Below are 51,462 nucleotides of genomic sequence, written 5' to 3'. Positions count from 1 at the left end.
TGTGTCCAACCATCTGTGACTCCATTTGGAGTTTTCTTGGCAAAGATACTGGAGTGGTTTGCCATTTCCTTCATTTTACAGATGAAGAAACTGAAGCAAACAGGGTTAAGTGACTTTCCTAGGGTCACACTGCTAGTGTCCAAGCCCAGCTTTGAACATACAAAAAGATGAGTCTTCCAAGATGAGTCTTCCTGACTGCACCACCTAGCTGTCTGTGCTAATGAATGCCTTGAGCAGTTCAAAGCACAAGGACCAACTTGGGTGGTGGTGGGTATCCATAGCAAGGCTTTATGGGTGGAAAGGAGCACAGATCATAGCTTTAGAGCAGGAAGGGGTCTTAAAGGTCATGAAGTCCAATCCCCTCATTTACAAAGAGAGTAGAGCTGGAAAAATGGCCATGGCTCCCCATTCCCTCTAGGATCAACTGCAGAGAGCTTGGTTTGCTGTCTGTTACACCCTTCCATAAACTTTATGGTCTGGCCAGACTGGCCTTTGTTTCTCGAACACTCAATGATCTCTTATCTCAGGCCTGTTATGCATTCTCTCCTCTCTTGCTGTCTCCCTCCAGCCCCCAGTCTCACTGCTAGTGGTAGTGGCCTGCCTGGTCACAGGTCCTACCCTCCCCAACTTTAGTGGCTAGAGAAAAGCGGGAGTAAATCTAGACCCACAACCAGACCTCCCCCTACACCCACCCATGCTCAAATTGGGTAGCTCATGCAAGTACATGGGGTAGAGCAAGTGCAGACATTCTTCCTGGACCCTGAGCCCGGAGACTGAGGGGATCCCGGGGACGAGAGTGAGCAGTGGCTGAAGCTCCACCTCCCTGCCCAGATCCCCTTCCTTGGCTTCCTGGCCCCACCCAGCTGACTGCTCCTTCCCTGAAGGTCACCACAACAAAAGGCCAGAGTCAGGCTTGTTCCAATCAGGTTTTTAATGAGCTGGGGCAAAGGCCCCCAAGGAAGCACTAGTTCGGGGGAGGGAAAGGGAGGCAGGTGTAGCACCCAGGCAGGCAAGGTCATATCCCCTCCCTCCACCAGTTTTTGTGGAAAAAAAGAGTCCCAGACTCTTTAAATAATCACTATAAAAAAACTGATGGGAAATCTGGGGGACCAATGATTCCCTTTCCCACCCACTGGCTACTGGGAGTGCCTGGTCCTGTAACACAGGCCTGGGTACACTGGGGACACCTCTGCCTGTCACCCCAAGCCCAGACACATTACACCCTGACACTGCTAAGGAGTCACGTGGTGGTTGCTCTCCCCTCAATTATGTCCTGCCCCCCTGTGGCAGGACATGTAAATACCAGCAAGACAGACACACCCCTAACCAGCAGAGTGAGCCTGAGTCTATCCACCCCCTGCCCCATAACACTTTTGAGAGCTTGTCTTTGAGGGATGGGGGCTCCCAAGGAACAGTCTGGCTCTGGGAGGCGGGGGAAGGGAGGAGCCCTAAAGCCCCCAAGTCCCTTGCCCAGGGCAGGCTAGTAGTCCAGGCTGAAGAGGAGGATGTCTCTAGGAGTGATGGATGGCCCTGTTGCCCTGTTGATGGTGATGACTGGAGGCTGCTATACTTGAGCACATAACTCCCCGACCCGCTGCCGGAGGTGGAAGGCAAATTCAAACATGGTGGCAGCCAGGCTCTGGTGAATGAGGTACCGGGGCAGTCGGCCCTAATTTGGGGGGAAGAGAGTCACCAGACCGGAAGGAGTTAAATGTCTTTCTTGTCCCCCTCCTCCCTCCAGGTTTAGAGAGGGAAAGAGAAGGGGGCCTTGTAAGTCCTCCACTAGAGGATGCTGAGCTCAGGCTCAGACAGCACAGGCTGGGGTACCTGGTCACCAGCAGGGGGCCCCTTCTGGCCAGACAACAGGGGGAGGGGTTAGGTAGCTTAGGAAGGGGCTTCTCTCTGAGAACATGGTGTTCGTGCAGCCCTGGCTGAAGCCCCACAAACAGCCCCAAAGGTGGGAGGGGGGTGGGATGAAGGAGGAGGAGCACCCCCAGTCTCAGTGGGGTGGGGAAATGGTGCGGAGGGCGGCATACTGTACTTCTGTGGGACACAGGGTCTGGACAACATTCACATAGTCTTACTTCTAAGGTACCTTGAGATCTGTGTTGAGGACCCAGACAAAGGTACAGACTCGAGGGTTGTTAGGTGACTTGAGAACAATGAAGCCACCAGGTCCATTCTCACCCCTGGGGAGCAAGGAGGTAAGAGAGTATAAGGCACAGTCTGGGCACACTGAACAACCCACCCCCTCCTCGCCTCACTCCTGAACCTGAGCTGGGGATGAGGGAAGAGGCTGCTGGGGAGCACCTGAAGATCCCTGCTCCAGGGGTGAACCCAGGAGGCGCTTGGCAGGGGGTGAAGGTGGGAGTCCCCACTCTTGATTCCTTCACAGAAAGCTCAAGCCTAGCTCATCCATGTCTCTGTTCCCGGGTGACTCAATCCCAGGCCGAAAGGGACAGTCATTCTTGGCGACCCTCCTCTGAGGTCGGGGGTCTCCTCCCATCAGCCTGGCTTTCTGAAGAACCTCAGCAGCAAGACTGCCATAAGGGTTTTGTAAGGACAAAGCCCAAGGAAAAACCTTCTTGTCCTCCCCAAGGCAGAGACCCTGGAAGGAGCAGATAGACTCCAAACATGAGCTGTTTGCTCTCTCACTGCAGGGACTGAGGTAAGACGGTAATAACTAGGGCTTAATGTGCAGGAGGGGCATCTAAGGAAAACTGGGAGGACAGCCCGTGGAAGATTATGCCCTCCTCTCCTCTCCTCTGGTGGGGTTCTGAGCCTCTTCATAAAGAGGGACAGAGATGCCCAAGACTATAAAGTAGCCCAGCTGAGAAGAGCCTCCTGTCTCTTAGGCCTTCCCCCAGACAGATGCCCTTCTTCCTTCAGCCCACCCTGGGTGCCTCATGGCAGTGTCCGTTCTCCCTCTCCTGCCCTCCCCAGGGGGCTGCCAGCTCTAGACTCCACAGTCGGGATTCTTGACTTCCCCCACCCACCCCCCTTGCTGCTGGGCTCCAGTAACTACCCACAGTGACCAGTGGAGAGCGCCCAGGGGCATTAAGTGGGTTAGTGGTTTATCAAGTGACGTCCAGAGGATTAGGGAACATAAACATAGGGGTAGAGATTGGGGGGCATTTAAAAGACATTAACAGCATACAAGTTGCCCTGAAGTTCCTGCTGAGACACACCTGTGGACAGAGCCATTCTGTTCAGAGAAGGGACTGGCTGAAAGGACCCTAAGGGCCTCACCTGACATATTTGTGCAATGGGGGCTTGGCAAAGTGGGTGGTAGCGATGCCTGAGGAGAGGTATCTGTCCCTCCGCCTCTCAATTCGCCGGACATTCACAAAGTCCCTGGGAAAATAAAGGAAGTAAGGGATAAATATAAGATTAGGAGGTCACATTCCTGGCTGGACCCAAGCAAGCAAGGAAGATGGAAGGGGAGCAGTCAGAATTGGGGATGGGGTGGTGATGGGACAGAAGGGAGGGAGAGAAAGGAGACAGGGGAGGGAGGAAGGGGAAGGGAGAAAATATGAGAATTAGGAAAGTGGCTTGATTGAAGGATAGAACTGGACTAGTCCCCTCCAACTCAGGTTTTATGATTCTGTCCAATAAGAAGGTATTCGGAAGAGAAAGGCCTTTACCTGGGGGAAACCACACCTCCTGCAGCCCCTGAAGATACATCATAGGTGATGAGAGTGTTGTCTTCTACTCGATGAAGGATCTGAGGTTCAGGAGACAATCAATTTGACCCTCTACCAGCCACGATTTCTGGGCTCAGCATTTCAGTGCTGAGAGGAGGCTGTGGAGGGAGGGACGGGGGGTCCCGGTGCCTCTGGCTCCATCTTGGATCAGAATCAAGGCCCCTTCCTTCCATTCCTACCCCAGGACTTCAATGTGCCTTCCACTAATCAGGGAAACAGGTGAGCAGCCTCCGGCTGGGGTGAAGTTGGGGGGGGGGAGACTTGGGGGTCTGGGTGAGACGGGCTCCTTGGCAGACTTACCTGGCAAGCGTTCACGGTCTTGTTCCACAGGACCATCTTCTCAGGCTGCAGGATGACCTCCTGGTACACCAGCTCTGCTGGACACTGCAGGAATGCCTGACAGGGGAGGCAAAGGTGAGCACGCAGCTTGTTAATGTCCCTCTCAGCCCCTGGGGATGAGAAGGGGGTAGCCAGGCTTCAGCTGCCCCCTGGCCTATCTCTTGATCCCTCCCATGTGTGAATCTCAAAGGCCCCCTTACTTCCTCTATACTTTCTTCTTGAGAGGATTTCAAAACTGGAAAGGACTTGGGAAGTCACTGAGCCCAGTCCATAGCTAAGTGGAAATCCCTGTTACCATTCCCACCCTCCCAACCTCTAAGTGGTTACCCAGTGTCTGCCTGAAAACCTCTAGGGGATGGGAAGCTCACTACCTCCTAAAACAGCCACTTCTGGACAACTCTTATTGTGAGGTTTTCCCTTAAGTAGACTGAAATCTATCTCTGTACCATCCACCCACTGATCCTTGCTATGCTTTCTGGGGCCAAGCAGCACAAAGCTAGGCCCCCTTCCACATGACAGCCCCTCAAATATTTGAGTACAGCTAAGGACCCTCTGTGGGGATCCTTGATCAGACGGTCTCTGGGCCGCTGGTTGGTCTGGCAGGTGTGTATTTGGGAGTGGGGCTGCAACTGGGATCCCCTCCATGACTCCTGCCACCTCTCACCTTGAGGATGAATGTCTTGCCATGGAAAGGAATTTCAATGGTGTATACTGTGTCCCCATACTCCTGGCGTAGAGAGAGGGGAAAGGAAGTTGGAGAGAGGAGGCAGCAAGGAGGGGCAGGGTAGCTGAGGATGACTGTCATGGGGCTGAAAGATGGAGGGGAGTAAGGAAGGGAAAGCAGAGGGGGTCTGGGATGATGGCAAGGCTGGCTGGGTAAGGAAATGACAGGGAGAGAGCATCCCTGGCCCAGTGACAAGACCAGCTGGGACCCTCCACAAGAGTCAGCAGAGGATTGCTCTGCCTCTTCCTATGACATCAGAGAGGAAAGGGAGGGAAGGCTGGAATCCAGTCTGGGGATTACAGAGAGCATCGGGTCCTCCAATACCCAGATGGGAGGCATGGATCTGATTTTCTGGGACAAGAATTCAGCCTTAACCTAGCAATCCTTCCATGGCCAGATAGAGTCTTCCAACTCCCCCGTCACTCCCACCTCACAATGCCAGGGCTAGCTTTGAGCTCACATTATTCTTTTCAAACTTCCAATTCTCCTCTTGAGCCAGGATCTGGTCCACCATCTCCATGGCTTCCTTCCCCTGCTGGATATACTCCCGATCCTAGTACGATCCATGTGTGCGTTACTCAAACAGGTGCATACAATGTTCTCCCTCCCTACTCCCTTCCCAGAAGAGGAAGGTGGTAGGCAGAGGAGTAGTGGAGGTGGGGCAGAGAGGAGAAAGGGAAGAAGAAGGCCTGGGATCTACGAAGAAGCATAGTTTCCTCCCTCCCAAGCTTTTCTATCTGCCCTCGGCAGTACTCCTCATTCTCCCTCTTGAGGACAGACAGATCCCACCCACCTTGGTTCTCTTCATTTTTTCCCTACATTTCCCCCATTAGACTTCAATGACTACAGAGCCCAGTGATGATACAGACCATGCAACCTCTTTTGTCTGAATCCCTCCCTACTCCTAGCACTGCTCAGGCCGAGAAGGAACAGCCACTTGACTATTAAAATTCTTTTGACCCAAGACCTCTTGTCTAGAGCCCCTTCCTAATTTGTCCCTTTCAAAGACAAGTGACCCTTTCCTTGAGGTCACTGTTCTGGGGTCCTTGGGAAATGGCAAATACCTGGCTGGAGAAGCCTTTCCTCCCAGCTCCTTCATCATCAGATTCATTGTCAGATTCTAAAGAAGCCAAGTGGAGAGAGGGATCAGTGTAATGGGGAGAAGAGGGCTTCCATATGTGTGTATGGGGTGGGGCACACGAATATTCTCCCTTTGGAACCTCATATGAAAGAGGAACCCTAAAATTGCCTCCCTTCCTTCCCCTGCCCTCCCGTTTCCACATGACTGAAAGCCACCTCCCTTCTCACCCAATCTCCAGGAGGGCTAGAGGAGGGAAGGAGGGAGAAGCTATATGTCTCACCTGCAAACGACTCTGGAGGAGAATAGAACTGGCCTTCAGACAAGACCCCAGGGAAGAGCAGGGGGCCCCGGGCAGCAGCCGCCTGGGCAGCCAGGTACCCTGGGGGACAGATCCAAGATGCTTTGTTCCCCTTCCTGGAGTACCCTTCCCATCCTCCCTTCAGCACAGTGCTAGCATGTCTCCTGGGATTTACAGAGCCGGCCCAGGGCCCACACTTGTCATATCTTTTTTACCTATCTCAGGCTATGTGGGTGACAGCGACAGGCAAATGGGCAAGTGAAAAAGACTCCGGACAGAAGGAAAACCGGGAGTCTGGCAGCCACAGGTGAGTGGCCATCAGTTAAGACACTTGGAAGAAAAATCCCAAGACTTCCCCAGTCATCCCTGGACTTCTCAAGAGAAACAGAAGGATTTCCTCCACTGGCATGGCACTCTTCCCCAAGCTTACTCTCTCTCCTCCCCACGACACCCTCCCCTGGCCCTGCCAATCACTGGATCATAGAATTTGGAGCAAGAAGCAACCTTACAGATGATCTAGTTGAATCTCCTCATTTAAAGATGAGGAAACTGAGGCCTCGAAATGTAAAAGTGACTCGGCCAAGGTGACCCAGGTAAAAAGGGGCAGAGCTAAGCTTCAAGCCTAGGCCTTGTGACTTCAGTGTAGGGCTCTCCCCATTCCATTGCGCTTCCTCCTTGTAGAACTCACATCGCTCCTCCTCTGCCTCCTGAGTCAAGACCTTGAAGTCAAAAAACCAGGTCTCCAGCCAGGCGATGACGAAGGAAACGATGGGCAACACGTAGCCGAAGGCACCTTTGCTGAGCAGCTAGGGAGAGTCGGCTGGGCTCGGTGAGGGGGTGTACCACCCCACCCCCAAAGCTCCACCCCTGGAAAGGTCAAACCTGGCCAGCTGGGAGTGGGTGTGAGGATGGGCCCTTTCCCTGATCTTAACAGCTCAGAAGCTCTGCTTCCTCTCCACAGAGGGAGATGGACTGGCACTACAACAGGAGTGACTGAGGTTGGACCTAAGGGAGAACTTCCCGATTATCCAAGTGGAGGGAGTTCCTGAAATGGGACAGGTTTCCTTCCCTGGAGATCATTGGGACAGGACCCCAACCCCAATTTACCCAGATATGACTATACAAAGAGAAAGGAGGGAGTGAGTCTGGTTGGATTGAAGCACTGGAGAGCATCCTTTGTCAACTTTCCACCACAGCCCCTAATATAGCACCCCTGACAATAAAGGGCATATTTCCAAGCCTCCTCCTCTCCAAGATTCTCATCCCTTTCCCCATAAACCCCATCCAGGATCACTGACCTGAGAGAGGATGACCTTGACAATGAGAAAAGCACTGGACACAAGTGTGGTAATCTGGTCGGAGCAGGGAGAGAAGAAGCCAGGAGTTCAGGCCCCTCTTCTTCCTGTTCCCCCAATCCCACTCTCCCAATGCCGACGTATTCCAAGAAGGGGCCCTCCGATGTGAACTGGGCATGGGGGTTGGCATCTTACCGCGATCACCCACCAGTGTCGAAGCCTCAGCACGGCGTAGCCCATCAGCAGCCCAGAAAACCGAAAGAAGGCTAGAATCTGGGGGAAGGGACCGTGGGTAGAGGAAATTCAAGAAGCATTCGTGGATTAGATGAGCGGGCGACGTGGATCTCAGTCCTGTACTTGGTGTTTCAGGTGATATAGGATCGGACATGGCACCCATCCCCAATCCCTGGGGCTTACACTCAAACTGGAAATGAAGCCGTCCCCTTTCTCACTTCCCAGTTCCTTTACTATCAGCAGGTAAATTTGATTGACTCTGTGCTCCCATGGGACACGTATTTCCTCCAAGCAGCTTTCCCAAATAAATCCTGTCCACTCTGGGAGGGCCCTTAAAGAGCATGCCTTACCCAGCCGTTGCTGTTTACATGCTTGGGGGAGGCTCTGTGCGTCCTCCCTAGGAGACTGGGAGCTTCATAGGGGCAGGGGCTAGGTGTTTCCTCCCATTAGACTAAGTGAAAGGGAACAAAGGGAAGAGAAGAAAAACCCAGGAAATGATCTGAAAGCCGCTGACTGGCTGCCTCCTCCATGCTCGGGTCACTCACAAAAATGTCGAAGAAGGAGGTTTTGAAGTTGTAGTTGATGATCTCTTCCTCTAGATTCTTCTTGATGCCCGTCTTTGTCTGCAGGTGGGGAAGACAGAGAACGAGATGGGGAACCGGACCCCACCCCCACTGCCCTGGGCTACTCATTCCCCATTCCCACCATGCTTTGTCTTCTGATGGAAATGTCAATGGGGAAAAGAGACTCATGGTGGGAGCAGGTTGGTGGCAAATTCTAAATCCTCTCCACGCCCTCTGACATAATATCTAGAGCAGGGGTAGGGAACCCGCGGGCTCGAGGCCACACGTGGCCTTCTAAGTTCTTGGGTGCAGCCTTTTGACCGAGTCAAGTTTTATGAAACAATTTGTTCTTTGAAGTTTGGATTCAGGCATAGGGGCATACCTGAGGACCCAGAAGGCCACGGTTCCCCACCCTTGACCTAGACCCATATACTTCTGAAGCATGAAGCAGGGTCATGGACTAGGTAAGCAGTCCTGGACAACTCCAGGGTCACTCAGCTCCAAGGGAGGGGGAATGGAAGGGGAGTCTGGTGGCAGGCTGGGGACTTTGGCTTCGAAGGCAACCCCGACTAGCAGAAACAAGTTTAAGCAACCTCTGAGTTTGTATGTGTGAGAAATATGCAAGATTGACGTGGAGACAGAAGAGAGATAGGGATGGGGAGATCTGGAAAGCCTCTCCCTGCCCTGCTCCCCCCCCCGCCCCCCACCATGAGGATGTAGGTGGTATGATTCTTAGGCCTGGCTCTCATACAGAAGGACATGGATCAGATCTCAGTGAACACTATTTGCATAACTTAATATCCCTCCACCTTCCCAGCCAACAATCCATCTAGGGAGTCAGAGGGGGCTTGAGGGCAGGGAATGGGGAGAGAAACGGTGTTGGCTAGTGGTGTCAGACAGAGCCCCAGGTGGTAAATCAGTTGATTAGATTTGCATCTAATGGGGAGAGTCCATCACTCTGCCTGGTTGGCCAGGATGAAGAAATAAATGGAAGTGTAGTTCTTCTCCCTTATCTCCAACCACATGTATGTAGTTTAATATATGCAGTTTTCCCCTTTCCACTAGGAAAGGACTTTGGGGAGATACAGCCCTCTCCAATTCTGGCTAGGATAACTAGACTGGAAAGTGAGTGTGAGAGAGGGGGTTTATGGAGGGCAACAAGGAATGACTAGTGCCTGGCCACCCACCTTATTCAGAGCAATTCAAATGAGGCTGCTAGTGCAAGGAAGAAGGCAGCTGCCCCCACCAGCAATGCCCTCTGTGGCAGAACGGACGAAGCAAAAGCTTGGGAGTTACGACGCCTGAGCCCTGTCCCACTTACAAGCTCTATGACCTTGGACAAGTCACTGTACCTCAGTGGGCCTGTTTCCTCTGTAAATATGAGAGCACCGCCTGCCCTGCTCACCTCACAAGGTTGCTGTGAGGTACAAATGAAACCATGTGTGGAGAGCATGGTAGAAAACTGCAAAGTGCTACAAGAACTGAAGTCTATTCTCCTCCCACTTCTCTGAATCTTCTTCCTTCTCAAACTCACAAACTATGACTGCTCCCCAGACTCTGTCCTCAGCCCTCTCTGCATGCTGACCCCTCAGAGAAATCGTTTTATTTTCTGTTTTACTTATTTACCATCTCTGTGCTGATGACAGGTCTGAAATAAAGGGGCCTGGGTTCTAATCCTGGCCCTGCCATTAACTAGCCTGTGACCTCTGAGGAACCAACTTGGCCTCTGGGGGCTTCAGTACCCTCCCCTGTAGCATCAAGGAACTGGACTCTAGGGTCCCCAAAGTCTCTTCCAACTTCCCAACTCCTAAACCTCTGTCTCTAATCTTGAGCTGTCCCCAGACTTGGGAACTATAGGATTCTGCCCTCCTTATGTCATCCTGCTTTCAGGCTCACCTTTGGAAAATCCAGACCATCCACCCTTGCCAGACTAATGTTCCTAAAGCACAGCTCCCAGCAAACTGGCCTCTGTTCAAACACCTCCCCGCTGCCTCCAAGATCTCTCTAAATTACTTCGTCTGGTACTTACAGCTCTTTACAATCCGGTCCCAACCTATCTTTCCAGTTTAATCTAACCTAACTCTAGCCTATTACGCAAATAATCAAAAATGACTCTATTTGTTGTCTGCCAGACATAGCACGTCCATTCCTGACTTCCCATCTTATCACCCTTCTCCCTCTACCTGAAATTCTTGGCCCCTTCTTCTGCTTGGTGAAGACCTGTCCATCTTTCACAGCCCAGCTTCCTCTGTGAAGCCTTTCTCAGCCTACCCCGGCCCACAGGGATCTCTATTGTCTGGGCCACACACTTCACCTCTCCTAGACTGACTACCAGTCAAAGTTATCTTTGTAATTTATGTATGTAAAGTCTGGCTGGAACTCTGGCGTATACCTGTTTGGGTATATGCTGTGTTCCCAGAGCCTAGCACATACAGAGGGCACTTGGTAAATGTCTCTTGAAGGTGGTGCTCACTATGAAAATGAACTGAGTTTAGCCCATTCCTCTGTCTTGGGGAGGATGGAGTTTAACAAAATCTATACTGATGGAGGTTTCCCTGGGGAGATGGATGAGGATTACTGCAAAAAGGGGTGGGAAGAAGAGGAGCACAGAATTGGACTTTTAGAGTCAGGGAACCAAAGAACCATAGAAGAACTGAACTGAAGGGGACCTCAGAGATCTGACACCCTCATTTTACAAGAGAGGAAACCGAGGTAGAAAGAATGATGTGTACAAGAGGGCACAGGCAATTTCTAGACTGCCTGCCTCCTGGTCCAGTACTCTCTACACTACACCACCCTTTTACTTTCTAAGATATTCTGCCTATGATCTTTCATTTTATCATTAAGCCTTCCTTGGCTGGTGGGGGTGGGGTGGTGGTGGGAGGGGTTGGCAGGGTAAGATCTCTCATTGATTAAGATCCAGAGACTCCAAGGTCACAGAGCAAGTTGTCAGCTAGATCAGAATTCAAATCTCGAATCAAAGAACATTAGAGATGGAACACAGGGAGTGAGGGATTGACAGTCTCCGCTTCCATCCCACCCCCCATTTTAAAGAGGGCTAGCTGAAACCTAAAGAGGTATGTCTGTCCCAGGGCCCAGGCACCCCCACGCACATTCAGCTCGATGATCCAGAGCAGAGCAATGAAGAGCAGGTCGAAGGTGACGAAGAGGCAGAAGGTCCGGCGGACATCTGAAATGGCCCTGCGCTTCTCTAGGAGGGGCGGGAAGAAGGGTGGCTGGAAGCTCTGGCTTCTGGGCAGTGAGGTGCTCAAGGAGGCCACAGCTGGAAGACTTTGCTCCAAGTCCCTTGACGAGTTGACTGGCAGCTTGGTCATCCTGGTGGGATTTCCTCCCCCCTCACCGGAGGGGAGGAAGAGCTTTCAGCAATGCATCTGTGAACATAAATGAGGGCGATGCTAGGAAGAGCCAGACTGATCTGCTGGCGTGGGCGGTGACTGGGACCCAAATCTGGGGCCTTGGTACCTGTTGATTCCTCATTAAGTGGCCCCTAGCTCTATTCCCTCTGTGCCCAACAACCCTTCCCCCACAGCAGCTCACCAGACCCCCTCCCTCCACCACAGTCTTCTAGAGACAACAGACACACAGTGCCCTCCCCCCCAATTCACAACAACTGTGTAATTATCAGATCGCAGAGTCCCTAGAATTTTAGAATCTTTTTTTTCTTCGAAAACTCTATTGGCCCACACCCATCCTCACCCCCACTGTTGTCCCTTGGGATCTGAGCTTCTTCTTCTCCATCCCCACCATCCCCAATCCCTTCCTGGGGCACTCCCAGAAGTCCAGTCCAGCCCAACACTGGCCGGGGCCGTTGTGCTCTGCCAACAGCCTGCCCCCCTCCCTTGGAGGAGGGTGTCCAAGCTCTGTTCTTTGTTTGCTGAAGACAAAGCCACATTCCCTTCCCCCACCTCTCCTGGTGACTCTAGGGGTAGGGTGGAGATGGGCATTGGAGGTGGGAGGATACTTCTTGGAGAATTCTTTAATTCTTTATGTGAGTGAAGACCATCACAAGAGCAGGACCAGCTTGTTAACAGGTGGTGGTGAGGGTAGAAGTGGGAGATAACCACTGCCTCCTTCCCCATTACCCACAGTTGTTTCCCTGATTCTCAAAGAGGGAGGAAGGAGATGGAGAGAGCACACGTATCCCCCAAGATCTAGCCTGTGAAACATCAAAGATGTGGGACATGGCTTACCAGGGAGCCCCCAATCCAAGGCACTGATAATATCACCATGATCACCCAACATTTTCTTAGTGCTTCATATTTTCCAAGCACTCTCACATACAGTATTGCATTGTGAGGAGGGCAATGATGGCTCATGTTTATGTAGCACTTTTATATTTGCAAACGGCTTTACTCCTTTGATTATCTCCTTAGAGCCACATGGCAGCTCTGTAAGGTAGGGACCATTATTACCTCCATTTTGTAAGGGAGGAAATTGGGTTGACAGAGGTGAAAGACCTGTCCAAGCGTCACACAGCTGTTAAGTGTCTGGAGGGAGGTAGATTCAAGCCCAGATCCTGATTCCAGATCCAGCATTCCATCTGCTCTGCCCCAATGTCTCTTGGGTACTGCAGGTACTATTATCCCCATTTTGCAGATTTGGAAACTGAGACTCAGACAGATTGAATCATCAGCTCAATATCTAGCTTCTTGCTTGACCCAGAGTGTCTATGACACGGATGGGGAACCTGTGGCCTAGAAGGTCACATGTGGCCTCAAGACCGAAGGTTCCCCACCTCTGGTCTTTGATCTCCTTAGAGATTCCAGAATGCAATGAAGCCTCAGACTTGGACCCCAATACTTCCAGAAAGAAGCCTGATGCTCCTTTCCCTTTGTCTGGTACACGAAGAAGCCACTATCCCCAACTTCAAAGAGAGATGGTTTAGGGGGCTATAGAGGGGGAAACTCAAACAGAGACTGAGGGGTGCTGGGATTCAATTCAAATAATGCTCTGTGGTGAGTGGTCAGTCCAGAAAGATATGCTATAACCTCTTCTCTCCATTTCTCCCTCACTTTTTCTGAAACCATCCCTGTTCCATCTCATTTCCAAAGGGATGGAGTCTGATGAATTACAAGTCAAGAATTACAATGACCACATGGAGGCTCTCCTTGTAGGGGAAGAGGGAAACTCTGGCTTTTTTGCTCCTGATCTCAGGGTGCAAGATCCACACAAACTTATTCTAAAAGCTCATTCATCCTCAGGGCCACTCAAGGTAGGTAAGGTGAAAACGGAGAGATAAGCAACTGGCCTGCTACCTGGGGTTAATAAGGGTCTGCTTCTCCCCTTTCTCTACCACATCCCTGGCTCTCCCTCACCCTCAGTAATCAATCATGTGATATTGGGTCGGGCAGGGGGTGAGAGTGGGGTGGACTTTGGAGAAGTGGGTTTGTCTGTACCCTGGTCTCTGAGGAAGACCACACCTAACTCTGCCCCAGCCAGTAAGAGTGATTCCACTCTTAAAAGATCTCAGATTTTAAAAACCACTGAAGCTCTGCCAAGGTAATCAGGGGAACTGTATGGCATCCCCAAGTCCCTCAGAAAAACCCATAGACTGGAAGGCAACTCCTCCTCCTATTCCCCTTTCCAAACATCTCTCTGCATTAAAGGGAAGCTCAACCTATATACATATGGGGAGCATGGGCAGCTCCCCGCGGGCAGCATTGGAGGCAGTGGGAGGAGGCAAAAAAGAGTCATACTGTCAGGATGTATATGTTCCTGTGGCTTCTAAGAATGGGACCCAGGAGTCCTGTCCCCAAGGGAGAACAAGGGGAACATTTACGCCCCGATCAATAATGCTTCTCTCCACTGACACAGAAAGCATCCCAGGGGGTGATTTCATCCTGAGCTGGGGTTCCATCATCCATGGGGCTGTCCCAATTCCTTACTGGGGGGAGGGGTATGTGTGTATGCAACAGTGAAGATGGAAGACATGGTGACAAGCAACTGACAACAGGCCACCCCAACATCCAACGGCAGCATGCAGCATTAGAACACTGGTAAATGCCCATCCCTCACTTCCCGTGAAAGAGGAAGCTCCAGGGTTCACAACGTTTCCTAACATCTCTCTTTGTCTTCACTCAAATCTGCCTCTCCTTTCTGTTTCCTCCATGTCTCTTCTCCCATCATGCCTCCTCCTCTCATCATGTTTTTCTTCATCTGTCTCCTTCCTCTCCTTCCTCTCTCCTCCTTCATCTGTGTGCTCCTTCCCTAAGTATGTCTGTCTCCTCTTTTTCTATCTCTACTGTCTCCATATTTTTTTCTTCTATCTCTAAGTTTCTCCTCTAAACTAATTCTAAGTCTCTCTCTCTCTGCATGTCTCCTTTCTAAGTCAATCTTTCTTCTTCATTTCTCCTTCCCTCCTCCCTTCAAGAGTAAATACAAATGACAACAGCTTGGGCATGAGATAGTACAGCTTCGACATTCATTCACACCCCCAGATAAACCCAGGAGAATCGAGACACAAACAGGGGGTAGTGGGGAGGTGGGGGGGGATGTCAGAGAAAAGATTGGAGGAAAAAAATGCAAGCAACCTGGAGAACCAAATATTGTGCCTTAAAAAACGCAAAAAGAATTGGGGGGGGGGGCTGGCCAAAAGTCAGAGAAAGGAGTTTCTATCATTTCAAGGCCCTGACTCCCTTTCTTGAGTCTTGAGTTCCAATCTTTTTCAGGCAGGTAGAGACCTGGCTTGGGACTCAGGAAATCTGGGCCCTTCAGAAGATTATGGTTCTGGTTTGGATTCTGTCACTAATTAGCTATGTCCTTAGGTATGTCACTCCTCCTTTGTAAACTAAGAGGTTTGGACTCTAAGGATCCTACCAGCCCTGACATTCTAGGGTTCTCTGAAGTCAAGAACAACTGAATTCTCAAGTCTGCAAACAGGGCTCATAGATCCCTAAGGCTTCCTTCTGGCCTACTCTACTCTCTCCACTAGGCCAGGGAAGGCAGGACAGAGAAAGACAGCAAGGGCAGCAGCTGGCAGGGCCAACCCATTAACTGCTGTCTTTGCTCTATTATTGGGGCACTCCTTAGAATTTTAATATAACTTGCCCCAATTTGTTACACAGGCAGATCAGTGGGCACAAGCCTAGTTTTTGCAGTAGCCTTCTTAGATCAATCTGTGTTTTCACATGTGAACAGAGGAAACGGAAGGGGGGAGTGCTGGGGTGCTAGAGACAATCTGTCTCTTGCTCACCCCCTCTGGGAAGCAGTAAGCTCTTTGGCCCCCAGCTCTGCCAGCCTGCTGCTAATGTCCCTGTGACTGTCTCTGGTACAAGCCTGCCACCCCTCCCCAGCACTGGCAGAGGTGTTATAAAACGAACTGCAGGGCGTGAACAAGTCCGCCTGGGATGGCTGTAGATTTGACACTCAATTTGTTAGAGGGAATCGAGCTGCTAAAGCAAGAAGGGGTGGTGTTTGAAGTTTTAACATCCTAGGGTGGAGAGAAAAGCAATGGAGTCAGAGGAGCTGGGTTCAAATTCCGCTTCTGATATCTGCAACCTCAGGCAAGTCACTTAACCTTCCTGGGCCTCAGTATTCTCATCTGAAAAATGAAAGGTTTGAACTGGAGAGCCTCTGAGGTCCCTCCCAGCTTGAGATGTACATTGCCATAAATTTCAGACTCACAGAATGTTAGAGGTGAAAGCGGCCAAGAGGCTTATCTTGGCCAAGGATTATCTCCTTTTGGCAGTCTGATGGAGCCTAGGGATCCCATTAGATCCCTTCTCACAAGTGTTTTAAAATTCACCAAAAAAGGGGCAGCTAGGTGGCACACTGGATAGAGCACTGGCCCTGGAGTCAGGAGGACCTGAGTTCAAATCTGGCCTCACGCCAAACACTTGACACTCACTAGCTGTGTGACCCTGGGCAAGTCACTTAACCCCAACTGCCTCACCAACAAAACAAAAGAAAAAAAAAGAAAAGAAATTCACAAAATAAAATATATAGAATTACAAAGAAAAATCAATGACTTTGAAATGAAGATGTACTTCCTCCTCACCCCCATATGAGTTCTTGGACCCAACAATGGGAGGCCACTGACCCCTAGGTTAAGCACCCCTGATGCAGGCTAATTCTCTCATTTGACAGAGGAAGAGCAGTGAAGTCTGAGCCAAGTTTGACAGACAGCACAGCTTTCACCAGAGAGAGATGAGAAGTTACAAAAACAGAAACCATTCTCTTCCCTCTCTCCCTAGGAAAAGGTAAAGCCTAGTCCAAGATGTAAGAGTATAGGCAGATCCCTCATACAGGGCTATTAATAAGAGATTTCTGGGAGGGAGGTAAACAGCAGGGTGCCCAGAGAGGGGCAGGGGAGATCTCACTGAAGCCCTCCCTATTCTGCTTGTCGGAAGCTCCTGACCCAACCCTTTCGTGCTCCCATCAGGTAAGCCTTTCTGACCATTCTCCCCCATCTTTGCCTAAAGTGTGATTCCACCCTTTGACACACACCAGACCAGCTGACCAGTCACAACTGTCTTCTGAAGCCACAAAGAGCCTGCCTGACCCCTGAAGGGGAAGTTTCTCTCAGAGGAGGAAGTGAGCAGGCATGGGGGCCCAGGGTATTCTCATGGCCATCCATCTGGTCTACAGCCCTCTTCCTGGAGAAGGGCAAGAGTGAATCTAACTAGGCAGTCTGCATTACATTTCTATAGTACTTTAAATTTCTCTTTTTCTGATAATAATTCTGCAAGGTAGGAGCATTGTCCTCATATTACAAATAAGGCACCTGACAGAGAGGTTAAGTGATTTGTCCAAGATCACACAGCTACCCTTAGGTCAGAGTGGGGATTCAAGCTCAGTCCTGTCCTAACTTGGAGTCCTATGCTCTTTCTACTATACCACGCTACCCTCGCACAGGGCAAGGATGACTGGGAAAGACAGGAGTCAGGGACATCCTGGGTTGTGGATTCATGACCTCTGGTGCCTAGCTCTCATCTCTGGGCTTTGGCCCTCACCAGGCTTTCTCCAACTGCCTGGGTAAGGGCTGGGGGCTGCAGGGGAAGAGGGTTTTTACTGCATCACTCCCTCCTTTGGGGAGAAGGGAAGGAATGCCCAAAAAATTCACTATACCAAGAGGCTTGAGAACAAATTCAGTGAAGTCTTAGACTCCAATGACCCAGGCTCCTCCTTTTGTGTGCTTCCTTCCCTGTGGGGAGTTGGGGGAGTCAGAGCCACATATGTTTTATAAGCGCCTCCCCCCAAATCCCTGACATCCCATTAATACTTTCAGCAGTTATTAGCAGCTGATTTAGCAGGACTCAGCAAAGGCCTTTGGCTCACACCCTAAGTCAGCCAGCCCCCCCCCAAAAAAAACATGCGTGCTCTCTGAAGTCACACTTCAGACCCGCTCTCATATAATGTGGAGTCAGTCCAAAATGCCAGGCTCTTCCACCCCCAACCCTGCCTCAGCTGGCTATAGATTTCAAGTTTTGTCTCACAGGCTAATCACCCAGTCCTTTACTCATTGAAAACTACTCTTTTTTCTAATGTCTCCCCCACCAAGGCCCCAAGCCAATCAATTTCCTCTGGGTCCCCCACACTGAGAAAGAGGCTGAACTAAAGCCCTCCATCCTGGGGTCCTGATCAGCCAGCTACTCCACACTTGGTGGGGGTGAGGTTCCCACAATCCACAGGAATGATGAAGATCCATGAGTAACCAGGCTACTTTGTTTCTTAACTGCTCCCACAGTCCCCCTCCCCTCCAGCACATACAATGGAGCTATACTGAGGAGCTTTGCTCTTTCTGTTTCACTTCAACATAACCCTGGGACAAAGAAGAAAGGGGCTTGAGGCTGGAGAAGCCACACCCTAAAAAATAGTGCCCCCTGCCTTAAACAGAAAGGAGGCGAGATAAAGACACACCACTGACACCCAGCATGGGTGAGGTTGCTGGGGGTCTTTTTCTTCCCCTTGGTGCTCCCCCGACCCTATACATAGCCCACACTGCTTCATGAAGGCAGCGATGGTTGGTAAAGCAGATGGGATATGGCTGAGGACATCTTAGACAGGCCACTCTCCTGGGAAACAGAACAAGGAAACTGGTATGATTCCATGGGAGGGGTCAGTTTACACTGGAAAACTGTATGCTGCCTAGCCATCCCTATCCTCGGTTTCTTTTGTGAAACTTTGGGGAAAGTGCACACAGAGTTCACTTTTTATAGCCACCCCAATCTGACCGTAATCTCCACCTGGACAGGGGAACCTGTCTCTTAGAGAGTCTCTTAAATCTGGTCAGGTGAAAACAGGCTAGTGGTGGAGGTTCTTCTTGGCCTCACTCCTGAGGCCCAGAGAGCTCCCAGGTGCCAGGGACCAATGCTGGGCTGGGGTGCGAATGGGGAAAAGATCTACTAGAAACCGACGATGGGAATGGCTAGGCAGCAGGATGCCTTTGCCCTCTCCCTCAACTCAACACCAAGGCTGGTTGCAGGAAACCTTCATTGTTCCATCTAGTTCCTCAGAAGGTCCTGCCCTGTCCTTTTGGAGACAAATCCTTTCCCCTTTAGGTTATCTTCTACAGATCAGAAGCAGTTAAGGGTGGAGAGGGAAGCTACCAACTTTTGATGGAGCCAATCTCATCTTCCCACTGCCCAGGCTTCTCTGGAGAATCTAAAATCCTCCCCATCTTGTAGGGGAACAATCACCTGTCACCAGACCTCCTTTTGTGTCTGAGAAAGGCAGCTTTCAAAGCTGAACAGGTCACAAAGTTGATTCTGGACTGCACCGCTGCATCTATTTTTAACACAGGGACAAAGAAATTCATGCCACCTATTCCTTTTTTTTTTTCGCTAGGCAATGGGGTTAAGTGACTTGCCCAGGGTCACGCAGCTAGTAAGTGTCAAGTGTCTGGTCTGAGACTGGATTTGAAGTCAGGTCCTCCTGACTCCAGGGCCGGTGCTCTATCCACTTCGCCACCCAGCTGCCCCCATGCAACCTATTCCCAGAAAAGCTACCTCCTGCCTCTTCCCCTCATCTGAGGGAGGGCAGAGGGCTCATTCCGGTAAGCAGGAGATTACTAGAAAAGTGACAGGATGGGGGTGGAGAGGCAGGAAAGACAAGGGGGCATCAGAGATACCAAAAGCTGAAATCCTTATTCATTTTTCTCTCTCTGGTTTCCCGGCTCCCGTTCCCTCATCAATAGCCCAGCCCCTACTGAAGGTATGTGAATGAGAGTTAAGTACCAAGTACCCTTGACAGTCCTGAGACTCCTGAGCTGGGAGTGGGCCTGAAGTTACAGGTGACTTAAAGAGTAAGTGGGGGGTAGGGAAGGGGTCACAAGTGGGAGGGGAGGTGTGGAGGAAAGGAGAGGATGCTGAGCACCATACTCACATTTATTATCCCAATACCCCCTTCTCCTCAGAGTGCTGGGCCCCAAACCTCATACACAGAGCCCCCACCCCCCACATACCGGGACCGGGGGCCCCTGGGACAGGAAGGTGTCAACAACTCGTGGGTGGGGTTAGGATGGGAGAAGGGGGAGAAGTACATTCTTCCCAACTTGTCACCACAGTCCCCAGTCCCGGTATGACTGCCCCCTCCCCCTCTCACCCCACAGAATCCTAGGTGGGTGAGATGGGGGGGCAACTTCCCTCCACCTACGGGATGGCGCACGCGCGGAAGGAACTCTTCCCCCTCCCCCCCAGGCTCCAGGAGGACAACAGAGAGAGAGTGGGCAAGAGCCGGAACCTGGGACGCGGAGGGGTGAAGGCAGGGGCGGAAGGAGGGAGCACGGACACCAGGCCGGAAGTAGGGGGTAGCAGGCCGAACTGAACATCTCCACCCGCACATCACTTACCTTGCTCCTGTTCTCTCCTCAGGGCCCGCTGGCTCCATGATGCCTGCGGCTCTGGCCCTTCCTCTTCCTCCAGTTCCCGGTTGTCCGGTCCCGGCAGCGGACAAGACCGGAAGTCACTAGTCTTACTGGAATCGCTTCTTCCGGGGTCGAGCCCGCCCCCGGGTCCCAGGGAACCCGCTGTAACTCTCGCTAGGTCCCGCCCCTTCTGCAATGCCCCTCCCTCTTGTGCTCGGTTCCTGCCCCCGCTTTCACCCCTTGCTCCAGTCTAGCCTCCAAACTGGGAGGCTTGAGCTAACAGCTATATTTACAAGTTAACGTTAGGAAAGGCTTCCCTTCTACCCAGAATGGGGGACACACCAGAATGAGGGTATGGCAAGAACAGAGGGGATGCTAAGAACTTTCTTCCCTCTTAAGTAGTGATCTCCAAAGTGGGGGCCAGAGGGCCCCCCCCCGCGTGGGCGAAGATGGGTCGCGTCCCACCCTCCAGGAGATAGCCAATCCCAGGGCTTGTCTTCATCACAAGCCACGCCCCTCCCCTCCCCCCCCACCGAGTTAGTTATAACCTAGCCCCAAAGTAGGCGCTTACAGTAAGTAGCTGCTGGACTGGTGCCCCTGGGAAAATCCCAGCCTACCCACTAAGGGGAAAAAAAAAATTTGCAGACCCCTCCTCTAACTTTCTAAGGAACCAACGATTTAACAAAGATGTTTGCTGTAGGACAGAAAACTCTGCCAGATCCTAGTGCAGAGCCAAAGTTTAGCTAAGACCCAGTCCCTACTCATAGAACTTATAAATTTAGTAAGGGGATAAGACACCAACGTAGATTACTATGTTATATGAGTGCATGTCAGGGTGGAAGTTTGGGGAAGCTTCTTGAAGAAGGTGCCGTTTGAATTGTACTTTAAAGGATGGGTGAGGAAGGAAAAGGAACACAGTCCTAGAGTAAAACAACAGAGGTGAGAGAGGTCACTTTAAGCGAGCAGAGTTGTTCCAATGAGAGGCAGTGGCATGAGTGCAGAGTTTGGAGTCAGGAGACCTTGGTTCTCTGAACATCTCCACCCACACATCACATACCTTGGTCCTAGCTGTGGGCAGCTAGGGGGGAAAGAAGACAAAAGTGCTGCATCTGGAATTGGGAGGATCTGAATTCAAATGTGGGCCCAGACACTTACTAGTTGTGTGACCCTGGGTAAGTCATTTAACCACTGTTTGTCTCAGTTTCATCACGTGTAAAATGAGGATGATAATAATAGCATTCCTCAGGGTTGTTGTGAAGATCAAGTGAGATCATAATTGTAAAGGGTTTAGCAGATTGCCTTTCACATAGTAAGCGCTATATAAATGTTAGCTATTATTATTTCTGCTTCTGATCACTTCAATCACTTAAGCTCTCTGGTCCTCATTTTCCTCATCTGTAAATTAAGGTTGGACTAGATGATGTTTTATATCCCTTCCGTGTTTAAATTTAGGGACCATTCTGTATAGTCCCAAACATAGTCTGACTTAATTCTGTAAGAATAACAGTAATGTGAGACACACTATTGGTATGACTCTGGGTAAGTCACTTAACCCTGTTTATCTTAGTTTCTCATCTGTCAAATGAGCTGGAGAAGGAAGTGGCAAACCACTCCAGTATCTTTGCCAAGAAAACCCCAGATGGGGTCACGGAAGAGTTGGAGATGGCTAAGCAGCAAAATAAGAGATGAGCCTGATTGTGAAATGCCTTGAATGCCTGGAATGCAAAGAAGTCTAGACTTCACTCTGGAGGCAATAGGGATCCACTGAAGATTTTTTAAAGAGGGGAAGCATGAGCACTTTTTATGAGTAACAAAGATTATTCTGGCAGGGATTTGCTGAGAAGTAGAATTGACTTAGTAACTTTTTGGATATGAGAGATATCAGAGATAATCCCATGGTTTTAGCCATGGAGTCAAATATAATGAGTTTGGGTTGGGGTTCTAGTAGGAAATTCATGTAGAGCTATCCTGTTGATTGTTAGAAAAAACAGATATGGAGCTTAGGAGAAAGGTCAGAGTTGAAGATACAGATTTGGGAGTCACCTGTGGAAAGACAATCGTTTAAGTCAGTCAGCAAGCATTTATTAAATATCTCCTATGTGCCTGGCATTGTGCTAAGTGCTGAGGATACAAAGAAAGGCCAAAACAGTCCCTTCTCTCAAGGAATTCACATTCTGTTGGGGGAGACAACATCAAAACTAGTATAAACAAGATATGCATGACATAAATGGGAGATAATCTCAGAAGGAGGGTGCTAGCATTCAAGGGGATAAGGAATAAACTCTTGCGTACGGTGAGATTTTAGCTGAGACTTGAAAGAAGCCAGGACATCCAGTAGGTAGAGGTAAGGAAAGAGAATATTCTAGGCATAGGGGACAGCCACTGAAAATGCCACAAGTCAGGAGATTAAATGTCTTATATGAGCCTCAGCAAATGAAGGCAGCATCCCTGGATCGTAGAGGATGTGTAAGGGAATAAAGTGTAAGAAGACTGGAAAGGTAGGAAGGGGCCAGTTTATGAAGGGTTGTAAAAGCTAAATGAAGGATTTTATATTTGATCCTGAAGGCGACAGGGAACCACTGGAGTTTACTGAATGGGAATGATGGTGACATGGTTAGACCTCTGCTTTAGTAAGGTCACTATGACAGCTATGGACATGGATGAGATTTTCTTTTTTTGTGAGGCGATTGGGGTTAAGTGACTTGCCCACGGTCACATAGCTAGTAGTGTTATGTGTCTGAGGTCTGATTTGAATTCAGGTCCTTCTAACTCTACTACGCCAACTAGCTGCCACCATGAATGAGATTTTCAAGGGAGAGAAAGCAGAGAGAGAAAAGAAGAGCCAAGGACATAACTTTGAGGGGGAACACTCATGTTAAGGGAATCAGGTTAAGAAATAAGGGGAGATAACAGAAGAGGGCCATAATAATGTAAAGTTTCAGGGCAGCCAGATGGTGCAGTGGATAAAGTGCTGGCCCTGGAGTCAGGAGGACCTGAGTTCAAATCTGGCCTCAGACACATAAGGACACATAACACTCACTAGTTGTGTGACTCTGGGCAAGTCACTTAACCCCATTGCCTAGTCAAAAAAAAAAAAAGAATGTAAAGTTTCTGAATCCAACTGTGGAAAAAGTAGCTAATAAGTAATAACATGTGGTTATCAGTATCAAAAGGAGGCAGCTAGGTGGCTCAGTGGATAGAAGGCCTGGAGTCAGGAGGACCGGAATTGAAATCTGGCCTCAGACACTTAATAGCTGTATGACCCTGAGTAGGTCACTTAACCTCTGTTTGTCTTAATCCACTGGAGAAGGAAATGGCAAACCACTCCACTATCATTGCCAAAAAAAAAAAAACCCTCATGGACGGTATTGGCATGCTATGGTTCATGGGGGCCTTGGAGAGTCAGTCATGACTGAAGAAGAAGAAGAAAAACAACAACAACATTAGTATCAAAAGCTACAGAAAGGTCAAGGAGAGTAAGGATTGAAAACAGGGAATTAGAGTTGGAAATGAAGAAGTAATTCATTGACATTAGAAAGAAGAGTTTCTGCAGAGGAAGGAGTAAATGGTGATGAAGTTGAGGCATCATTAGGTACAGACAACTTTTTTTTTAAAAGTGCGTGTCAGCACACACATATCTATGATCCAGGCTATCTGGACAGCTAAGGTTGGTGGATCACTTGAGCTCAGGAGTTCTGAGCTTCGTTGTGCTAAAAACTGATTGGTTGATTGTACTAAATCCAGTAAGGAGGCAGGTAACATCTGCCTAAGGAGATGTGAACTGACCCAGGGTAGAAACAGAGTGGTTCAGGGCTCCTTGACTGATCCGTAGTTAGAATTGGGTCTTGAAGGGCAGCTGCACTTCTAGCCTTGGTGAGATTGGAAGCTCCTGTCTCCTTCCACCAAAAAAAAGAAAAGTGCTTTCCAACAGCTTTGTTTCTGTTGTCTCCCTGTTTATCCAGACAACTATGAGAAAAGTGTCTCTGTTGCACATTGCTGTGCATAAAGAGAACACAGGAGAGACTTTTCCTCTAGTGTTATCCACTGACAATGTGGATAACTGAGAATAACCCAGGAGAACTCTTCTACCCAGAACCATTCTTCTAATCTCACTGGTTAGTTTGAACTTTTCTCCCAGCAATTCCCACATGTTACCTCTGTAATAGGAATTCCCATTACACAACCCCCCAAATAAATTTTGAACTGGAAGGAGCTCTGGTCCTGACACCTGGATCAGCTTTACTATGATGAGTTACTGGGCAAATTACTCCTCATCCCTGAAGTCCAGTATCCCATCAGTCAATGTGCTAAGCCCTACCTGCCTTCTTCCCATCCCCCATAACCTAACCCCAGGGGTGGGGGTGGGGTGAACCTGAGGCCTTGAGGCCACATCTGGCCTTCTAGGTTATTGGGTGTGGCCTTTGACTGAGTCCAAGTTTTACAGAACAAAGCCTTTTATTAAGGGGTTTGTTCTGGGAAGTTTGGATTCAGTCAAAGGGCCACACTTGAGGACCTAGAGGGCCACATGTGGCCTTGAGGCCATGGATTCCCTACCCCTGCCTCCATCTATTCCCAAACAAAAGTCTGTGAGCAGAGCATAGTTATTTACAAAGCTTTATTCCAGCAAGGGGTTGGGGGAGCAGGCCCATTGGCAGAGGTAGGGAAAAGGGAACGTGGGTGACAGGGCAGATTGAGGGTGAGGGGAACCTTGTCCCACCCCCACCCAGAACAAGTGCATATCCCCACACACATAGGCTAGGTTGCATTCCCTGCATTGAAGCAAAACAAAACAGACACAGTTTCCCCCCCCAGACCATCTCAGGGTGAGAGGAAGGGCTCCCAGGGACTCAGGCATCTAGGCTCCCCATCAGAAGTAGTAGGAATGAAGGCAATTTCCAAAAAGTAGGAGGGACACTTGGACTCCGTGCCCTGGCAAAAGCTAAATAAGGGGGAAAAGGCTACAAGGGGTCCTTCACGAGGAAAGAAGCTGAGAGCTCCTGAAGCCAGAGAAATGGGGGAGTTTTCATCTCCCCCTGCTTCTTCCCCCCCTTCTGGGCTTAGGGTCCTGCCCTGTGGGTCTCCTATGCCTAAGAAGAGGAGGCTACAAGAAATAGAAATAGTGGAAGGTTCAATTATTGAGTCCAGTGCCTTGGAATCTTCAGCACGAGGCATGGGCCAGGACAGGAATGGGACTCAAAACTAACTCAACCTCACCTGTTCAGCTGGGGGGGGGAATTGGGGAGTAGTAATGATGGTAAGGGTGGGCATTGGGCATTGTCTGGGGGCCCTGGGAATCAGCAAAGGGACAGGCAAATAAGCAAACACATAGACTAGTCTCAGTCTCCTAGGTATCAGAAGCTGCAGCCTTGGCAGGTGAGAGGTAGGGGGAAGGGACTGGGGAACAGTGTTGTTCCCTTATCTTCCTCCCTCTTCAGGGGTCCAGGATTGTTGGTGGAAGGAGGAAACAGCATTCAGGGGTGTCTATGTGCCAGGGACAGGAGGACCAGGATGCTGGGTCCCTTCACCAGGTTCTGCAAGATAAGTAATGAACTGGCTCAGTATCTAGCCCTCTCTCTGAGCCTGCCCTGTGTCATCTGGCCCTCAACCCCAGTCCCGGACCTCAGCCAGTCCCTGTCCCTGAGTCCCAAGCCTGGACATGGCCCCTGTGCTATGAGCTTTACCCCTTCACTGTCTCCTCCAGTGCCCTCTGTCTCTCACCATTCTGCACAGCCTCTTCTTCCTCTCCCTTGCCTTCAGAGGTTCCGTCCTTCTGAGGCTCATCCAGCGGGGGTGGCCGCTCCCAAGGCCCCTCCAGGCCCTGGCCACAAGAAGTCGGCTGCACAGCTATTGGATTTGAGGTGGGAGAGTGGAAGAAGGAACAGAGACAAGTAGCTTTGTTTATCCATCTGACCCTGTCTCTGCATCTTTCTCCAGTCCATTCTGCCCCCTCAGTGTACGTATAAACACACACACACACACACACACACACACACCCTAATTGTCTCTGTCTCTCTTTTCTTTTGTCTCTCTGTCTCTCTGCTGGTCCAGTTTAGTATTTTGTTCCTTGACAAATCGGTCCCCTTCTTGCCTATTCTCTAACTTTCCTTGAGGAAAGGCAGACTCCCTCCCTCTCCCATGTTCTGTTCCATTTTTTCTCCAATGTTCTCTTTGGGCGGGGGGGAAGAGTAAAGAGACCCCTCCAAACAAATAATTCATCTCTTTCCAGTTCTGCCTATTTGAGAGGATACACTGTACTCTCTCTTGCTGTGTCTGTCCCTCCCTCCTTCCCTCCCTCCCTCTCCTCTCATGAATGCAAGCGATTAATTAGGGGGCAAGAGTTTAGACAATTAGTTGGCATACAGAATAAGAGATTCAGATGTTCTCTTTCCTACTCATCCCTTCCACAAGAAGAGGAGATGAACCAAATGTTTACCTTCTTACCTGGGGGCAGGACATTATTAGCACTTCTGCAAGCCTTAAAGTGCTGTATAAATGTTGGCTATTAATATTACTTTTCTGTTTGACAAGCCCTATGGGAATAATGCTTACAATGCAGCAGAAAGGATAGAAGTTAGGTACTTTGAACATAGCAAGGAGTTAAGAGAATGAATAACATCACTGTTCTAAGAAACTTTCTGTATAAGGCATATCTCCGGTCCAGGATTCCTCTGTGAGGCCAGGGACTCTTTCTGAGGTGTTTCTCTGGGCCTGGAAGACCTTCCAGTGGGATCTCTTTCTGGGTCTAGGGTACCTCCTTGTGTGGTTCTTATGGATTGGGGAGGGTCTTTACATCTGGGAACTCCTCTCTAGGGGATCTCTCTAGATTAAGAACTTCTCTATGGGATCTCTCTGGGCACCCTTCTGTGGCATCTGTCTTTGTCTGGGATCTCCTCTATGGGATCTCCTTGTATCTAGATGCCTCTCTATTCCCTATGGCCTTGTCACTTTTTAGGCCTTCAGTTTCCACTTCCTTTACATTAGGGGATTGGATTAAATGATCTTTAAGCATACTTCCATCTCTGACAGACTATGCTTAGGTCTTCTTGGACCTTCACACTGGTTGTCTCCCATACCTGGAATCTATTCCCTCCTCACCTCTGTCTCATAGCATCCCTTTCTTGTAAGGTCCTTGTCAGTATGTAGTGTTACCTGCTTTATATTTGTCTCTCCAGCATTTGTGTCTAGCACAGTGGCACAAAGTAGGCATTTAATAAATGCTTGTTGATTAACTGATTCCTAAACATAGGAGAGGAAGAGATTGGGAATCAGACACTTCAGTTCTCCATCCAAACACTAGAGGGCATTGTTCCCCTCACCACAGGGCAGTGGGTTAGACTCCTGAGTCTACCTTTGAGTTTGGGGTCCTGAGAGGAAAGCCGTAGGAGGCCAGCCTAGAACTATAGGATGCTTGAGGGTTCATCTCATCCTGACCTTTGCTTCTAGACTGACCTGCATCCATCCTCTGTGGGTAGAGGCTCTCGGGGAAGGGACCTCTCCAGAACCCTCAATCCTGTGTCTCCTACCTTTACCTGTAGGGAAGACCTTTCTAATTCTAACCTTAAACCTCCCTGTGGCAGCTTATTCTTCTTGTCTTTGTCTTAGAGGAGATCATGACATTTAGAGCCAGAAAATAATCTTAGAGAAGATCTTCTGGATGAACTCGATTAGAATTAGAACTGGGTACCCCTTCTTGATTTAAGAGCTTAGATCTGGAATGTATCCCACAAGCAGTGAGGCTATCTTTCCACAGTTTTGAAACAATTCATAAGTGTAAGAGAAACTACAAGCCAGAAAGGAGCTGCCCAGGGGCCCAACAATCTCAGACCTTCTAACTCACCAGGTTCATTTCTGCCCTTGACAACCTCTGCCTGGCTGGAGTCATCTTCTTCCTCTTCTTCCTCCTCCTCTTCTTCTTCCTCCTCCTCTCCCTGACAGCGTCTGCTTCCCTGCTCACCTTCTTCTTCTTCTTCTTCTTCATCAGAAGGCTGGTTCTCATTCAGGTTGCTGAGGGACTGCAGGTGTGATTCAGCAATGCGCTGGACAGCTGGCATAGAGAGGGCATTGTGGGTCATCCATGCCCATGTGGTCACTTAGGACCAGCAGGGAGGATGAACCAAGGAATTTGCCTCAGAATTAGGGCTATGGGAAACTATGGCATTCCTTCTTGTGAAATAGAGGATGTCACCCATTTTTCTTGTGCCACCTTATATGGAAAGGGTCAGGTCTGCTTTCAGCAGCCAAACTGAAAAGAACATGGCAGGGGTTGATGGGTGAGGCTTAGTTGGCACCAGCTGTGCCCATAGTTAGCTCTGAGGTAGCATTTCTGGCCCCCAGGATCCTGGCAAAAGAGGAGCTCCCCCCCCAAATATCTTGTGCCAGGCGCCAGAGCCCAGGCAAGACCAAATGGGCAGAGTATTGAGTCAACGTTCTGTGTCCAGGAAGCCAGCAGCCAATATGGCCTGTGATTCAGCTGGAGAGTGGGCCATGTTGTGGAGCCAGAGTGACAGTGGGCAGAGAGGAAACGCCCAGCTGTCCCCCACTCCCCAAGGACATAGGGGTACCTGGGAAAAGGGCTTTTTTCCAGAGGGCAATATGCCAGTGTCACAGAAACCTCTCACTATTCCCATTGCCAGGCTGGGCGTGTGCTGGTCCAGAATCACCTCTTTTTTTTTTTTCTGGCAGAAGACACCAATAATGGTCTGAGCCTTTGGACACTCTGCCTTATCATCATATGATCATAGATACAGAGTTGGAAGGCGCTTCAGAGGCATTTTGTTCAACCCCCTTATTTTCTGGATAAAGGAACTAAGACCTAGAGAAATTAAATGACTTGCCCAAGGTCACGTCGGTAATAAATGTCGGAGGGTAGAATTTGAACCCAGGTCCTCTCCAGAGCCATCCATGTTTCCACTGTAGTCTGGCATGCTGGGAATGTGTCCTGTTGGCCCTGGGAATGGGTATCTCACCCACTCTGGTTGGTGCTCCTAATTCCATTTCTCTGTCATTGATTACCCTTGATACCAGGCCAGCTGAATACCAGTCCAGCCCCCCTAGGTGAGTACTGGCTGTTCCCTCCAGGTACCATAGGGTGCTCACAGTCATGAAAGGAGGGTAATACCAAGTTGTATTGAGGTAGACAGAGTGTCCAGGGACCCAGAAAGTTCCCAGCCCAGCCCCCGCTGGCTTGACCCACATCCCCTCCTTCCCAGCTCCCTCTGCATTGACCTAGAAAGCAGAAGTCATTACGGGCCTCAATTGGATAGGGCTGACAAATAGGAGGCTGGGCACACACCTCAACAATGGGGACAGCACAGGCATGCTTCCTACTTCCCCAAGCCAGGTCTACAGCCAGGGAGGAACCTAACTAGGAGCTATTCCATCTTGGATTATTTGGGGGAGAGAAGTGGGGAAATGAGGGACAGGAACTTTAAGGACAGTGGGGGGAGATGAAAGGGCTGGGAGAATGGGGCCAAGACTAAGGGGACACTAGGGGAGGGGGAAAGGGCAGGGCTAAAAAATACTTGGGGGGGCCAGGGAGGATACTGGAAGAGAGAAGAGGAGGAGGTAAAGTCTAGAATGATTTCTGAGCATTTTGAGATTAAATGAACATCAAGGAAAGGAAATGTAGGATAAGATGCAAATGAAGTAGCCTTCTTTTGGAAGTCCATAGCTCAGGTATTTCTTCAGTGGGCCAGGTCCAGCTTCCTGCCTTTTTCCATCCCAACCTCCACTGCTTGGGCACACCCTCTCTCCTCCCCATCCCCAGGTTGGCACAGTGCCTCAGCAGGGAAGGCCCAGGGGGGCCTATCCTGGCTGGAAATCTTGCCTGCTGAGCCTGGGAGCAGAGCAGTCCTGGCTTCTGCCAGCTCCCTGGATGGCAACAGTGCCTCCATTGTCTGGCCACTGGTCCCGCCCCCAGTGGCCCCCTCCACCCCCTTCCCTCCACACCCCGGGAGACGCAGGCCTTCACTACAGTCTGCCTGACTTTCTGAAAGTTAAAGACGCAATAAAAACATCATAAATCCCTCCACCCTTGTCCTTGATCCCTTGCTCCAGAGGCTTGCATCAGCCCTTAAAAACTGAGGCCTCTGTATCCTGGCTCTCCTTGAGCCCCTAAAGGACTCAAGATCTTAGACAGCTCCCTTCCCTCTCTCCAAATGTCTCCCTACCAGCTTCTACCCATTTCTTAATATACTCCTTGCCCTCTCTTTCCTTCCTTGTCCCCTTCAAACCTTCCCCTCTACCATGGTCTCCTCCCAGCCCCCATTCTTCTCCCCTCAATGTCTCCCTTCTTCAAGGTTATCTCTCTCTAGTATCCTCTAATTTCTCACCTCTCACTTTCTAGCAGACCCCAGCCCCTGGCCAAAAGGCTAAATGAAAAATTGTGATAATAGCTACAACAAACTTTTACATAGCTTTTTGAGCTTTGCAAATTGCCAGATCTACATCAATACTTTATCTCATTTGATCCTTCCAACAACCCAGGGTCTCAAAGCAGTTAGCAACCGATATGTGCTTCCTGCTATTTTTCTCCCCTTTTTCATCCAAAGGAGAAATTACAGAGGTCCAGAGAGAGAGACAGAGAACTGACCTACAGTACTGTATGAGTGTAGGGATAGAAGCAGGGGATAGGAACCTGGGGGTGAGGGGACAACTTATCAAAGTCTTCAGGGAAAGGATGAGAGAATTTAGGAGTTGAGATGGGCATAGGAATTAGTAAAAGAAGAGGGGTGTCCTGATGGAGAAGGGATGGTATTGGGGGATACCCAGGATAAAAAGGGCCCAGGGAGAGAGGAGGCAGAGGCTGAGGTAGTCCCCTCACCCCCAAGCCAGGAACTCTGAGATAAATGGGGGAGGAGAATCTCAGAGCTCGTGAGGTATGAGCAGAGCCTGTAACAATAGATGTGTGTGTGAGATGTGGGGAGTGGGGGTTGTGGGGGGTGGGGGTTGTGAGAGGGAGCTCTTGAGTGGTGTGAACCCTCTGTGCTCATGCTGGAGTTTGGCTTCCTTTGCCTTTCCATCTCCCCTTCCCATTTCTCCTCTTCCCCTCCTGTATCCAACCAGGTGCTTCTCCCCATGTTTCTCTCTATCTGACTTTTAATTCAGGGCTGCTCCTCCTCAATTCCTCTTTGTCTTCTGCCTTTCCTTCAGCCAGTTGCCACCCCTCAGCCTGAAACACCTGGAGTGCCCTGGCCACCTGACCCCAGGAGTGGAACATTCCCTGGGCAACGTGAGTCCCCACTGAGAAGAACAAGGCTATCTTTGCCCCTCCTGCTCTGGCAGGGCCAGCCAAGTCAGATGCCTTTACCTAACAGAAAGTGGCGAGGGGGTAGGGCTGGACCGGAAGGTCCATTGAGTACCCTTCCAGGCCCTCCTGAGGTCATCTCTTCCCTTAGTCTCCAGGAGCCTGTCCCCCAAGCCTGTTGGGAGTAGGGCTAGGGATTTAATTTTTTTCTATTCTTTCTAGGTAGGAAAAATGCCATGACATTTACCATTCCCTTGTCCCAGGACCTCCTTCAACCCTCGTGGCTAGGCAGCCCTTCCCCACATTTATCCTCATGCCTTGCTCTCCTTCCATTCCCATCAGCTCTCCTCTTCTGGGGAAACCTCAGTGTCTTTCCCTCTTCTTTAGATGGGAATATTGAGAGTTAAGAGATGAGGAAAGGGGTGACCCAGGGACCTCCCAGGGAATGGGAGCCAATCAGTTACCTATGACTAATAGGCTACAGTCCCATCTACCTTCTCTTTTCACTCCCAAGCTGGATGCACCTGTTGACTTTGGCTGGCATGCTATGCTAGTTAAAGCCACCCCCACCCCAGGAGCTCCAGGAGCTCATTCCACTTTTTCTGGCCTGGGGAAGGGGAGGGAGACAGAAAGAAGGGGAAGGGTCAGGAAGAGCCTCAGGCAGGAGCTGAGAAGGGAGGAAGGGCCTTTAAGTACTTAGCCCCACATAGTGCTCAGAAGGGGAAGATAGGGACAGAGACCAAGACATGATGGCTAGGAGACATCTCTCTCCTCCCTCCACACATAGCATGTAACTATTTGGAAAATGTTCAACACACAAAAACAGAGGTAGATTCAGTCTATGTAGATCTGGGCAAACACATGGGAAGGGAAAAGAGGAAGATACTGGGATTGTGGGGACTACCTCTCTTTCAGAAGAAGCAAGAAGGAGGACCTGTCACTTCCTCCTTCCTCAATCTGTGAAGATCAGAATGGTAGTAAAGAGGAAACAGGTTGAACATACAGAGTGGGTCAAGAGTTGGGCCCATTTTTTAAAGTTTTGACAATAGGATTTATAGCAAGAAGAAACTTTAGAGAATTTAAATACTTGTCTTCTTCTTACCCAAGCATGTACCCCTCTCCGCCCCCTCCACCCACCCCAACTAATTTTATGAAGAAGGTAACTGAGGATGGAGGAAGGGAAGTGGCTTGCCCAAGTCACAATCTTAGTTACTAACAGAACCAGGTCTCAGTCAGGTAGGAAGCCAGAGAGTTAGAGCTCAAACCCAGGTCTTTTGACTCCAAATTCAGTGCCCTTCTCTCTATACCACAAACTTTCTTCCTTTAGGAAAGCCAGAAAAGTGCTTTGTAAACCATGAGGCCCTATATAAACATGAATTTTTATTTTATTACAGACATACACCCCCCCACACACACACACCCATACCCACACACACCCATAGACATTTCTTTAGGTTCTACCACCTGATATATATATATATATAAAGGCTCAAAGACTAAATTGTTTCATGCTAATCCACAAGGCTGAATTACATGAGGAGGGATGGGGACTATAGAAGAAAATAGCCCATTTTGGAGATGCCTCCACTAAAGGTCTCTCTGAATCCCTCTTTTACCCCCTCCAGTCCATCCTCCACATAGTCACCAAATTGATATTCCTAAAGCACAAGTCTGAACATATATTCCATGGCTCCAGATAGGATAAAACACCAACTCTCCCATTTGATATTTTAAGCCCTTTGCAATTGGGTTCCAGCCTATCTTTCTTTTTAAAAAAGTTTAATTTATAATGTTTTATTTATATTCTTTTTTTCTATCACCATCATTTTCTACTGTTACCCCATGCCCCACCCTAGAAGAGCCCTCCTTTGTAACAACTACAGTCAAGAAAGAGAAATCAGCATGTTTCTATCCTATTTTTCTGGGCTGATTATATAGTACTCCCTTAAAGCACTCTCGGTTCCAGCCATCTATCCTATTTGCTGTTGCTCAGTATAAGATATTTCATATTCTACCCCTATACTGTTGTTGCCTACCAGGGGTGGGGAACCTTCAGTCTCGAGGCCACAAACTTGTAAGTTTGCATTCAGTCAAAGGGCCTCATTTGAGGACCTAGAGTGCCACAAGTGGCCTCGAGGCCACATTTTGCCTACCCCTGGGCCTAAGCCATCTCTGACTATAACCCTTTGTCTCTTCACCTCTGCCTCTTGGAAATCTTAGCTTTCTTCAAGGAGGCCTTTCCTTATCTCTAGTTGTTAGTGTCACCCTCTGAAAGTACTTTGTATTTTTTGGTACATATTTTGTATCTGTCTACATGCATGTTGTATCCCTTTGATGAAGAGGCATTTCCTTGCCGTCAGGGACGATTTCATTTTTGTTTTTGTATCTCCAGCACATCGCAGTGTCTGGCACATAGTAGCCATTTGTTGAATTTAATTGATTCCCTCCATCCCCTTGTCTGTGCTCTTAGCTCCTGGCCCAGAAAGGAGGCAAGAAACAAACAGAGGAATAAGTAGTACCTTTCAGAGAAGGGGGAGTGTAGGCACAGGGGTTGGGTCTCTTGGTCTTGAGATGGTGCCCCTCACCAGAGGATCTCTGCCAGAGGGAAAGCTTGGAGTTAACAGAGCAAATTATTCATTCCATTCTGTTCTCTTCTCCCTCTCCCGTAACCATTCGGCACCCTTCCCCATGCCCATCCTATCTCTTTCCCAAGTATTCTTTCCTTCTTTGTCCTTCCATAGTGTCCTGCCTAGATGTCAAGAGGAAGCTGAGCAAATTGTTCCTTGTACCACAGGTTGTGTAGGGGTCATGCTAGCCTTTAAGGGTGACCCACAGAGTTGCCCACCTTGGTCACTGATGCCTGTAGAAGGGGGGGAAGTTGATAAAAAGAGAGTCAGAGGTACCTTAGAGCCTGTAAGGTACTTGCCTATTGGCCCTGCCTCCAACTCCCTGGAGACCCCACCCTATGTCCTGGACCAGATCCTGTTTGGAGTATAGGAGGTAGAGTGAGATCAGAGAGGTGAGAACTATGGGAGCTCTGAACCTCCTTTCCATTCTCTAGGCCTATTTCCTGTTCTGTAAAATGAGGGCAATAGACTATATCAGGAGTCCTTACCTGATTTTTTTGTGTCATGGACCCCTTTGGCAATCTGGTAAAGCCTATGGATCCCTTCTAGGAATAATGATTTTTTAAAAAATAATAACTGAGGGAAATACTAAATTTAAGTTAGTGAAAGTAAAGATGTAAAATCTTCCCATTTAACTTCACAGGACCCCCCCCCAAAATCTGTCATTGGCTGTAGATCCCGGATTAAGAACCTCTGGACTAAATGATCTCTAAGGTTCCTTCCAGCTCTATTTATCTATGGGTCAAGAGCAGATATGAATAACTTGTGAATGAGATGGAAATTCATATGCACATTTATTTTCTGAGTCAGTAGTTTAGCCACTTTGCTGATAGGGTGACTCACAAAAGGACACAGTACTTTACATATAGTAGATGTTTAATCAAATCAAATTAGTTGAATTGATCTAGGTGACCCCATCTGTTTATATTTATCTGGGAAACTCTTACCTGATAGGGGGAAGCCTCTTCCTCTGGAACCAGACCATCACCAGACAAAAAAAAAAGATACTAGAATCAGTGTTATTGTCCCCAAGCTGCAGTCCTCAAGACCATGGTTAGGGGAATCAGCTTGGGGCCCCTCCTACCTATTAGTGGGGTAGGGTTGACAGTGAGGACCTCAGATATCCAAGCTCCAAGACTTACCCCAACTCTCTAACCTCTAACTACTATGACATTTTCCAGGGCTTCTGGAGAAGGAGGTAGACATTCCCCAGGAGGATGGGGCAAGTGGGATAACTGAACAGGAAGGGGCTGAGGGACGTGCAGAACCCAAGGATGGGAAGGTCTAGGAGAGTAGAGTTGTGGTTAGGGGTAACATCAGGATGGGGACCTACAAGATCAGCTGAGATACAGGGGAACACCAATGTCTGAACCCCACCTCTATCTGGAGGGACTTCACCTGGAGAAGAGTGCTCTGAAACACGGAACAACATGGCAGGGGTCGGTCTTCGGCGGCGGATCTGCAGAAATAGAAAGTGGGGGCCAAGATAGTAAATGCTGCTGACGCTCCATTTTGACCCTTACACCTATCAGGAGACAGGAATCTAGGTTCCCTAGGAGCCAATTCGAGTGATCATCTATGGAGGCATTTCCTCTCTCAATACTGAAGCATAGACCTGGAGGAATCTAATGTTTCCTCAGAGTCTTTGAGGGAGTCAGAGGGGAAGCACATCTGAGTCTGGCTTCAGTTGCCAGAGCTGTGCTATGCAGGGGAAGGTTCCCTCATGTTCCATTTGGCACTGCCCTCCTGTAGGTCAATTCAAGGGCTCCTGGGGAAACCCAATCCACATTCGGAGATGAGGTAGAGAAGATGGGCTCTGCAAGCATTGGAAGCATCTCTGTCTAGCATTACGTTGATTTCCAGGTGGAAGAGATTTATGCCCTAGTTCTTCTGTAGGGTCTCTCTTATAAAGGAGTCTGTTACCCCTCTATGGACTTTCTCTGCATCTAATTCTCTGCTATATAGTCTAGCTGGGTCTGGGAAACCTTCTGTGGAGGATCTCTCTCTGTCCAGGGGCCCCTTAATAGGGCTTGACTTTGATATAGGACCTCAGATTGATTGAACCTGACTCCCTAAGAAGACTGGAAGTGAAACCCATGCCATGCCAAGAAGGCAGTGGTTTTAGCCCCTGAACTGCTTCAAGAGCCTCAGATCCAAAAGTGGAGACGTCAATTAATTAGGTCCCCTCTGAGGGCTCCAGGGAAATTCACAGAGAGAACCAGGTGAGAGTTAAGATCCAACAATTATCTCCCCCCGTGCCAGATTACAAACCCTTCCCCCACTCTTTCTTCTACCAGAAAAAAAAAATGCTGTTTAGCTCCGAGGACCACCCTCAGCCCCCTCCCTAAAATGAGACCATGTATGTGAAAATGTGTTTTAGATGGTAAATTGATATACAAATATAAGGGATTATTGTTCTTGTTACTATTGTCCTTAGCCCCTCCTCCAGCCCACTTAATGGTTCCTTTAGAGCTGGGACTCTCACTTTCTTTGCTTTTCTTCAGAATCAGCTATATTTCAGCAGCAGGTGATACAGCTGCCATTTTTGACTAGTCAACAAGAGACCCCCTTCTCTTCCCCTACCCCCCCCAATCCACCACCACTGAGCCAGTGGCCCTTTGGGGGAGCGTTAAGCCCCAGAGACAGAGTCTTCAGAATGCTGGGCTAGTTTTCTCTAGAGTTGGGCATGGGATCAGCTTCATTTCAACAAACATTATTTTGAAATGATCTGGGGGAAGGGTCCTGGGGCAGGAGGTCTGGTTATTCTGTAGTCAGGGCTGAAGCTTGTTTCCTTTTTGCAGGTGGGGGAAGGGAGGAGAGGGGGGTGGGTGGGAAGCATTTCCCACAGCCCCACCAGGGGTCTCTAAGGATCCCAGGGGAGCCTAGTACCTCAGCCCCAAAGAAGATGAATGGGGCCAGGATGAGGAACTAATAATAAGCTAGAGAGGGGCAAGATATTTGGAGAGGGAGAAAGCAAGAAGTGGTTCTTCAGGGGATACGAATAATGGGGTCAGTGTTGGGGTCCCTCGGAAAAGGAGCACAGCTTTTCTAATGTCCTTTCAGTCCAGCAGTTCTCAGATAGGAGGCAGCATTGCTGTGGGGGAGGAATGGGGACAGTATGTGGTGGAGCGGATTAGAGAAGGTTGGAAAGTTCCCTTGGTGATACATTCACGGGCTTGACCCACAAGCGCCAAGTACCCCTGGCTGCCCAGCTGCCCAAGGCTCTCACTGAAAGATCTAGGGGAGAGGAGGGGGACCTAGTGCCCCAGGAAAAAGTTGACCAACTCTCCAGCTAACTTTGAGAGTTTCAGTTCCCTCCCCCCCACAATTGCCATGTCAACATTCCCCTGGGTAACAGGAGCCCCCCCCTCCAACCCCACTTGCCTCTGTACCATCCATCCTCACCCTTTGCTCTTAGTCCCAAACCCCTCCCTGTCTAGCAGGCAGGACTCCAGCCTGGCATTTGGTGGATAGGACAGGTATCCTAGGGAGGGGGAAGAGAAAGTCAAGTAGAATGTTAGAAGGGAGGTGGGTGCCTCCTGGGGCAGAGAGAAAGGGGTAGAGTTAGCCCTGGGTGACCACAATGATATCCAGTGCCCTCCTAGCCCACTGTGCTCCCTTCTCTGCTTACCATCTCCACCTGGCGAGGGTCTAGCTGGCTCGGGGGTGCAGGCACGGAGAATTGAATCTTCTTTCGGTCTTTGGGATCCATGGTGGGTACTGAGAGGTTGAGAGGGATGGCTTTCCTCTTACCTCTGTGGTTTGAGGAACCGGAGGAGCCTGTGGGTCCCGAGCTGTTCTTCTCCTCCTGGGGCTCTGCTCCCCCGCTCGCCTCCCTCCTTTTCCTTCCCCTCTACCCTCCCCTTCTCTCCCCTCCCCTTCCCCTCAGAGGGTGCGGTGACAGGCAGGCAACGTGTGGAGGAGGACTGTTCACGCACAGATAAAAATACAGTACTGAGCGATGGGGAATGAGGATTTTGCAGGCTTTTTTTCCTTCTCACTCTCTGTCTCTTTCTGTGTATCTCTGTCTCTCACTCTCTGCTTCTCTCGATCTCCCTGTCTCTGTGTGGATGAGTGAGTGAGTGAGTGAGTGAGTGAGTGCATATATATGTGTATGAGAGAGTGAGAGTGTGTGTGTCAGAGTCTGTCTCTCTGTCTGCCTCCTGATCCCTCCTGTCCACTCCCTTGGGCTCTGGCCTCAGGGTCGAATTCCAGCCCCCTTGGCTTAGGACTGGCTCCTAGGTAGTTTCAGAGAGGGTGTTTAGAAAGGTGACCAATGACAGGAGAACTGTTTTCTCTTTGGGACTGGAAGGAGGTGGAGTAGAGAGTTGGAGCCAGGTTGGTGGGGGTGCCTCAGGCTGGGGGCCCCCTGCTGGATCCCCAGAACTGGAAGCTGCATTATTGATGGAGTCCAACAGGGTGGATAATGGGGGTGGGGAAGTGTGGAGAGGGCAGCAGGGAGGGGGGATTGGGGTTTGAACCTTTAACTATTTCATCCCCAGGATGCTCTGAGTCTCAGAGGGAGGATATGGTCAGAAAGAATGTAGGTGCTGGGCCAGGTTACATGAGTATGTGAAGATGTCAGGTGAGCAGGAATGTGTTGATGTACAGGTGGGTGTACCAGAGTGTGTAGGAGTGTAGAAGTAGGAGCATGTGAAAACGTGTAACATCTTCCCCTATGTCTGCTCCCTTCATACACCTAGGGGAGAGAGCATGAGTGCATGTGTGCTCGTGCCAGTGCTTGTGAGTATGTGTGTATAAGTATATAGGAGTGTGAGCATGTGGACTCATGTATGTATATGGAATTTATCCACCAGCTTTTGTCTGCCTGGTGCTTCAGAACATGTGTGAGGCATGTACCTTGTATATGCTCATAGATAAGAAGGAAGAGCAGTGGGGCAGCATTAGGGTTGAGAAAACTCTGGGGGCATTGAGCTGGGGGTGGGGAGTGACTGTCATCATATGTGGGAAGCAGAAACAGAGTGAGGAGGGGCAGAAATGCGGGAAGATAAAGACATCACACGTGTATTTTGTCACAGGTGTATTTTACTCTGTTCATCAAAGAGCCGTAGGCTACCTGAGCTATGAGGGAGCTTAGAACACAGAACATAAAATGTCAGAGCTGTAAGGGAGCTTAGAATATAGAACATAAAATGTCAGAGCTGTAAGGGAGCTTAGAACATAGAACATAAAATGTCAGAGCTGGAACACAGAATACAACTTGTCAGAGCTGGAAGGGAGCTTAGAACGTAAGATATGGAATATCAGAGCTAGAAAGGGCCTTAGAACAGGACAAAAATGCCAGAGGTAGAAGACACTTGAGCACGTTTTCTGTAAGCCCTTCATTTTACAGATGAGGACAGTGAATTGAGAACACCAAGGACTGTGGAGGGGAAGTGACCTGTGGCTAGTTAATGGTATTATAGAGCTAAGAGACAGAAGAACCTAGGTCTTCTTGTTGATTGACCGACTAACCCATCACCCGGGGTTCTTCCTAATGTACTGTGTTGCCTCTTGTTAAATGTATGTCAACATGATATAAAAGTGTGTGTTAATATCCATAAATCAATGAGTCAGCAAACATTTATTAAGCTTCTACTATGTGCCAGTCACTGTGCTGGGTGCTAGAGATACAATCTGTGGCCTCAAAGAGCTTATATTCTAACAGGAGAATCAATGGGTACATATAGAATATGTATCTGCATGACTTTGCATGTGTTTTCTGTGTATCTTTGTTTTTTTGGTGTTTTTTTTTAGAGTCTGTGTCTCTGGTGGGAGGCAATGTGTCATAGTGGATAGAAGGACCTCAGTCAATCAGTCAGTCAACAAGTACTTATTGTGGAGATATAAATGGGAAAGGACCAAGGATAAGTGCCTACAACTTGCCAGGTACCCGGCTAAGCATTGTACAAATATTATCTCAGTTGATCCTCACAACAATCCTAGGAAAGACGTGCTGTTATTAGCAATGATGGCAGGCTTGGAGTCGGGAAGACCAAGTTCAAATCCAGCCTCAGAAACTTCCTAGCTGTGTGACCTTGGGCAAGTCATTTAACCTCTCTTTGCCACTGGAGAAAGAAATGGCGAACCACTCCAGTATCTTTGACAAGAAAACCCCATGGACTGAGGTCTTCAGGGTCATGAAGAGTTGGATATGACTGAAGTGACTGAACATCAACAACATTATTATCCTCATTTTACAGTTGAGGAAACTGAAAAAGACAAATTAAATGACTTGCTCAGGGTCACACAACCAGTAATCAGCTGAGGTTAGATTTAAACTCAAGTCTTCTGACTCCAAGCCCTATGTTACATCAACTATATCACCTAGCTGCCTCTAACTTATATAGAGAATATATAAAGAAAGGCAGAATAAGTCCCTATCCTCAAAGAGCTAACATTCTGATAAGGGAGAAAACATGTCAACATATGAAATAAAGAAAAAGTAGATAGACGGTGATTTCACAGGGGAAGACACAAGAAGCCAAGGAAGCTGAGAGGCAGAGGGAAGAAGGGAGGGCATTCCAGGCTTGGGGGACAGCCAGTACAAAGACATGGAGATAGGAAATACGGATTATTGTGTGGGAGGAACAAGTAGGCCAGTATGAATGGATTGTGAAGTGGAGGGGAATCAAGTGTAAGAAGACTGGAAAGAAGGAGAGATTTAGATTCCAAAGAGAGGAGTTTATATTTGTTCCTGAAGGTAATAGAGAGCCATTGAAGTGTATTAAGTGGGCAAAGTGACATGCAAGACTCGTGCTTTAGGAAACTGGCTATGTTGAGGATGGATTGAAGTAGGAGAGACCTGAGATAGGGAATCCAATTCAGTGGCTATAGCATTAACTGGGGCAGCTAGCTGACCTGTTGGATAGAGCTCAGAGTTTGAAATCAGAAAGATCTGAGTTCAAATCCAGCCTTAGACACTTCCTATCTTTTTTTTTTTATTTTGGTGAGGCAATGGAGTGAAGTGACTTGCCCAGGGTCACACAGCTAACAGACACTTCCTAGCTATATGACCCTGAACAAGTCACTTAACCCTGTTTGCCTCAGTTTCCTCATCTGTCAAATGAGCGGGAGAAGGAAATGGCAAACCACTCGAGTGCCTTTGCCAAGAAAACCCCAAATGGGGTCATAGAGAATCAGACATGACTGAAAAATGACCAAACAATAACAAAAGCTATGATCCAGGTGATGATGGACTAAACTAGGGTGGTGGCTGTGTGAGTGGAGAGGGGATGTAGATGAGAGATGGTGTTGAAGATCAAAACAAGACGTGAAAACAGTAATATGTATGGGCCAAGGGAGTGAGTAGGTGGTACTGAGGTTGTGAGCTTGACAGTTTAGAAGGATGGTGGTGCCCTCCACAGTGGTAGGGGAGTTGGAAAGATGGGAGTGTTTAGAGGGAAAGAGAATGAATTCTGTTTGGGACATATTGAGTTGGAGTCATCTACAAGACATCCAGCTCAAGATGTCCTTAAGGCCATTGGAGATATATGACTGGAGCTTAGGAAAAAGATTAAGGAGATTCTCTCTCTCTCTCTCTCTCTCTCTCTCTCTCTCTCTCTCTCTCTCTCTCTCTCTCTCTCTCTCTCTCTTTCTCTCTCTCTCTCCACATGTACACATACACATACACATAAACATATACATAAACATAGTAGCTGTAGCTGGGAAGCTAGGTAGCTCTGTGGATAGAGTGTTGGGCCTGGGTGTCAGGAAGACTCATCTTCCTAAGTTCAAATCTGGCCTCAGACAGCTGTGTGATCCTGGGCAAGTCACTTAACCCTGTTTGCTTCAGTTTCCTAATCTGTCAAATGAGTTGGAGAAGGAAATGGCAAACTACTCCAGTATCTCTACAAGAAAACCCCAAATGGGGTCACAAAGAGTTGGATGTAACTGAAAAAAAACTGAACAACAACAAAAATAGAGATATATATGATATATAAAGATATGCACATTAGGAGATATATACATTGTATATATGAACAATACCCATAGTGATAATACTTGAACCTATATGGGCTGAGGAGAGTACCAAATCAGAAAGGAGAAGATCCCAAGATAGAGTCTTGGGAGACACCCATAGTTAGTGGGAGTGATATGGATAAGGATCCAGCAAAGACTGAGGAGGGGTCAGAGAGGTAGGAGGAGATCTAAGAGAGAGCAGTGTCATGAAAACCTAGGAAGAAGAAAACATGCAGGAAGAGTTGACAAGCAGTGAGTGACATGGCCCTGATGCCATACTAGTGCTATGTATGACCCAGGGCAAATCACTTTTGTTCCTTTTTTTTTTTCAAAGGCAATTGGGGTTAAGTGACTTGCCCAGGGTCATATAGCTAAGTAAGTGTCAAGTGTTTGGTCTGAGGCCAAATTTGAACTCCTGACTTCAGAGCCAGTGCTCTATCCACTGCGCCACCTAGCTGCCCCAGGGCAAATCACTTTGACTCTCAGAGCTCCAGGTCAGCATATCAAACTCAGATAGAAACGGATCCCTGCCACTACACATTGACCGAGAAAACCACAAATTAACATTATCTATGTTGTGCTGTATTTTCACTAAACATTCCCAATTACATTTAAATACTGTTAAGGTCCTCTTGGACAGGGAGTCTGACACCTCTGCTCTAGGTAGCTCTTTAAGACCAGAAATTTCATAAAAGGTGCTCACTGCTCTTAGTACAGTGTTTCCTCATCCTGGACTTCTCTTTATCACAGGTCCAGTCTGTATCCCTGTGTGTCTGAATCTACCTCAGAAGGATGGTGTGTCTGTGTAAGTTTGTGTGTGTGTGTGAGTTTGTGTGTGTGTGTGCGCCCCTCTGGGCTCTCTATGTGTTAGTACGTCTATGTTTACCAGCATGGTGTAGTTAATGAAAATCATGCTGAATTTTGAATAAGGAGACCTGGGTTTGAGTTGTAGCCCAAGCACTTAGTAGTTGTGTGACCTTGAATCTCTCTAGATAAGCCTCAGTTTATCCTTTGTGAAATGTGGGGGTTGGCCCTTGTGTGAGTTAGAAGCAGTTTCTTTCAGATAACTAAAATAACATTGGGGGTTAGCTAGGTGGAGCAGTGGATAGAGCACTGGCCCTGAAGTCAGGAAGACCTGAATTCAAATGCGGCCTCAGACCAAACGCTTAACATTTACTAGCTTTGTGACCCTGGGCAAGTCACTTAACCCCAATTGGCTAAAACAACAACAACAGCAACATTGGGGGCTAGCTTAGATCTCTGAAATCCTTCCAGCTCCGAGTCCTGTGATAAAAGATTTATAGTGTGTATAATGTTCGTTTGTGTCTCTGTAGGACTGTGTGTCTTTGTAGTGACATGCTATGAACATGATCTGACTTCATAGCCCTCTCCAGTACTCTAGACATATGTGTTTCTTTATGTGTCTGTACATCGGACTTCAGCCTCCCTGGCTGGGTGTTTGTGTTAGCTGCTCCTTCTCTTGGTCACAATCAGGAATTAGATGGGCCGGCTTGAAGCTGGGGGACGTGTTCCCTTCCCCCCTTCTTCCCCAGCTCTCCACACTCCTACCTCCCACATTCCACCTTTGCCACTCCTCCAGTGACTTTTTCATTAAACCCCGTTGGAGTCAGAGTCTAGGCCTCCCATAGTGGTGTCTTTGATGGTTGGAAGGAGGAAAGCAGGAACAATTCTTTGAAAACAGGGGTTGTTGGGTTCTGATGAATTCCCTTGTACAGGGCATGCTCCTGGCAGTAATTTTAGGACCAGGAGAGAAAGAGTGGTAGAGATTTCACACAAGGACAGGCACTAACTTGAGGCCCTGGGGTGGGGGTTGGGGGCAAGGAATTAGAAATCTTCAGTCTTTCCTTCTACCCTCATCCACCCAGGCTCAGTCTAAGTCTTGTTATATTTATTGACTTATAAGCTTGTGGCGAAGCAGCCGGATGCAAGGACACTGGGATTAGGGTGTGGGCATCACTGGCACTGCCCGTGCTCCATTGGCATCAAAACTCTGAGACACAGTGGAGCTGGCAAGCAGGGTTGGCCTGGAACCCCCTTCCCCCACACACACACCTAGTATTTTGAGGGAAAGGACATTTGGCAGTACTCTCCACACAGTAAACAAGGCGTTCCCAGCTGATGTCCCTATGTTTGAATGGACACAGTGAAGCCATGTCCTGGGCAATACTTGGAGGGTGGGCATGACTGGGGCCTAGAGCAGGCACAGAGCAAAGATGAGGAACAGGATGGTGCAATAGAAAGAGTGGGGATGGATTTGGCATCAGAGGACCTGGATTTGAGTCCTAGCACTACTATATTATGTTACCTCTGTGACCTCGGGCGAGTCACAACCTCTATAGTCTTCTGTTTTTATCATCTGCAAAATGAAAAAGGTCAAACTCAATGACTGATAATATCCCTTTTAGATCTAAATATATGATTCTATGAGAGGGAAATGCTGCCTGCATTGAGTGTCACAACCCAGGACAAATCACTTAGCTTTTCTGGGCCTCAGCTTTCTCACCTATAATATGAGAGGGTTTACAGATAATTTCTGAATCCTGTGAGCTACATGGAGGAGGGGAAAAGGGAAGATGGGCAGTGTGGGATCATGGACTGAATAGAAGGAGAAGGGATAAGATGGAAGAAGAAAGGTCCTGGAATGGAGATGGGAAGAATCTCAGGGGAAGTCAGAACCTGGTCCATAGAAACTGGTAGAGAGGGATGCAGGTGGCCAAGAGAACAGATGGGTGATGAGAGGAGGGTAAAGAGAGGACAGTGAGTCACCACCCTTTCCTTCCTTCTCTGCTCCCTCCTCACCCCACCCCCACCCCTGCACTGACGTCTGTTTGGCTCCTGCCTGAGTAGGGCTGGGGCTTGGAGAAGAGGAGTCTCTGGATAAAATATTTTAAGCCATAAAGGCAATGGGAGGGACATAAGTCATAGGTCACATAGACTCTGACCCTATAATGACCTACTTTAGTGCTTCCAGATCTTAACATATGGTCCTCTGAGAGGATAATGTTGCCTGGATTGGTGTCATGACCTAGGGCAAATTTCTTAGCTTTTCTGGGCCTTGCTCTCCAGGATGATTTAGTGGTCCCCAGGGCAGAGGTGAGTGAGAAGAACAGGCTAGCGAAGCCACCAGGTGGGGAAAGTAGAACTTTGTTCATTGTAACCTTGGGCAAGTCACACCACCCTGGAGGCCTCAGTTTCCTCTCACAGGGTTAGAGCAAATCACCTTTAAGGCCCTTCAAGCTGGAAACCTATAGGTCCTACCCAAAGTCCTAACACTTCCTTCATGAAAGCCTATGGACAAAGATTCTGTGTTGATTTTAGGGGGTGGAGGAGTAATATGGAAAAGGAGGAACAGGCAAGGAATTCAGCTGTGCAGGCAGACCCGGGCATGGGAGTCACCTTGGATTTGAAGAAGCATTAATAATGGGTAAAGCTGTGATGCAGCAGAAAGAGAAGATCTGAGGTGGAATGGAATTCTTGGCCCGTTGCTTGGCTCTTTGCTAGCTCCATAACCTTGGGTAAGTCATACATCCCTTCCTCTGGGCCTCAGTTTCCAACTCTATAAAGTGAAGGGGCTGGTTTGGGTGGGGTTTAAAGTCCCAGCTCTAAGTACATAAATCTCAGCTGCCCTTCTTTCCTCTCTTTCCCAGGCCTCTGAAAGCCTTGACCCCACTAAGCCCTATATGTCAAGGGCTCCAGAATAAGAAAGGGCAATGGAATTGGGGTAGGGGAGGGACTGACAGACAAGGACAAGAATGAAGAGAAAGACAGATTGGGAGAAAGCATAGAAGAGACAGGAAGGAAAAGAGAACAGTAGAAAGAAAGATCGACAGAGAGAGACAAAGACAGAAAAAGGAGGCAGTTAAAGAGAGATCAGAAAAGAGTGAGTGAGGGAGTAAAAATAGCAGAACATTAAGATAATTGCAGCTCACAGCTCTGCCCTCCGTTAGGAATTAAATGAGGTTTTATTACTTTGATTTTTTCTCTTCTGGATCCTACGCGATTGCAAACCTCCTCAAGAACTTGGGAAAAAAAACTTTTTTCAGGTGGGTGGGAAAGAGGTGGGGGTTGTGGGAGAGAAGAGAAGGGTAACTAAGGTTATCAGAGGTCACCTAGAGAAAAGGAAAGGGTATTGGGGGAGGAAAAGGCCATGGAGACCAGGGGACAGGGACACAGGAGCTAAGGCTAACTATACTATATTTTGATATTAAATTAGCCCTATGCAAATGAAATGCAAAATACCATGCTAATTCTCCTTTATTATTAACACAGGTACTTTGAGTAAAAGGAGCAAATAAATCCTAGATACTCAGAAATCTGGTCTTCTAGGTAACAACTCTTCCCACCACTCTGCACCCTTTCCCACCCCATATGTTTAATTTAATAATTTTAGCTGTGTGACCTTAGGTAAGTCAACTCCCCTCTCTGGGCTTCATTTTCCTCTTCTATAACATGATAAGAGATGGACTAGATGGTCTTTAATATCCCTTTCAGTTCTCACTCTCTTTAATTTCCGGCCTTCCTTCTTTGATTACAGTAGAGTCTACAGCCTCAAACAGTGCAGCCTAGTTCATTCCATGCCTCTTGGAGGGCAGACTGTGGGTTTCCTACTACGTTGCTTCAGAAGATGGGAGAGAGCCTCAAATCTGACAGCGTCCTGAGATGAAGGACTGAAGTTCCAGTTGTGACCAGCAGGTGTCAGCATCCAGCCAGGGTTTCCTACTGTGCCATCAGCTGGCGCAGATAGGACTGGCACCACCTCTGTTAGGAGCTGGGCATCACATCCATGACCTTGGCATCATGAAGACAGAGCCAGCCCAGGCTGGATGGCAGGGACATTGGCACACTGCTGCTGGCATGGAGTCCCTTAGAAACCCTGGGCATTGGCTAGAGATAAGCAGCCGAGGAAGGATTGGGGTGGCAGACGGTCATAGGGACTACCTAGGCACCAGTGGCCCAGCACCTCCATCGGGCACTCTAGAGATTCTCTGCCTGGAACCTTGAAATGAACAAATATCGTTACATCTTCTGGAGACTTGTGCTGTTTAGTGGGAGGGGAGGTGGTTGCAGGAGGAAAAGGATCCTCTTGGTGCCAAGAGGACTGGTAGTCCCCTGTTGTACAATGCTTTGGGACTTAGGACAGGAGGCATCCCTATGGGGTAGCAGAGTTAAACTCCGGAATGACCAGATTTTTGGAATACATGGGCTGAGACTCCCCTCTGGTGGCAGAAATGGGAACAGCGCACATCTTTATCCTCTGGTGCTCCCAGGAGGCGGTTGGGAGGAACAGCAGTGCCAATCTCAGAAGAGGACCCGCCCAACTCATTGTGGGAGCTTCCTCTGTCTGGGGCACCTGGACAAAGGCTGACTTCCTGCTTTGGACACTGTCTGCTGCCCTCCAGAGGTGCCAGCTGTCCTGAAGAAAAAAATTCCTCCTTCTGGAGCCAGTTCTTCCCCTCCCCAACATACCCAGTACCCTCCCTTCTACCCTTCAACAGCCAGCCTCACACACACACTCCAATCCCGGTCCAGTCGACTGCCTCCATTCCCTGAAGAAGAGGCCTAAAGTTAAAACAGCTGTTAATTTATAAACCAATTTTTCCGTGACTGCTTAATAAATCGCCAGCAGCTGCCATGCCCTCTCCTACCGCCCAAGCTCCTGGCCCGGTGGGGGGGGGTGCTCACAGAGAAGGGAGGGCCTCACAGAGAAGCTTTGAACTACTGAGCCCTAAGCTCCCCTTGACATTGTCTGTTTTCCCAAGCCCCCTGGGAAATATGGGCAGTTCACTGGACTTTAAATTTTGGAGCTCAGTTTGAGCCTTTTTTACAATGAGAGAGCCAAGGTAGGAGTGGGTTCCCAGAAACACTCAAAGGCTCTGTTCAGAAGTTGGGAGGCGGACTGTGTCTCTCACCTAACGGGATCTCTAGGGATTATTTAGGAGCATTTCAAAGGCTCTAGGATATTCCAGCTTTGGAGGGTGATGTGGGGAAGAGATGAATGTGCCTCCTTTAAAAAGGCACCACAGAGGCAGAGGCAGAGGCAGAGGCAGAAAAAGTTACCTGCCTGATGCAGACAACCTAGAGGAGCCCTGGTACCTTAACTCCCAGTTTGCCCCGTCCCTTAGGATCAAGACATTCACTTCCCTTCCCTTCTCCATTTCCATTTACTCTCAGATCCTGTTTTCTTCTCTGTAGTAGGATGGATGGAAAGGAAGGAGAGCTAGAGGATTCTTTCCTTCCCTAATGGAGGGGGCCCCTTCCTCTTTTCCCATCCTCAGAATGGTGGGAGATCAAAACCATCTGTTGGCATGGTTACTTGGTTCTGGCCTGAGATACTAAGGATTGAATAACTACCCTTGCCCCTGACAGCTCTCTTATTGCTCCCCTTCCTTATCCCATTTTTCCAGGGATCAGTAGGTGGTCCTGAACTGATCCAGCTATGTCCTTCCTGCAGGCAGGGGGCTAGGGACTAGAAGGAACACATCTGACATGTTAATCTCTTACTCCTTGCTTTTGAACCCCAGCTGCTCTTGAGATAGACTAGAACAGTGGTTCTCAAACTTTTTGGTCTTAGGATCCCTTTACATCTTCAAAATGATTGAGGACCCCAAAGTACTTTTATGTGAGTTATATCTATTGTTATTTACTGCATTCAAAATTAAAATACATTAATATTATTATGTCAAAAGTTTTTACCTCCTGGACCCCCCCTGAGATCCTGGGCCACCGTTTACAAACTGCTGGACTAGAGACCACTTCTTGGGTAGTTCCTCTCCCCTTGCCCTATATAAGCTGGGAATTGGGATGGGGAAGCTCAACATCTTCTGGTAGGACATAATAGAGGCAAGGCTTTGGTGACAAGATTAAAAATGGGCTAGAAGACCAGATTTCTGAGGTATTTTAGATGGTTTGGAAACCAGGAATCACAGTGGATCTCAATGGTGAGGGTCAGGGAGTGGGAATAGAGGCTCTCTTGGGGTCATCTTGCCCATCCTCTGGTCAACAGGCAGGATAGCCCTCAGCCCTACAACTTTGAGAGAAAGGGAATGGAGGTGATCTTTCCTATTCTTTGAGATTCCCAGGGAAGTAGAGTCTACAACTTCCCTCAGTTATCTATTCTTGATCTTTCACTTTGTGATCATGAAGTCCCTCCTGTTGTCTAACCTTTGTGTCCAGCCATTTTATCTTGATTGGTTTGCGGGTTGTGGTATGGTCATGTTCTCCATTCTACACCACCAAGGCCCAGTATAAAATTTCTCTCCATTGACCTGCTAGCAGGATTAAAGCAGAGAGAGGCAGGTAGTATGTTTTGTGGGCAAGAGAATCGAATTCCTAGTCAGGAAATTGAGTATGAATCCTGAGTTCAGGTTTTGTCACTTATTACCGTGTAACCTTGGGTGAGTCTTTTCTGCTCTGAAGTCCTAAATTTCCTCATATGATAACAAGGGGATTGGATTAGATTAACTCAGAGATTCCCTCCAGATGTAAAGTACTTGAATTCCAAGGCTCCTTAAACTTCCTCTTCCATCAAGCATCTCTTCCCTGGGAAACCAAAGCATGTTTCACTCAGACATAGTCTCATTCTGACACTCTGGATTTAGCAGGAGGGAAACTAAAGGTAGGGATAGGGGGTAGGGTAGGGCGGGGGTAGTACAGTCTGTTTATGGTGTGAAGAAAAGGACTTGGGGGAATGAGCAGAGTCAGGCATGAGAACCTGGCTTCTAGCCTCAAGGTACTCTGCACCTGCCTGCTGTGTCCCAATTCCCCTAGGGAAAGTGGTGGGTCACTCAGTAAAAAACCTCTGACAATTCTGGCTCCCCCACATCAAAGGAGCCAGATTATACTACCCCAACCAATGCCCCTTACTACCTCCTTGTAATAAAGACAGGTCCCCAGGGCTCACTCAATCCTAGGGCTTCTCTGCCAGGGTGCCAGCTGGTGCCAACAAGGGCGGGGGCATTGGCTCGATCATGTGGAAACTGAGAGCTGGAGGGTACTCTCCATAGGCCTAAGGGTGGCGAAGAAAAGGAAGGGGAGGAGGTTCTGTACCCAGGGACCTAGGTGGCACCAAGGATATGGGGCTTCTTCTCCAGATGACCAGAGTCAGTCATGCCAGCCCCCTTATCTGTGCCTTGATTTACTCAACCTGAGGTTGGTATTGCCTGGGAACAGAATCTTGGGGTCCCATGATTTGCTGGCATTCCTCCATCCTGCGCTTCCCTACCTCACCAAAATCACCCCTGGGCAAGAGATGCGCACAGGGATTTCCCTTCATCACCACCACTGCCTCTACCACCTTCTTAAAAAGGTGGGTAGGGCTCAGTTCTCCCCAATTTTCCTTTCCTCTTGAATTAAGTCAGGCACAGGTTTAGCATCAGTGCTGGGAATCTCAAAGCTGATGCCCCTCAGGATTGGAACAGGAAGCTCAGGGACCCACCTGAACCAAGCCAGGGGTGAGGAAGGAAGTCATGGAACATCGCCAGCTGCAGCGGGGGAGGCCCAGTTTGGCGCCTGTCCCTGAAGGAGGAGGGCAACACAGCACCCAGCCGGCTCCCCACCCCCACTCCAGCTACGGTCCTCATTTGGCGCCCCCCCCAACCTAGGCCCCGGGAGGTCACTCTCCGACGCCGCTTCCTGCTCCCGCCGCCACTGCCCCTTTAAGAGCCCTTCTCGGAGCTGCTGTCCCGGATCAGCCAGAGAGACCATTAAAATTTTATGCGGAATGAAAATGGGCCAGGTCTCCAGCTTCCTCGCTCCCATCCAATGATTTATTACTCGCAAATACCACAGAACTAATTAGTATAGTAATTAATTAATACACATTTGCATATTTGCATGTGCAATTAGTGCAGTGGAGTGATTACTGGGAGAATGAGGGCCCCGGATTGTCAGATGTGAGTGTGAAGTGGTCTGGAAAGAGTTGGTAGAAATGAACTTTGCGGGGAGAGAGATCGTGGGGAGTGGGAGTGGGGGGAAAGCAGACTGTGAGGGGGCTGAGGGTGGCGAGCTCGGGGTCGTCCAGTTGGAGGGGGCAAAGGGCAGGGCATGGGGAGGGGGCTAGGGGCGGCCGGACGCCTGGGTCCGCGGTTGGGCCATCACCACGCTCTTCCTCCCTGACGTCCCCCTCCCTTTTTCCCCCCTTGGCTGGCGGGGATGGGAGGCTCCGCCCGCCCGCGGATGGCACGGCTCCAAGCGTGCCTGAGCCCGGCCTGATTGTTATGCATTGTGTTTCTCGTTGGTAGCGGAGCCGGGTGGGATGGGGATAGCGCAAGCTGTTTCTCTGCCACGCGGCGGTGGCACCTTAAAGGGGCAGCATCCTTTCCCCGCCCTCCCGCCAGCTCTGCCGCCACGCGCCTCTTCTTCTCACCACCCCCCTGTACCCTTTCCCTTTCCCCTTCCATCTCCCCGAGCTGCCAGGCTCCTTCCCCAAGGAAATGACCTTTTACCACACCCCAAATCCTGCAGGGGGCTAGAGTGAATGTATGTATACCAGTGAGCAATGGGACACGTGTCCAGTAACCTGGGGTGGGACTGGGAAGGCTGTGGGT

General features: G+C 49.1%; 2 protein-coding genes and 1 long non-coding RNA gene across 5 annotated transcripts; 1 reads left to right on the top strand and 2 right to left on the bottom strand.

The window, feature by feature from the left end:
* Window positions 1-913: 913 nt before the first annotated feature.
* STARD3 (StAR related lipid transfer domain containing 3) lies at window positions 914-20,161 on the bottom strand. Of its 2 annotated transcripts, none has more exons than XM_020997484.2 (15): window positions 20,048-20,156; window positions 11,352-11,630; window positions 8,221-8,298; window positions 7,637-7,714; window positions 7,445-7,498; window positions 6,835-6,952; window positions 6,129-6,227; window positions 5,832-5,887; window positions 5,228-5,320; window positions 4,708-4,770; window positions 4,005-4,100; window positions 3,645-3,724; window positions 3,250-3,354; window positions 2,096-2,189; window positions 914-1,669 (listed from the first exon to the last, which is right to left on the bottom strand). In XM_020997484.2, the coding sequence occupies exons 2-15, from the start codon at window positions 11,571-11,573 to the stop codon at window positions 1,565-1,567; spliced, it is 1,341 nt and encodes a 446-aa protein (XP_020853143.1). In that variant the 5' UTR covers window positions 11,574-11,630; window positions 20,048-20,156; the 3' UTR covers window positions 914-1,564. The 2 variants fall into 2 exon arrangements, with proteins under 2 accessions (XP_020853143.1, XP_020853144.1); XM_020997485.2 differs by having other exon boundaries at window positions 1,579-1,669; window positions 2,085-2,189; window positions 20,048-20,161.
* Window positions 20,162-20,322: 161 nt separating this feature from the next.
* Window positions 20,323-48,591, top strand: LOC110215747 (uncharacterized). Its single transcript, XR_002326603.2, has 3 exons — window positions 20,323-21,234; window positions 45,236-45,432; window positions 46,452-48,591. It is a non-coding gene; the product is annotated as an uncharacterized LOC110215747 (long non-coding RNA).
* PPP1R1B (protein phosphatase 1 regulatory inhibitor subunit 1B) lies at window positions 24,663-38,128 on the bottom strand. Of its 2 annotated transcripts, none has more exons than XM_020997487.2 (7): window positions 37,566-38,128; window positions 35,312-35,393; window positions 34,882-34,904; window positions 33,827-33,902; window positions 27,900-28,106; window positions 25,781-25,906; window positions 24,663-25,593 (listed from the first exon to the last, which is right to left on the bottom strand). In XM_020997487.2, exons 1-7 carry the CDS (start codon window positions 37,644-37,646, stop codon window positions 25,544-25,546), a joined length of 645 nt encoding a protein of 214 aa, XP_020853146.1. In that variant the 5' UTR covers window positions 37,647-38,128; the 3' UTR covers window positions 24,663-25,543. The 2 variants fall into 2 exon arrangements, with proteins under 2 accessions (XP_020853146.1, XP_020853148.1); XM_020997489.2 differs by having other exon boundaries at window positions 35,333-35,393; window positions 37,566-38,126.
* Window positions 48,592-51,462: the final 2,871 nt, after the last annotated feature.

The sequence above is a fragment of the Phascolarctos cinereus genome, unplaced genomic scaffold, assembly GCF_003287225.1.
Source record: "Phascolarctos cinereus isolate Bilbo 61053 unplaced genomic scaffold, phaCin_HiC Scaffold_5;HRSCAF=322, whole genome shotgun sequence".
Classification (NCBI taxonomy): Eukaryota; Metazoa; Chordata; class Mammalia; order Diprotodontia; family Phascolarctidae; genus Phascolarctos; species Phascolarctos cinereus.
This window is presented reverse-complemented; position numbering and strand designations above follow the sequence as displayed.

Bases quoted from the DNA above. Each gene is read 5' to 3' on its own strand.
- STARD3 (XM_020997484.2), bottom strand. From the start codon at position 11,573: ATGACCAAGCTGCCAGTCAACTCGTCAAGGGACTTGGAGCAAAGTCTT. The intron at 7,499-7,636 runs GTAAGATGCCAA...TGCTCCGACCAG, and splicing joins GACACTGGTGGGTGATCGCG to ATTACCACACTTGTGTCCAG. The intron at 3,355-3,644 runs GTAAAGGCCTTT...TTATTTTCCCAG, and splicing joins GGAGGTGTGGTTTCCCCCAG to GGACTTTGTGAATGTCCGGC.
- PPP1R1B (XM_020997487.2), bottom strand. From the start codon at position 37,646: ATGGATCCCAAAGACCGAAAGAAGATTCAATTCTCCGTGCCTGCACCC. The intron at 33,903-34,881 runs GTAAGAGTTTCC...TCCCTCTGGCAG, and splicing joins AAGAGGCTTCCCCCTATCAG to AGATCCTCTGGTGAGGGGCA. The intron at 28,107-33,826 runs GTACTACTTATT...TCTCTATGCCAG, and splicing joins CACTCCCCCTTCTCTGAAAG to CTGTCCAGCGCATTGCTGAA.